This window comes from Brassica napus, chromosome C2 (genome assembly GCF_020379485.1).
Source record: "Brassica napus cultivar Da-Ae chromosome C2, Da-Ae, whole genome shotgun sequence".
Classification (NCBI taxonomy): domain Eukaryota; kingdom Viridiplantae; phylum Streptophyta; class Magnoliopsida; order Brassicales; family Brassicaceae; genus Brassica; species Brassica napus.
The window spans coordinates 25,511,746-25,573,979 of NC_063445.1; the positions used below are offsets into that span (position 1 = coordinate 25,511,746).

At 38.3% G+C, this 62,234-nt stretch overlaps 6 protein-coding genes and 1 long non-coding RNA gene across 9 annotated transcripts; 5 read left to right on the forward strand and 2 right to left on the reverse strand.

Moving 5' to 3' along the window:
- Positions 1-544: 544 nt before the first annotated feature.
- LOC106377130 (B-box zinc finger protein 21) lies at positions 545-2,121 on the forward strand. Its single transcript, XM_013817310.3, has 3 exons — positions 545-850; positions 944-1,345; positions 1,600-2,121. The coding sequence occupies exons 1-3, from the start codon at positions 659-661 to the stop codon at positions 1,915-1,917; spliced, it is 912 nt and encodes a 303-aa protein (XP_013672764.2). The 5' UTR covers positions 545-658; the 3' UTR covers positions 1,918-2,121.
- Positions 2,122-2,892: 771 nt separating this feature from the next.
- Positions 2,893-5,949, reverse strand: LOC125581742 (abscisic acid and environmental stress-inducible protein-like). The gene is made up of 2 exons (XM_048747696.1): positions 5,666-5,949; positions 2,893-5,631 (listed from the first exon to the last, which is right to left on the reverse strand). The coding sequence occupies exons 1-2, from the start codon at positions 5,886-5,888 to the stop codon at positions 5,342-5,344; spliced, it is 513 nt and encodes a 170-aa protein (XP_048603653.1). The 5' UTR covers positions 5,889-5,949; the 3' UTR covers positions 2,893-5,341.
- A 13,749-nt stretch (positions 5,950-19,698) lies between these two features.
- Positions 19,699-25,060, reverse strand: LOC106373947. Its single transcript, XM_048748888.1, has 7 exons — positions 24,273-25,060; positions 23,804-24,150; positions 23,411-23,549; positions 21,640-23,299; positions 21,147-21,597; positions 20,344-21,059; positions 19,699-20,274 (listed from the first exon to the last, which is right to left on the reverse strand). Exons 1-7 carry the CDS (start codon positions 25,058-25,060, stop codon positions 19,699-19,701), a joined length of 4,677 nt encoding a protein of 1,558 aa, XP_048604845.1.
- Positions 25,061-25,372: 312 nt separating this feature from the next.
- On the forward strand, positions 25,373-26,010 carry LOC106377127 (auxin-responsive protein SAUR50-like). The gene has a single exon (XM_013817308.3). It carries the CDS (start codon positions 25,373-25,375, stop codon positions 25,697-25,699), a length of 327 nt encoding a protein of 108 aa, XP_013672762.1. The 3' UTR covers positions 25,700-26,010.
- Positions 26,011-30,164: 4,154 nt separating this feature from the next.
- Positions 30,165-33,203, forward strand: LOC125581743. Its single transcript, XR_007319452.1, has 2 exons — positions 30,165-31,814; positions 32,059-33,203. It is a non-coding gene; the product is annotated as an uncharacterized LOC125581743 (long non-coding RNA).
- Positions 33,204-46,587: 13,384 nt separating this feature from the next.
- LOC125581744 lies at positions 46,588-52,025 on the forward strand. 3 transcript variants are annotated; one of them, XM_048747697.1, is made up of 2 exons: positions 46,588-46,786; positions 46,886-52,025. In XM_048747697.1, exon 2 carries the CDS (start codon positions 50,074-50,076, stop codon positions 51,217-51,219), a length of 1,146 nt encoding a protein of 381 aa, XP_048603654.1. In that variant the 5' UTR covers positions 46,588-46,786; positions 46,886-50,073; the 3' UTR covers positions 51,220-52,025. The 3 variants fall into 2 exon arrangements, with proteins under 3 accessions (XP_048603654.1, XP_048603656.1, XP_048603655.1); XM_048747698.1 differs by having other exon boundaries at positions 46,908-52,025.
- LOC106373944 lies at positions 51,493-53,714 on the forward strand. The gene is made up of 7 exons (XM_048748889.1): positions 51,493-52,045; positions 52,152-52,345; positions 52,418-52,480; positions 52,536-52,679; positions 52,728-52,956; positions 53,009-53,060; positions 53,183-53,714. The coding sequence occupies exons 1-7, from the start codon at positions 51,493-51,495 to the stop codon at positions 53,712-53,714; spliced, it is 1,767 nt and encodes a 588-aa protein (XP_048604846.1).
- Positions 53,715-62,234: the final 8,520 nt, after the last annotated feature.

The following is a 62,234-nucleotide window of genomic DNA, read 5'->3' on the forward strand; positions in this document are numbered from 1 at the left end:
ATTAGACTTCATATTCGTACGATTTTATGATCAATTGTGTCTTGTATTAAAGAAAATTTTAAACCATTGATCAAAAAATTTTCAATGTGAAACTTTTAACATTTTTAGTTTTTTTTTTATTATATAGTTAATGTGATTGTTTAATTTTTTAATAATATAAAATTAAAAAAAAGAGGTAGAATACAAAAATTGTTATCAAATCTTTATTAATCATAATCATTAATTGTCATATATATGTTAATCATATTAGTTAATTCCATAACTTTTATTTAAGAAAATCATGGAGAATATTCTTTTGTACAATATTAATTAATTTGATAGTTATTTTAATAAAAAGTATAATATATATATAGATTAACAAACTTATTTTTTTAAGGATTCTAAGAATTATCGTGAGTGATATGTGGCTACCAAAACTTGCCATAATGTTTTTCAATTTATATATAAAGGATTATGAAATATATATTTAAAAGTAATTATATATTTAAATTTAATACTTAATTTTATATAGTATGGGCTCTTTCTTTTTATATTAGGTCCTTTATTACTTCATATTCTCTCTCCTTTTATCACAGAACTCTAACAAAACTTCACATCTTCTGTTCTCTCCTTCTAAGCTCTCTCTTCATCTCTTTCTCTCTCTTAATCGATTCGACTGATGAAGATCAGGTGCGACGTCTGCGACAAAGAAGAAGCGTCGGTGTTTTGCACCGCCGACGAAGCGTCTCTATGCGGCGGCTGCGACCACCGAGTCCACCACGCTAACAAACTCGCTTCCAAACATCTCCGTTTCTCTCTCCTCAATCCTTTTTCTTCCAACAACTCCTCTCCTATCTGTGACATCTGTCAGGTCTCTATCAGTTTCTTGTCAAGATTTTAAGACATGGGTTTTGTCTACTTCCCTTGTTAAATCCATTTCTTTCTTTTTTTTGTTAAACTGTAGGAGAAAAAAGCTCTGTTGTTTTGTCAACAAGACAGGGCTATTTTATGCAAAGATTGTGATTCATCGATACACTCCGCCAACGAACAAGTCAAGAAACACGATAGGTTTCTTCTCACAGGGGTTAAGCTCTCTGCAACATCCTCTGTGTATAAACCTACTTCAGAATCTTTTTCAAGCAGTCAAGATTGTTCTGTCCCTGGACCCCGTTCTTCCAAGAAACCTCTCTCAGCTCCTCAGAGCAACAGCTCCAAGATCCAACTTACTTCGAAGATAGGAGGTGATGCGGCAGTGAATCAGTTGGGATCCACAAGCACGATTTCAGAGTATTTGATCGATGCGTTACCTGGTTGGCACGTTGAGGACTTTCTTGATTCCTCTCTTCCTCCTTTTGGTTTCTCTAAGGTTCGTTTCTTGTTTTTCTCTCTAATCAAGTTCTGTTAATCAAGATTTGATTTTTATTTGTAACTTTAGTGACTGAATATATCATCCCTTTCATTTCCTCGGTTTACGTGATATCGTATCATATCAGATCTAATTGAGATACATAAAAGTCACAAACTACTTTATAGATGTGGATAGATATTTTCTACTTTAGGTATTGTATAGAGTTCTGAATTTTTTTTCCCTTTTCTGTGTGTTTTCTTTTGTAATTGCAGAGTGGTGATGATGATGGAGTGTCACTTCAATCTAAGAATATGGGGCTTTGGGTCCCTCAGATTCCACAGACTCTTCCTTCTTCATACACAAATCAGTACTTTTCTCAGGACAACAACAATATTCAGTTTGGGATGTACAACAACAAAGAAACATCACCAGAAGTGCAGATGTATGCTCCAATACAAAACATGAAACAACAAGGACAGAACAAGAGATGGTATGATGATGATGGTGGCTTCACTGTCCCACAGATTACCGCTGCTTCTAGTCATCCTACTACTCTTCCTTCTAACAAAAGGTCCAAATCTTTCTGGTAATTGACATGTGGTCTTTGTTTGGTTTTTTTCCTTTTGATCTTCTTGATTTTAGGGGGTTTTGTTCTCGTGTTTTATGCAAATGCTTTTTTCTAATCCTAATAAGTTTTCATGTAAAAATTTCCATGACTTATTTTGTGAATCATGGAGCTAGACATTTGTGTGTTGAAGCAAGACTTCAGTGAAAAAAATAATTATTTTTAATTATATATCATCTACATTATTTTCATTTATCAGGAGAAATAAGTCAAAAGTTAATGTTAGTTCCAAATTCTATGTATGAAATCTAGTGGTGTATTTTTGTTTGTGAGGAAGACTTTTCATTTTCTGCCTTTCCCATACGGGGGAAAGGATTGTTCTTGGATTTGGTTGATATTTATTCAGAAATAAAGATATGAAAAGAGCAATATAATGGAGATAGATTCATCATCACGTGCCCATCACCATCGGCATATATTTGTTTCTTAGTGAATATGCCTCCAAATCTCTTATAACTAAAGACACGTCTCTATGGCAGCAAAAACTATTCATATAAACTACCAACACGTCCTTAGCTTGTTTTCATTACCAAACTAAGTGGAAAAAGGTAGTAAGAAAGCATCATGAGTCGAGTTGAAACCAATCCGCCCAAAATCAGTGACCATATTGTTCGTATTCACAAGCCCTTTTTCAAAAAAAAAAAAAAAGAAGAAATATTGTTCGTATTCACGGTTGGGACGTAGAAGTTGAGTTGCTTTCTACTACTCCTAATAAGGGGGCTTTTGAAGTGTGGTTTGCGAAGGGAATCGTACGTGAGTACGTATATACAGGATGGTTGATGTCGTGTATATAGCTCGTTTTTCGGTTTTATTTGTTCCATTCATGTGTGTTGGTGTGACTTGGTCTTGGTTAGAAAAGACTCGTCATCTTCGTTGTGCTAAACTGACCCAACTAATTCAGGCCCATATTGTTTCATTTATATCAATCATTTGCTTCTGATTACCTGAAAACTGACTCTTTTTTTTTTCTTGTAAATATATATATTTTTCATTAACATCCCAAATGGGCATCATTGCAATTACATCCAACTAGAAATTGAGCAAAAAATCGGTACAACCATAAGAGTAGTAGCTTTGACTCATCGGCCACACAGCCAAGTTGTGGGCACAACTCCGGAGCCTTCCATCATCACTACCGCACCAGGTTAATCCGGGAGAGAGCAGAACCATCCCACTCTCTTTCTAACTGAAGCAATTGCAGTCTCTTAAGCACAAACATTACATATATAGCATACCTCCACGGATGGCTGAGAGCGACAAACCACGAATGGTCATAAGCAATAGCCGGAGATATACACGACCGCACACCAAAGGACGAGTTGAGATGGAGACATCCTAGACCAAACTCATCAGTACCTGCAAAAAAAGGAGAGACGGTCTACCAAGAAGACCAAGTAGTCCTCTATGGCACTGGGATGACCCTCTCTGCATCAAGTCTCCACGACGCAAGCTTCACCAACTGACCCAATTGAATCCACCATACGACGCCTTGCTTCGACTAAGAGAACCTGAGCCGACCTTCCTTGCGCCCTGTGATTGAACTCGCTGGAGAACGAGACCAAATCGAACGGAGCGATACTGACGAAGCTCAACACCACTAGCAAGGTGGCAAGAGCACAACATTGGACCAGGAACATGAGAAGGACATACAAGTGGAGAGTAACCGCCAAGGGTATAGTAGACCATGCCATAGACGACATATCAGAACCACAACCTCCAAGCTCCGACAGCCACACGACCACCAAGAGCTCAGTGCACGCGCCGACATACGAACACTGCCGTCTTCTCTGAACGAAAGAGAGACCTTCCCCGGAGACAAGACGCCGAGCCTCAGGGAGAAGGAGACCTTTGAGCTCCACTCCACAACAAAGACAAACTCTTTGCAAGCACACATATACAAGAACAGGAGGAGAGAGTAAGTCGCAAACCTCACGCGCCTCAAGCTTGGAGAACGACGAACAGATCTAAAGAGAGAAAAGTAGATCCGCCGACATCTCACCCTAAAAACCGACTCTAGCCACCCATGAACCCTCACCGCCTCGCTGAATCTCCAGAAAAGAGGCAACCGACCACGGATCTAAGACTTTCCGGAACAGAATTAGAGGACCGCCGGCTAGACTCCAACCACAAATCCAAACATATCGACGGCAAGAAGGAGACAGATGGATAGAGCAAAGAGAAAAGAGGAAGGGAAGAGGATGAGGCTCCGACGTCGGCGCTTGCGCAACCAGCCGCCGGACCAAACGAACTAGGACTTCTTTTGGTTTTGAAGAGAGAGGCGAGAGGGACTTTCGAAGAGAGAGAGGAAACAATTTTTAACACACGAAAACTGACTCTTTGTCGAAACCTTTTTTCTTGTTGCATTGAGTGTTCTTTAGATGCTTCATTATTAAAAGTTGTTGCATTTATACTCATGTCAGCCAGAAATCATGCTTAAAAGATGAATGGTTAAAGTTGAATGCCCTCGAGAAAGATTTCGTTCGAACTTTTTGATGACTTCTTTTTTACGGTCATATAATTCGATATATTTGGATATTTTCATCAGTAACCATTATGATCCAATATTCATGATATATCGAGATATTTCTTACAAAATACTGAGATGTATCTTTTAGATGTACGTTAAACAATAACCAAGACATGATAATAGTACACTGGACTGGTTGTTGTGGTTGTTGGAGGCGGAATTCACCCCTTCGTACCCCGTCCGAGAATCCGATCTGGTGTATTTTAAGTTCGTAAGAAGACAATAGGCTCATGAAGATCTGAGGCTCATGCAAATCTCAAGAGACAGTCCATGCCGAGCTAATACTTTCAAACTATAGTATAGCGGAGGTTAAAGTATTGAAAACGACTGCAAAGGTACCTGATCCTCGCCGGAGATCACGTCGCCATTACGATCCACTGTTGAAGACCTATAAAAGAAAGCAAGAGATAGAAGACTGAGACTTTGAATACATTACATATTCTTAAACCATCTCCAATGTATTTTTCTATTTTTACTTCTAAAATAGAAGAATTCTATTATAGAGATGAGTTTTACTCCTCTTGAACTCTACAATTGTATGAACTTTGCTTTGAGTTCCTCTTATTAATAAAAGAAACTCCCTCTTTCTCAAAAAGAAACTCACTAAATGCTCTTAATGTCAATAAATGAATCAAAATGTTTATTCATGAACTCTTCGTTCATTACAGAAATTAAAGCCAAAAGAACTACAAATTAAAAGCCGTAAATGACTCAAGATCCTAATATTACGGCTTTTTTTCGTTGTCGGCTCTCAAGAAGCTTGAAAAGATTAGTAAAGAAGAAATTAGGGTATTAACAACAAAAAAAAAACAAAGAAACCAGAAAAGAAAATAGGATCGCAGAAAACAAGCAATATATCTCTCTAACGACGGCAATGCGGTTTGCAGAGAAAGAGACAATCATAAAAACAAAAACCTCCACAATGTTGAGGACATTCCAATCTCTTTCCTCTACATTTCCCTTTTCCCTTGCACTCTGCATATTCTCTTTTCACAAATTCTCCTCTTCCTTCTCTTCCTCCTCCGCCGCCACAAGCCCATTTGTACCATCCTCTACCACCACCACCAACACCACCTCCTCCCCATCCCCATCCACCACCTCCGCCCCCACCGCCACCACCTCCTCCTCCTCCACCACCACCACCTCCTCCTCCTCGTCCTCCTCCCGCCACTTCCTCCTCCTCCACCGCCGCCACCTCCCCATCTATAGCTATTGCTTCCTCCACCATGACTTGATATTTTCTTGTCCTTGAGAACTATTTTGGCGGTTATGTTGCTTTTATCAATGTTGTTGTAGATGTTCTTGACTGTGTCTTGATCAGTGGAATGGACATGCCCACTCTCTAGTTTGTTAGTTTGCAAGATCAGTACGAGGAGAAAGATAATCATCAATGACGAACTCGTCTTCATTTTTCTTGATTTTCCACAAAGTTCTTATTGTTTTCTTTGATTTGATATGACACCTTCTTCGCTTTGGTCCTCTCTTTATAGTCCATTTGTTTTTCAACCTTAAAATGGAAAAAAAAACTTCTCACTGACAGTTAGGTTTGGTCCTACCAAGAATAATGTTTTGGTCCTACAATAATAGTATTTGTTTTGACCTGAAGATGATGAAAAGAAGACGCTCGTAATAATGTTTTTGTCAACTTATTATGTGTTTTTTTACAAACGAATATTGACATAATTAGTTAGCTCAATACAGAAGGTTTCTTATAAAGACTTACGAAATATTCCTATGATCAACTCTTCCTAGTTAACCAACAAAAAACTAATTTTAAAGTTATTATATACACAAAGAAGAAGAACAGAGATCCCTTATATAACACTACTAGTGGTGGTAGCAACCAATCAAAACTCTGTCTTCTCCTTCAATGAACATCTTTCTTTTTCTTCTTTTTTGTCAACATTACAAAAAGAAAACTTAGGCAATGACTAACGCATTATATTCAATCAAACATTTTTTGCAAGTTTGTATTTGTGGAGTATTTGGTACGGTTATTTATACTTACCTTGAAAGTTATCCAATTTTATTTCATCTACTTCGTCATGAAACTGGTCCACCGTTTATCTCCAGACTCCCACTAAGAGTTTCATTGTATATAATCAATTTGATCCTTTACGAATTGTTTAATAGATACAACTAACTCTTAATTTTACAGTTTACTTCGAGATCGGATCAGCTAATAAGTGGAGATCACTATGAATGGCTAGCTCACAAAATACATTTACTTGCATACCACAAGATTATCCTCCTTAAACCAATCCTTTTCAATAATTCAAGATTGATAAGCAATGTTTTGTAATAAAAATGGATTCTGAAAACTTAGAACTCTCCATCTATTTCAAATTTCATATAACACAATCAATGTCTAAAATCTCACAAAACCAACTTTGACTCATTCCAAGTAAAAAATACAAAGTAAAACAAGAGAGCAGAGCTTAAAATCACCAAACATGAACCTAAAGAGTATGAAGAAGAATGAAATTTCGATTGGTTGATTTTAGAACTTCAGTAACGGCGGACTCCACAGCTAGCGAGCCGAGCAGATGGGCATTCGTAAGCCATATGTCCTCGGCCACCACAGTTGTGACATATTATCATAGAACCAGCACCGTCTCTTCCCATTTTACTCAATCCATCTCTTTGGCTCTTTGCATTCCACCACCTCGAACCCTGCTGCTTTCTCTGTCAGAGTAAATGCTGTCCCCTTTGGGACATTGTCTGGCAACATGTCCCTAGTTGCTGCAGATGTTTCAGACTGGATCGTTCTAGCAAGCACGAGCTAAGTGACAGGACGTCCGGAAGTTCTTGCATGCCTTGTCGTTCGTGCAGTCCGCAGCGAGATGCCCCGGTTTGAAGCACTTGTTGCACAGCCTCCAGTCCCCTAAACAAGAAAAAACCGAGTTAGTGCCGTGGGAGGACTTTTGGGGGCCGAAGGTGAATTTTTAAAATAAAAATTTATAATATGTAATAGAAAATATAAATTTTAATTGCGATAAAAATCATTTTTAATTTGTAACTTAAAACTAAAGGCTAAATCATAAGTAGAAAACTGGTTTTTAGAGAAAGCTAAAATAATAATTTGGTATTTTAGAAAAATAGAATAATCATCTAAATGCAAATGATAAAAATAATACAAATAAAAGTGATAATAACAAAGTAATGAATAAAAATAATGGTAGATAAAGTATACAACATTTAGTCATTTAGAAAATGATGATAGATAAAATATGTATGTTAAAACATATTTTTTTCTAGGAACTCTTTCATCAAACTATCATATTAATGTATAAATAAAAATACAACCACTAACTTATGGTAAGGAAAGCAAAACGAAAATCAGAACTGTAAGTTGGACCGTAATGTTAGAATATATGATTAGATATGTAAATATCTTTGTGATACACTTAGATATTCTCTAGACTCCTCTATTGTATCCTATATATTCTTCTCATTACTAATGAATAGGAAACAGGGATTTACCAACTTACATGGTATCAGACGCTTTAACCTAGCCTCCAAGCTAAGCGCTCGATCCAAATCTCCGCTCTCTTTCTCTTCTCTCTCGAATCATCTCTTCCTCTCTTCTTCTCCTTCCTCCCTGTCATGGCTGCTCTCACCGCCAACGATAAGCCCTACGGGATCTCTCAAATCAAGGCCTACATCCCAATCACCCTTGATATGAGTAAGCTCAACTATGACAAATGGCGTGAGCTCTTTGAGACCCATTGTGTCAGCTTTGGTGTAGTTCAACACCTCGATGGCTCTTCTACCCCGACTCCAGAAACAAAAAAGGAGTGGAAGGAGCGCGATGGATTGGTCAAGATGTGGACAAAACTTAGGTTACCTTTAAATTCACTTCTCTTTCTAGGACCAATCAATCTGACATATAGATAATTAATTAAAAAATATTAAATTTATTTAAAAATTAACTAAAAAAAAAGAATAATGTTAATTTTTAACAACACTGACGCCAGTAGCTAAACCGTAAACCCGAAATCCTAAATTTTCAACTCTAAACCGTAAATTTTAAACCCAAACCCTATACCCTAAACCCAAATCCTAGACCCTAAACCCAAACCGTATACTCTAAACCCAAACCGTAAACCTTAAATCCAAACCCTAAACCAAATCCTAGACCCTAAACCCAAACCGTATACCGTAAACCCAAATCTTGTACTTAAAACTCAAACCGTAAACCCTAAACCAAATCCTAGATTCTATAAGGTTTGGGTTTAGGGTCTAGAATTTAGGTTTAGGGTATATGGTTTGGGTTTAGGGTTTATGGTTTGGGTTTAAGGTATATAGTTTGGGTTTATGGTATACAATTTGGGTTTAGGGTCTAGGATTTGGGTTTAGGGTATAGGGTTTGGGTTTATGATTTAAAATTTAGGATTTAGAATTTAAGATTTAGGGTTTACGGTTTAGCTAGCAGCGTTATCGTCGTTAAGATTGATGTTTTTCTTTTTTTTTTAATTATTTTTAAATAAATTTAATATTTTTTAATTAATTATGTACGTGGCACTTTGATTGGTAGATGTGAATTTAAAGGTTCACCCTAGATTTTGTTCGTTAAAATATTCTTAGCATTTTAGTTAATACATATTGAAATTGATTAGGAAAAACGCATTCATTGAAAACATGAAGTCAAATTCAAATCGGGTCAAATCTACCTAAAACTATGGGGATGATTGGTTGGCGCTAAGGCATAAGCTTTTTTCAATCCATGGTAAGCACGGCTCTGAGGAATCTCTAACAATAAATTGTGACGATCACATCATCGCAGTAGTAAGATGATACATTCATCCCCAAAGTATGTATGGAAGCGAACAGTTAAACTAAAACCAACCTAACGCTATCAACTCAGGTAAAGAAACAACAAACACCGAGACTAATCATATCATCTTGGTAACAAGTAGAAGAGAGAGAAGAAGGCATGAGAGTTGAGAAGTTGTTAAGCAAGTCCAAGTCATAAGCACGTAGTATTGTGGCTGCATCGACAGCTCGGCATTACCAACAGTGTGATTACTACTACACAAAGGCTCGAGCCAAAAAAGACCTGAAAGCACCATGGGCTCATGCTCCCTTCTATAAGAGCATCTCCAAAAGCCCCCTTATAACTTCAAATATAAGGTTTACTCTAAAAGCAATCTTCAAATCTTAAATTTTAAGGTTTTGTACAGTGAAACCTCAAATATAAGGTTTTACTGTACAAAACCTTATATTTAAGGTTTCTTACTTTCTAGTCTTTTTACTTTTGTAACTTTCACATAATGTTATTAACTTTCTTATTTAATCATTTTACTCATTTTTAATACAAAACATTTTATTAATAAGACAAATATTATATAAAAATAGTATTACATCAAACAAATACAAAATACAAAAAATGAATACAAGATACAAAATAAAAAGTGCATTTATCATTTCGAAATGCCTTAATTGATCATATATGTGATCATTACGGAAGTTATTATACTGAATTATGTAACTTATTTAAATTTAATGAATTAGTTTGTATGTTTTTACGTGGAATATTTTAATATAATATTTATAGTTTTGTTTATAATATCTTTGTTGTATACTTTATAGTTATTATAAAAGATTTATGTTTTTAGTTAAGTTTGTTAAATATAAGGACCGTTATGTAAAATATAAAAGTTTTAAAGTTTAATATAATGTTTTGCTTTTAGAGAAAAACACTCTCAAACTTTATATTTGAAGTTTCCCCGAACCTTAAAATAAAATAAGGAGGCATTTGGAGATGCTCCTTATCCATGTGAGAAACTCGTTCAGATATCCCTTCTATAGAGTTTTGTTTCTGGGCTGGGCTTATTGCCTGGGCCGAGCTACGACTTTATCTGAAATGGCCAAATAGTGAAGTTTGAGACCGCACATATAAAAACTGAAAAATACCTCCGTTGCCGGTACCCGAACCCGGGTCTCTCAGGTGAAGGCCGTGTATCCTCACCAGCTAGACTACAACAGATTTATGATGTCTCTTGTAAATATTAATAAATCATCTATTTTCAACTTTAAGTTCTACCATAGTATAAAATGGCGCAAGTGTAGGTAAACAAAAACCCTATAGCATAACTATATAAATCTTGAATAAATTCCCAAAACGATAGAACACATCAATATTGTGTGGGGGTTTTGACATACAATTGTAATAAGGTTAAACAGTTTTGAAGGGGTGAAAATGCAATTAATGTGATGTATGTACCTACTTTTGTTCATAATAATAAAATCGAACATTGTATAGGGTGGTTAATAAGGAGCGGTCGGGTAGTTTATTTATTAGTTAGCAAAAACTTGTACTTTTGACCCAAAATTATTTTGCGAAATGAGTATATTGGGAGAAAATATTAGTCTTGCCGTAAGAGGGTAGAAAGATATAGGAAGAAAAATGAGGAAAGAGGGAGTGAAATGGTTAGTTGATGAAATATAGTTGTTTTCTTTTGTTATAGTTTCAAATTTTCCTTGTTTTAAATTGCATTTTTTTAGAATGTATATTTTATTTTTAGTCAAATATCTTTCTCATTACGTTTATTTCGAACATATAAAATTATCTTTGGTAGTCTAAGTCACATTTTATATTATTAAAAATAAACAACAAAAATGGCACATTGGCCAAAGTTGATGTATGGTTAGTTGTGTCTTGAAAATTCGCTTTAAAATATACACGATGGTCCTATGTGTATTCAGTTTATGCCAACTACGTCGCTGTTGTGGGACCTAACAGAATTAGAATAGTTTCTAGTTTCTACAAAAAAATTGAAAAAATAAATAAAAAAGTTTCAGTTGTCAGTGACCAATCTCGTTGATGGAATGGAACATACGAAGTTTGGTTTCATTCTAATAAGAAGAGATTCGCAATTCGTTAGGAACCTTCACCATCGTCACATTTCAATGCATTTACTTATAAACGTATTTATTTACCTAAAAGCAAATAACAACTTTATGTCGGTCAAAAATACGGTGAAATAGATTTGACGATGAAGACGAATTTACACATCATAAAAATTCTAGAAAAGAAAATAAGGCTGGCATTTGTTGGATGAATCCCAGATATTAAATATCGAGGAGCCGTAACGAGTTCTAGTACTGTCCTTGTACGAGCAAGACACCATTAAGTCCTTATCGATCTCCTTATTTACAACCTGTCCTTATTTTTAACCATCATCCTCAACCACATGCTGCTGTGTTTGCTAACTGTTCATCTATCAGGCTCGTTGTTATTGCACAAACAACAAACCCGTCACGGCTTACCTTTGTTGTCTCTCGCTCTCGTCTACTAATTCATTTTTCCCAAGAATATACGCGTGATTTTGTTTTCTTTCTAGATTTTTTTCGACATTGTATATGTAGTAAATGAATTATACACGCAGACAAATTATGCTACCTCAACATTTAGTTTAGTTTCGTTTACTTAAGAACTAAGATGGTGGAAGACATATAAATTAGTATAATACTAAGTTTTAAATCTATTGTGTTTTTAAAACAAAACGGAAAACTGTGAAATCGAAACTTTAATTCTTACTCTTGAAAATTAATAATTAAGAAAAATTGTATTTAGATTGCTAAATTGTAGAAGGAGAAAGCGTAGTATGTAATTAGGAAGGCATGTGAGACACTTGAAACAGTTGGAGAGTCCAAGTTTGATTACTACAAGTTTGTGGTCCGGAACATCGACCCCTTCCCTCTGCTTCTTCAGTTCTTTGTTTTTTCATAATATACAGATCCATTGTATATGGTTTTCCAAGTGGACAAAAGTTTGGTTATACGCAGTGGCGAATCTAGGTAGGTTTTGGGTGGGGCAGCTGCCCCTCATGATTTTGTAAAAGTAAGTGTAATTGTTCAAAGATTTTTTATGTTGCCCCTTTTGATATGTTATCTACTTATATACTCTGCTGCCCCGGATGAGAATGGACCACCACTGGTATACGTCGTTTTAGCACTTGGAGGATTATCATTTTTCTAATCGTAATTTCTCTCTTTCTATAAGTATTTTTGTATATTATTTACCCACTAGTAGCTCATTGGGTACTACAACAAGACTCCTTTTATGCTGACGAAGATTCAGCTTTCGTGACTTTTCTTTTATTCTTCTAGATTCACCGGTTCACTAACTACGATCGTGGTACGCTTCTGTACTTTTCTTCCTAATTGCAGAAATATACAGAAAAGGTGTGAAATTTTCAAATTTTAATTTCTTAGAGTATTATGATAATTAAATGATAATTCTGACCTATCATCTTTGACCCACAAAACTAACCAAAAAAGGAAATTTAACTGGTAATTATCAAATAATCATAGCCAATACGGAATAATTTCCGTTTTCAATTATAATAAGTTTATTTTAGTCGGTCTTAATACCAAAGATGGTTTGCTGAATGAAAATAAAACATACTAGCCCCAAAAAAACAATATTGGTGTAAGACGTATATAGTAATGAGTAATGACAATATTATTATTATTTTTTTTGGTAAAAATGTAAAGATTATTATTACCAATTTTTCAGTTTTTGACAGAAGTATAATGGCAACAAGAAGCAGAGAAAATAAAATAAAAACTTAAACACCGACTCGATCATGACAATACAGTGACAGACACAACAAGCAGAAGCCACTCTTTGGAGGTCTCAACTAATCCGTACCAATGCTTGCTGCAAAAGGAAGAACCATGATTAAAACGAGAGTCGAAACCCGGTAATTTTGGTCTCTCCGATGATCCGCTCTTTATGATTGGCTCGACCAAGAACAGTTCGAGATAGACATCATAAGCATCCACCAACACGAAACAGACAGCTACTGAAGAGGCCCGGTACGCCCGCATTAACAAGACCAAACATTTATTCGGACGCAAAACTTCCAAGGAGCCATGCGCCAAGAAACTGCACAAAACAGGACGAGAAGCAGCTGCAGCTCCACACTTTGCACTCCGGGCCACCACACGAGCCGGAAGAACACATCCACAAGAACACATCCACAAGAGCTTAGGGCGCCCAAGAGCTTTGCTCAAGTGCTGGGATGACGAGTTCAAGCACATGGAAAACACGAGACGCATCCTAACCGAATGACCCAGCGGTTAAGAGAATCTCGACATGGACAGTGTTGATATGCCTTGAATCTGGATATTACATCTAGGCGATGGATGTTACATCATGTACATCATACCGACTCGGTTGCATCAAGAGCGTTGCATCAAGTTATTATGGATGTTACATCTGATCGTGGGCTTAAGCCCATGAGCCCGTTTAGTCTAGGGTTTTAGATGCGAGATGTTACTATATATATCTTGTATTCGAAGTAACCCTAAACTTGCACTCTGTAAACTCAATATCGCCTCCAATAATAAGATCTCTCTTTGCCCGTGGACGTAGCCCTAGGGGTGAACCACGTTAAATATCCGTGTCGTAGTTACATCGCTTTTATTCATCTGTTTCCGCATCTGTTCCTTCTCACAATTGTTACAACAAACTGGTATCAGAGCTTCGGGTTGTGATCTAGTGAGAAGATGTCTGGAATAAGAGCGAAGATCGACAAGTTTGATGGGAGAAATAGCTTCAGTCTTTGGCAGATTAAGATGCAGGCGTTGTTGAAGCAACAAGGCATTTGGGGACCATTGTCAGAGAAGAAATCTGAAGCAGCTGATTTGGAGACTCTAGAAGAGAAGGCGTTCTCAACAATTTTGTTGTGTCTAGCAGACGAGATCATCATCGAAGTGTCGGATGAGAAAACTGCTGCTAGTTTGTGGCAGAAGTTGGAGAGCTTGTACATGACAAAATCTCTAACGAACAAGCTACTTCTGAAGCAACGCCTCTTTGCCTTGCGTATGCAAGAAGGTATTGAGCTTCGCGACCATCTTGACAAGTTAAATTCGATATTACTGGAGCTGCGTAACATCAATGTTAAGGTGGAGGATGAAGACGCTGCTCTAATCCTGTTGGTATCTTTGCCGAACTCTTTCGAGAACTTCGTGCAATCATTCATTGTTGGCAAAGATACAGTGAGACTGGAAGAAGTTAGGTCGGCGCTTCACAGTCGGGAATTACGCCATAAGGCATCCAGCTCAGGGACAGACAATCAAGCTTCGGGATTGTTTGTCGGTGGTGTGAAGGGACATGGGAACAAAAGGAAGTCGAAAGACAGAAAATCGTTTCCAAGAGGTCCTAAGCCAACTGATATTTGCAACTATTGCAAAGAGAAGGGACATTGGAAGTCAGACTGTCCCAAGAAGAAGAAGGAGCAACAGTCTGGATCTGCTGCAGTAGCTGAGGATGAAGCCAAGTCTGATAGTGACATCGCTCTTTTTGTGCACGGACACACACACTCTTCTGATGTGTGGGTTATGGATACAGGAGCATCCTACCATATGACACCGAGGAGAGAGTGGTTTTCGAAGTACACAGAGGTACTTGACGGCAAGATTAAGATGGCAAATGATTTTGTCTGCAAGATTGCTGGGATCGGCTCAATCAAGCTCATGACACATGATGGTAGATTCTGCACATTGAACGAGGTTAGGCATGTTCCATCAATGACGAAGAATTTGATATCCATGAGTCTTCTGGACAGTAGAGGGTTCAAATATTCGGGTGGTGATGGAGTTCTGAATGTCTGCAAGGGTTCTAATGTGGTTCTGAAGGGTTTCATGAAAGGTACTCTATATTTGCTGAAGGGTACTACTGTTACAGGTTCAGCAAATGTTGCATCACCAGAGATCTCAGAGGAAGATATGACTAAGTTGTGGCATATGAGGCTTGGACATATGGTGAACGTGGGATGCAACTTCTGTCGAAGCAAGGTCTTCTATGTGGTCACAAGACCAAGAGTCTAGAGTTCTGTGAGCACTGCGTATTTGGGAAGCTGCATCGAAAGAGCTTTCGCAAGGCAATTCATAGAACAAAAGGCACACTCGATTACATCCATTCAGACTGTTGGGGTCCATCCAGAGTATAGTCACTGAAAGGTCACAGATATTTTGTGTCTATGATTGATGATTATTCGAGGAAGACTTGGATAATTTTTATGAAGCACAAAAGTGAAGCGTTCAGTAGCTTCAAGGAGTGGAAAATATTGGTGGAGAATTAAACAGAGAAGAAGGTGAAGCGACTTCGTACTGATAACGGTCTGGAATTCTGCTCAGCAGAGTTCAATCAGTTTTGTAAGGATGCGGGGATTGCAAGGCATCTTACAGTCAGAGAAACACCACAACAAAGTGGTGTAGCAGAACGAATGAACCAGACATTGCTAGAGAGAGCAAGGTGCATGCTCTCGAATGCTGGTCTGGAGAAGCGGTTTTGGGCTGAAGCAGTCAACACGGCTTGTTACTTGATAAATCTCGGTCCCCACACAGGCATCGAGTGCAGGATACCTTCTGAAGTGTGGTCAGGTAGATCTGCTGATTATTCACTTCTAAGAGTGTTCGGTTGCACTGTTTACTATCATGTAAGTGAGGGTAAACTAGAGCCGAGAGCAAGGAAGGGAGTTTTTATGGGCTACGGCGATGGAGTCAAGGGATACATGGTCTGGTCTCCATCAGAAAACCGAGTGATTCTAAGCAGGAATGTTGTTTTCGATGAAGCATCTATGGTTAGAAGCTCATGGTCCAGTTCTGAAGCAGAGAAAGGTAGCACTGATAAACAGGTGGAGCTGCGAGATGATCATGACGTGATCAATGTGCATGAACACACAGAAAATCAAGAGGAGCGTGTAGAAGAAGTTCAGTTGGAGTCTACGGAGACTCAACCGCCTGATGCTACGAAGCGTAGCATCGCGAAGGATCGACCAAGAAGGGTTGATGTCAGGCCACCAGAGAGATATCGTTTTGATGATATGGTGGGTTATGCACTTCAGGTTGCAGAGGAAGTGGATACGTATGAACCATCCACTTACATGGAAGCTGTTTCTTGTCCCGAGTATGAGAAATGGCATGCAGCAATGGGAGACGAAATGGAGTCTCATGAGAAGAATCATACATGGGATTTGGTCACATTACCACCAGGGAGAAGAGTTGTTACATGCAAGTGGATCTACAAGATTAAGGATGGAGCATCGCCGACAGAAGGAGTTAAGTATAAATCTCGGGTTGTTGCAAGAGGTTTTAGTCAGAGAGAGGGAGTAGACTACAATGAGATATTTTCACCAGTGGTCAGACATACTTCCATCAGAGTGTTGCTAGCGCTGGTAGCACATCAGGACTTGGAGCTTGAGCAACTCGATGTGAAGACTGCGTTTCTTCATGGAGAGCTTGAGGAGGAGATATACATGACTCAGCCGGATGGTTTCCGAGTTCCTGGAAAAGAAGACTATGTGTGTAAGCTTCGGAAGTCCCTTTATGGACTTAAGCAGTCTCCCAGACAATGGTACAAGAGATTCGACAGCTATATGATCAAGTTGGGCTACATCAAAAGTCCTTATGATTGTTGTGTCTACATGAGAAAATTGAAAGATGACACATTCATCTATTTGATGCTCTATGTGGATGACATGCTGATAGCTGCAGAGAAGATGTGTGACATCAAGAAGCTGAAGGAGCTTCTGAGTTCTGAATTTGAGATGAAGGATTTGGGTGCAGCAAAGAAGATTCTAGGGATGGAGATCTTTAGAGATAGGGAGAAGAAGAAGTTGTTCTTGTCACAGAAGATCTACATTAATAAGGTATTGACAAGGTTTGAAATGTCTTCATGTAAACCTATTAGTACTCCGTGTGCATCAAATCTTCATCTTACCATGTATGAGGTTCAGTCTGAAGAAGAGACAGAGTATATGTCTCGAGTTCCTTATGCTAGCGCTGTAGGAAGCTTGATGTATGCAATGGTCTGCACAAGACCAGATCTGGCACATGCAGTCAGTGTGGTTAGCAGGTTTATGGGACAACCTGGGAAGGAGCATTGGGCAGCTGTGAAGCGGATTTTCCGGTATCTGAAGGGTACATCTGATGTTGGTCTCATCTATGGATGCGACAATCCGCGATTGGTAACCGGCTTTTCTGATTCTGATTATGCTGGAGATGTGGACAGCAGAAGATCTATGACCGGTTATGTGTTCACCTTGGGCGGCTCTGTGGTTAGTTGGAAGGCGACTTTACAGTCTACAGTGACATTGTCAACTACTGAGGCAGAGTATATGGCGCTAACAGAAGCTGCGAAGGAAGGAATATGGCTTAGAGGATTGGTTAATGATCTCGGTTTGCATCAAGATCAGGCTACTGTGTATTGTGACAGTTTGAGCGCTATATGCTTAGCCAAGGATCAGGTTCATCATGAGAGAACGAAGCATATTGATGTGAGGTATCACTTCTTGAGAGATGAGAAGCGAATTGAAGTGAAGAAAGTAGGAACTGCAGATAATCCTGCTGACATGTTCACAAAGCCGGTTCCTCACAGCAAGTTTAAGCATTGCTTAGACTTGCTAAACATCTCAAACTGTTAGTATGGCCCTAAGGGGCATATGGCCCGAAGGGGCATCTGGTCCGCAAGGACATCTGGTCCGCAAGGACATCTGGCCCGTTGGGGCATCTGGCCCGTTGGGGAATCTGGCCCGTCGGGGCATCTGGTCTGTAAGGACATCTGGTCCGTAAGGACGTCTAGTCTATTGGGACATCTGGCTGATAACGAACGTCTGGCTCTAGTTGAGCATCTGACCGTTAAATGGCGTCTGGTTCGTCTAAGCAGCACATCTGGTCCGAAGGGACATCTGAGGCAAAGAGAGCGATGGTACATCTAGCGCAGAGAAGCGCATCTGGTACATTTGGCACTTGAAAGTGCATCTGGTACATCTGTTATTGAGAGGATTCAAGTCAAGGTGGAGAATTGTTGATATGCCTTGAATCTGGATGTTACATCTAGGCGATGGATGTTACATCATGTACATCATACCGACTCGGTTGCATCAAGAGCGTTGCATCAAGTTATTATGGATGTTACATCTGATCGTGGGCTTAAGCCCATGAGTCCGTTTAGTTTAGGGTTTTAGATGCGAGATGTTACTATATATATCTTGTATTCGAAGTAACCCTAAACTTGCACTCTGTAAACTCAATTTCGCCTCCAATAATATGATCTCGCTTTGCCCGTGGACGTAGCCCTAGGGGTGAACCACGTTAAATATCTGTGTCGTAGTTACATTGCTTTTATTCATCTGTTTCCGCATCTGTTTCTTCTCACAATTGTTACAACAGACAGTCTCCAAGAACCAGAGAAGCTGACCGACTCGAACGGAATCAGAAGTATTTTCAAAACATCAGCGGTTAAGAGTAATGACAATATTTGATGATATTTTGAGAGATTTTCAAAACACAAGCTGTATTTTCCCAGACGTAGCACAAATCTCTAATTCGTAATTGATACTATTGAAACAACACCTCTTAACCAATTACTTACTTTATAATTTCCATAAAAGTTATATGATACTGTTTGACAACGTGCATGAAGTAACACGTTGTGTGATACTCCTTTGAGGCTTTGAGTATTGAATAAACAACTTGAATAAAATCATAGAAGCCCCTACGCTCGATGTAATGAAATTGGGACAACTAAATGGGAAAATGTGTCAAGATAACACGTAAAGGGGAGACAATAACAAATTCGAATAAAACCCTTATCAACCTTGAAGGATGAAAATGAAACAAACCCTAATAAATTAAAAAAATCATCGAGCATTATCAGTAGTTGGATATTCAAATAGTTTCTAACCACGAAACGTGAAAGGAAGATCAATATCAGACCGTCCGTTTAATAGATTCCACACATACTAGCACGTCTTATTTTGGAATTACCTTTCACATTTTTTGAGCTAGTGAAAATGTATATAAATAATCTAAATTACGACACCATTTTTGCGTTTTATAAGAAAATATCATTAATTGTCGCCTGCAATCTCTACATATTATGAGTTCTGCAAACAAATTAAATGTGTATCACCTTAATGCACAACAAATGGTTATCCGTAGCAAGCACGCAATTGCATAGTCAGACAACAAACACATCACAATCTCCCTCATATATATACATCACACATGTGGGTGTACATAAATTCGTGTATATATGCTTTAAATTCCGTATTTTTTTTTTGATAAGTACGTGAATATCATTAAAAATGAAACAGAGTTGTACATGTACAAAGGTTTAAGGCTGATAACCCATTTGCTGCAAAAAAAAAAAAGATTAAAAAACAGCTAAGGGCTTAATTGATAGCACTAGTCTATCATAGGCTAAGCGAACTTGAGCCAACATTGCATCAGAGTATGAAACTTCTTGTGCTTTTTCCTTGCAAGGATGACATTTCGCACAAGCCTGTCTATGTCGCGAAGGAGATTTTGTGGGGTGGACGAAACAGAGCAATGAAGTCTCCTATTTCGTTCAGCCCAAATTTTGTAGATTGTTGCCTGCACGACGAGGAGACAAAGAGTATATGGGCATGTACTGTCAGCAGTTTCAAGCCATGAATGCATGGACGTCCATGTGTGGAATAGAAAGGGCCTGTATCCCATTCTCCTCATTAGTAGTTTCCAGAGCTGTTCACTAAAGCTACAGCGTAGGAAAAGGTGATCGCGTGACTCTTGGTAGTGATTGCAGATGCAGCAAGACTTGTCAATTTGCAAGCCCCAAGAGGCTAGTTGCATTCTAGTAGGCAAGCAATCAAGATAAGCTATCCACATCATAAAAGCATGGCTAGGGATGTGTCCCTTGAACCAGACAATGCGGGTCCAACTCTGCCTCTGACCATGGTGGCGGAGCTCTTCCCAAGTGAGGGAAGCAGAATAGCTTTGCAAAGTGGTATCGCCAACCTGCCAAAGAAATTTGTTTGTAACAGAAGAAGAACTTGGAAGGGAGATTGAGCAGAGCATAATATGGACCTGTTCAGCAAGCGGGGAACGAGCAGGACGGAGGTTCCAACCCGTGGAGGAACAACACAAAGAGACTAAAGCGTTGATGGGAACACCTAGCTGGCGAGGGCCTGAATGACCGAATAGTTTGAACAAGCGCCCCATAGGTGACCAATCATAAAACCAGAAGCTTGCTTTATCCCCATTTCCAACTTCACACTTCAAGAAATTCTCTGCAATAGGTCGCAGCTTTAGGATAGATTTCCAGATCCAAGAAGTTTGTTTACTCTCATCAATGCTCCAAAAATTCTTATCACCAATCCTGTTAGTCTTAGTCCACATTGCCCATAGTGATTCATTCTCAGTGTGTAGTAGCCAAATAAGCTTCAGGCATAAGGATGTGTTCCAGATAGTCAAGTCACAGAGGCCTAGACCACCTTCTTGCTTGGGAAGGCAAACTGAGGACCACGAGACCTTCGCAACAGCCCTGGTCGTTACGTTCCCATTCCATAGGAACCTGGCGCATAATGACTCTATTGCTTTGATGCATCCTTTGGGTAGTAATACAGTGGAAAACCAGAAGTTCACTTTGCCGTAAATGACAGAAGAGAGGAGCTGCTTCCTCCCAGCAAATGAAAGAGCTCTAGAGGTCCAAGAAGAGAACCTGCTCTTGAGTTGATCGATTAGAGGCCTGTAGTCACAGATGCGAAGTTTCCTATGCATAAGAGGGAGCCCCAGATAGCGGACTGGAAGTGATCAAAGAGAGAAGCCAAGGTTCACCAGATCAGTGGTTTCTGCCAGACTCAACCCAGCCACAAACAATTCGGTCTTACTTATGTTCATCACTAGCCCCGACCAGGAAGCAAACAGATCTAATGTGTCGGATATGTGTATCAACGAAGACTTTTGAGCGTCGAAGAAAACCATAATATCATCAGCGAAGGATAGGTGAGTTACTTGAGGCGATGATGGCACTGGGTGGTAGCCAATTAGATCTGATTCGAACTTCACATTTAATAACTTAGCAAGAACTTCCATTGACAGGACAAAGAGATAGGGAGATAAAGGATCGCCTTGTCGAAGGCCCTTTGTTCCTCGAAAATAGCCTCCTAACTCTCCATTGATTGCCACCGAGAAGCGGATTGTAGTGATGCATTGAGAGATCATACCAATGAAGACTTCCGGGAAGTTTAGAGCTCGAAGAATAGAGAAGATGAAGTTCCAGCTCAGGGAATCAAAAGCCTTCTTAAGATCAATCTTAAGCATGGAGCGCTTAGAGATATTCTTCCAATTATATCAGTTAACCAGTTCAGAAGCCATCAATACATTCACCACTAGAAGTCTTCCCGGAATGAAAGCAGATTGCGTGTTGGAGATCACATTAGGGAGCACTTGCTTCAGGCGATTAGCTAAGAGTTTTGCTATGACCTTGTATGTTGTGTTGCAGCAAGAGATGGGCCTGAAGTCAATAATCTTAACCGCACTTTGCTTCTTTGGGATAAGGGTCAATATGGTTGCATTCCATTGTTGAAGCAATCTTCCAGACTGAAAAAATTCCTCTACAGCCTCATTAACTTCAGAGCCGACGGTACTCCAATGAGCAGTGAAGAATTCGGCCGGATAACCATCTGGACCCGGTGATTTGTTCTTAGGAAGCAGGAAGAACGCCTTCTGGATGTCTAGCCGGGAAAAAAGAGCTGCGAGAGTGTCAGAGACAGAGGAGGAACACCTGTAAGGAATAAGCTGAGCAATCTCATCAGGAGAAACGTCCAGCGTGGTAACGCTTCCACCAAGAAAATCTTCATAAAAGTGTAGGGTGTGCTGCATAATACCCTCCTTAGTATCAATCACGCAATCATTCTCATCCAGCAAAAATAACACCTGATTCTGAGCAAGGCGAGATCGGATAGAGCGGTGAAAGAAGGCAGAACCACAATCGCCATTATCCAGCCAGTTAACGCGAGATCGTTGATAGAGGAAAGACTCCTCAGCCTTAGCAAGAGCAGACCATTTTAGGTGAGCATCCTTCTCATTTATTGCTGCTTGAGATGTCGGATAAGAGAGGAGAACTCGCTGGAAAGATATTAATTCCTCAAAAGCTTCAGCGACTCTTTTCTCAAGTTCAGAGTAATTTTCCCGACTAAAAGTTCGTATAATACTCTTTAGAAACTTGAGCTTCTTGGAGACATTTAGCATACTAGTTCCATCGAACTGCAGAGACTCCCAACACTCCTTGATGAGAACCTCAAAGTCAGGATGATTGTTAAGCAAGGTAAAGAATTTGAACGGCCTTTTCTCTTTAGGTTTTCCGGAGTCAATAAATACGCAGCAAGGGCTATGGTCTGAGATTCCAGGGTCTCCAAAAACAGCCAGAGAGTTTGGAAAAACTTGTAGCCAATTGTCATTAACTAGAACTCTATCGAGCTTCTTAGAAACAACAGTGGCTCCTTGCTTATTGGACCAAGTAAAAGGATTCCCACAGAATGGGAGATCTGAGAGCGAAGCTGAATCAATGCAGTTAAATAATTCTCGCATACCTCTTGAAGAGGAGAATGGGTCAGCGGTAGAGTGTTCTGAAGCAGAGAGAACTTGGTTAAAGTCACCAAGAACAACCCAAGGAGAGCCGCGAACAGGGGCAGTATAAGACAGAAAGCACAATTCGGCCCATAACAGAAAGCACAATTCGGCCCATAACTCTCTGCGAATCTTCCGACAAGTAGAACCATATACTAGTGTTACGACTAGGGAAGTAGAGATAAACGGCAGCCTGGCACTGTAAGTGATAGACTGAAGTGATTTGTGCAAAACTGAAACACAGACCATAGGGTGCCAAAGAAGCCAAATCTTTCCTAAATCCGAGAATTCATAATTACAATCGTAATGCCAACCGGGGAAAGCCCTACTGATGATAGCTGGAGCCTTCACACTGCTGACATGAGTCTCAATGAGACCGCTAAAAATGGGTTTGTTATTCCAAAACCATTTCCTAAATCCGCAACGTTTTATTTTGTCATTGAAACCTCTAATGTTCCAACAAAAAATATCCATAAATGGGGAAAAAAGTTAGAGGTTTAAAGGGCCCCTAGCCCTAGCTGACGATTTCAATAGCTTCTTCTGCCGCTTAGAGATGACCTGAATGTAGCGATCAGCGTCGTCATCAGGGTTATCCTCATCAGGAGAGAAGCTTTCGGGCTCTGACTCATATTCAGAAGCAGGTACAGGCGTAGTCTTCTTTGCTGAGTCAAAAAGGTTTGTTCTCAGGTCGACACAAAATCTCTCTACGTTTAAGACTTGTGCAGATGAGGCCTTGCGTGCTTGAACAGACAGATGAGCATGGGAATCACTATGTGGGGGCTCATTAACAGGTGCAGTACGAACCCATTGAGAGGTGGTCTTTTTTTGTTTTGCTTTTGTTTGGGCGCATTGACATGGCTTTTATTCTTCTGGCCACTGCCCTTAGAAGTGGAGCCGGAAACAATAGGATACTGACTTGCAATAGGGGCCTTCCCCTCACGCTGATGGTTGTTGCGGGGACAAGCCTCAGTTCCATGCTTCACAGAATGGCATATATTGCAAGTTCGAGGAGCAGTAGGGCACCTTGAGATAGTATGCCCAACTGTCCGACAATGGCTACAAAGGGAGGGGAGCCACGGGCAAGAAACCGTAATTCTGGTGATTTCACCTGAGTCAAATTGTGCGTTTACAGCTTCCGGTAGAGGCTTGCGGGGGTTAATAACCGTGTATACTCTCGCTACCTCAATGTTTGTTAGGTTCTCTGTTGCAGGGTGCATGTAGAGGGGGTGTCCAACTAGACCAGCAATCTCTTTCAAGGCATCCCTGTTAAAGAATTGGAGAGGCACACCGGTGAAGTCAAGCCAGACTGGAACTGTTGACAGGGAGGGTTTCTCTGGCTTCGTACCAGGAGACCATTTGGCCACAAACATCGTTTGTCCGTCAACTTGCCAGAGACATTGACTGAGGATATGACGGCGGGCATTCGGACAAGGGACGCGGAATAGAAAGCGTTGCCTTCTATTTTCGAGACAGCAATGTCCTGGCGCTGTTTGCTCCACATTCCATTTATAATGGCGTGAACAGCTCCTCTTGCAGGGGATTCCTCATAAAACTGGCCAATGATGAAGCTATCCCAAGACTTTCGATTCTTCTCAATAACCGAGTTGGGAATTCGCACACAAGCTTCCCCTGAGTCAAGAATGAAAGGCTTTCCTTCAGGATCCAGCTTCCCTGTGTTGGCCTTAACCTTGTCTCTCCAGAGAAAGGCTTGAGCTTTGACAATGTTTATTGGGGAGGAGGACGCCGGAGCCTGGGCTTTATCAACCGGAGGCGAGAGCGGGGTCTCGTGAGGAGGACTGACAGGTACATCCGAAGGAGTAGCTGTAGGTATGGCAGTGGGAATTTCACCGCTTTCTAAGACAGTAGTAGCAATAATGGTACTAGTAACACAGTTTGCTGCTTGACTCGCAACTATGTCACAATGCGCAGCAGGAACAATGTTGGTAGCAGAGGAGGTTTCCTTAGGTGGGGAAATACCTTCAGTTGCTAGGTCTGGACAGAAAACGGCTGAATCTGAAGAAATCATGGCCGGATCTGAAGAGGCACCGGCTGGATCTGAAGATTCAGGCGGAGAAATTTGGAAAGAATCAGAAGCGGAGTAACCAGAAAAATCGGCTGAGCCAGTGGAGCTGTCGCCTGAGGTTTGTTTTTTGGGTTTTCTTTTTTTCGCCATGGACGGCGAGGGTGGGGACCATCGCCGAGACCGGCGACGGTGGAGGGCAAAGGAGTGGCTACGCAGTTTCGCCTCGGTAGAGAGAACCCTCGCTATTCTTCTAATTCAACTAAATTCCGTATATTCATTTTCATCTTTATAGAAAAAATCCCACTCGCCATATATAGTCCCTCAGTAAATACCCCCAACCACATTCCATAAGCCCTCCCTCACTCTATTCACACTCACCCTTCATTGTAAAAGCAACAAACAGGCAAGATTTTCAAACTCAAATCACGTACAAACATTTCTTTTAGGAAGAACTTGAAAATTATGGCGATGAAAAAAACAAGCAAGCTAACACAAACGGCAATGATCAAGCAAATCTTGAAGAGATGCTCGAGTTTGGGGAAGAGACAGAGTAATGTGTACAGCGAAGATGAAAACGGACAACCTCTTGATGTACCTAAAGGACATTTCGTCGTCTACGTTGGAGAGAATCGAGTCAGGTACGTTGTACCCATTTCGTTTTTGACCCGACCCGAATTTCAGCTTCTTCTCCAACAAGCAGAGGAAGAGTTTGGTTTCGAGCACGACATGGGTCTCACTATTCCTTGTGAAGAAGTCGTTTTCCGATCTCTCACGTCTATGCTCCGATGAACATATCTTTTTCTTAAATAATATATTTCAAATCGTTAGTTAGGATGACAGAGGAAGCTGCTAAGTAAATGCTTCTCTGTTTTAGCAAAATAAGTTTTATATGTTTTGGCTAATATGGGTTTAGAGTTGTAACTTGTAAGAGTGAGACCTAACCCTTATTTAGAGAACCCCAATGAGAATGAGTTACTAATTTTGGTTCTTTTCTCAGATTTGTAGAAACCCAAAAACAAAACAAATTTCCGGTGAAGATCACTCTCATGGTGGTGTGGTTGATGTATGTGTACCCTGTGAGAAAGGTTTTTAATATTTAATGAAAGACTTAAAATTATCAGGCTTTAGGTTTTATTGGTGTGGTTATTTTTGCATACGTTAATGAATTTTCGTGTAATGTAGTAATTTATATCAAGTTAAGTCGCTGATTCATTCAAAATTCTCCACTGAGACTAAAAGAAGCCCCAAAAGGTTTTATTATATGGCTACGCTAGCAAAAGCTGCAAGTACAGGTCGTTCCGTTTTAGGGTATTGTCCCTCTCTTTCATATTACAAACTTTCCCATCTTTTTAATTTGTAAAAACTCCCGAAGTTTTCTCCTTTTCTCTATATAAGTTTTTTTCTTTTAAAAAAAAGAGAGAGAGAGAGACCATCATCGTGTCTCTCTTTCTTACGGGTTTTAGCCGTTAAAACTGTTAAAGAAAACTAGGTAATTAAAGTGTCGGGATGCGATGCTATGAAGTTGCTGAATCGTTACAGAATATAAGTTATATAACCATATATAGCGTTCTGCTGTGTTGAGATTCTCCAAAAAAACGTTATGTTTGTAATTAATTTATGAGATTAGAAGGTAAGATAGGTATTAACATCTTAATATGGTATTAAATAAACTAGGGATCGTTACCCGCGCCAAGGCGCAGAGTTTTTGCATTTTAATCTATTTTTGTCTCTTGCTTACTAATCTACCATTCAGTTTTTCAATGCATTTTATCTTCATTATCTCCTCTTGTCTTGTTTACATTTGTTTTCACGTTCTGTCGTTTGATTTGTCTTAGTTTTGACTTGTGTAATAATTTAACCCTGCTCATTCTTCTTTCATTCTTTATTGATTGATATTTTTATCTCGCTTAGCTCTGTGTTGCCACTAATTTGCTCGAATCATTTTTCATCATCTGATTCGTATTCTTTTCATATTCATTAACTATTGTCTCCAATCTCTTTAAATCGTAAAAATTATACATGTTCTTTTGTTTATTAAATCACATATTAAATATTGTTGAAACTGTTTATTTATTCTAATAAATTCTTACGATTATAAATAAGATGATATGGATAAAAAGACTGATTATAATTTAGTTGAAATTAAAGTCTAAAATAGAAGTTATTAAACTTGCAATCCTTCTTTTTTTTTCATCCAAGATAGCTTTAGTCAAATCAATTATATTGATTTAGAAAACTCATAAGCTATTTCAATCTCAAACAACCAAAAAACAGGTGCATTTGTTATTGACGCTGCGGCGGGTTTCCTTTACTATAAACATAATTGTTTGTCACAACTGTTAATAAACCCAAATGTGTTTACAAAAGCTACCCATATAAGAGTTTCATACTCATTTCTCTTTCTCTAGTCATCTCCTATGTTAGTAGCTATCATAATACAATCATCAAACAAAGGACATATCTCTTGGTTCCATATAGAATATGCAAAAGGACTGTTTTTGCAGACTCCATGATCACTGAGTATTATAAATATCAAACTCTATCTATGGTCTATTTATATGTTGAGGAAATGCCTCGAAATGTAGCTTCCAAATAATGATTTCCAGATCAACACATTGCATGTTAACCTCTACAATGGGATCAGCGGATCTGCAGATACCGCTACATGTCGAGTCGAACGCAGCTACACATATGTTCCCTGCTTGTGCCTTTCATTCATAATCTGCAATTCTCCCAAGAACCAGAATCAATGTTAAATGAGATAAAAGTTTTAGAGTCACAACAGACTTTGTATAGTCAAGCCCAATAAACCAAACACCCAACGTAACATCCCCACTTGCCTATTTGTGCAGAAAATGACTTGATCATTATATAGTAGCACCGAGAAGTTAGATGGAGAATGAGGTATGAATGCAAAGTAGACAAAACAGTTAAAATCTTACTGATTATGAGAATTATAAGAAATCAAATCTCTTGAAATGGCGTATAACTGTCCAATAGCGTGACAGAAGTACTTGTTCCTTTTCCTCACCAAACTTCCAATTCTACATATATATATAAATCTATTAGAGTTATTGCCAGCGCTCTGTTGCGATATTTGTTAGCTAAAATAATCCATCCAACATAAAAGCTAACCATCAGCTAAGATGCTTTTGCTGTCCTGACACATTGCAAACTTAGTGATTTCACTGTCAAAAGCAACAAACTAAGCAGTCATATACATCCGAGACATTTATTTACAAACGGTTCCTAGCACAGAAAAAGCATATTATTATGTTACGGATGATAAGTTGGATGCATAAATACAGTTTAGATTTTTTTTCAACTGAACATTTGTGCCTACTGAATTACCTTACTACACCCACTGCATTGTGATTTTGGCATGTTAAAGCTGAGAATCAACATTGGAGCTTGCGTTAGCATTTGGAACATGAAATATAGCACCATCAATTTCTAGTGTTAATTCCATTGACAATACCTGTGCAAAAGAATGCTGCTAGTAAGGTAATCGTGATTAGTAATTCTTTACATCTTAGTGTCGTACAACTTCAAAACGATAGACACTTACAATCGACGGCTCTCAAAGATAGACCGCAAACCATCTAATGATATGCTTACCTCGTCGTATAAGTAATCCATGTCACTTCCCTCCCACGGGTAACGTTGCTGGTGCAGATCAATTCCCTCCACCTCTTCCTCATCATTAGGATGCTCTGCAATATACCCTCTGTAAGGTTCAAATTTATGTCGCTAGAATTATCTGAGAAAGAAATATAAAGTACCCTCCAAATCTTCAGGAGCATCGACATTTTCTTTATTCAATGATCTTCATTCAACCTAACAACCATCAAAATAAAAAGAATGTGAGACACATAATCTCAAAATCCAAGTTTAATGAATGAAAAAAAACTTAGGAAGACAGAAAATGTCAAACACTCACTGGCTTCTTCTTCTTTTACTTCTTGGCTCCCGTGAATGAACTGTCAAAGCCATCATTATTTGCAGGAAAAAGATTAAACAAAGCAACTGATGAAAAGAAACAAATATGTTTCACAGCACATAAACTCTTCTTGAACAATCAGGAAACGGATAGTATGTCTTCCGTGTGACTCAGCTGAGTCCTCGATGGCATCCTGAACGACAAATGTCTTCTTCTTCTTCTTGGTTAGATGAAAGGGTGCAAGCTAAGGATAACCAAAGAAAATCAAAACCACATAACCATGATTTATCAGGCAAAATAAAAGAACTGATGATGAATTTATTAAAGCTGGGGAGATGTAGACACTAAAGAAAAAAAACTGATTCATGAAACTCAAAGAGCCAATTTGTGTTTCTTAGATGAGTCATGAACCGATGATTAAAAATTGAAAGCCCTAAACTTCCATTGAAGAGAACGCTTACAGACCAAAGAGGTTTATTGGGGTTTTTTTAACGAATCCCATTTCAAAACGTGAGTTATAAAGTATTTATTAAATCATTAGATAAAATAAATAAGTGTGGGTCCCACAGAGAAAACCGAAGAAGCAAAGGTTTCCGACCTTCATAAATATATATTTGTTTCAGCCATCAATGTACAAAGAATCCTTTAGCTCAGTGGTATAAATGTTGTTGTTTAGATCTCAATAACCCGGGTTCGAGTCACAGACTTGACACTTTTTTCACACTTTTTAAAAATGGGACCCACATATCGCTGACGTGTCGCATCAGGAGTGATGCAACTGCCCTATTATAATGTAGATTTGGAATCGTCATTTTCTAAAACGCATACTTGTTTGAAAGTAGCTGTCGTCATTTTAGAAGTGATCACTTAGTGATCTGTATTGTATTAGGGATAATCATTCCATATCAGAAATTCAAAGAGATCTTAAGTAGGCCTGGGCGTTCGGGTTTTCGGGTCGGGTTCGGGCCGGTTCCTTTCGGGTCCGGATCTTTCGGGTCCCAAATATTTAGACCCAATAGGTACTTAGAAATTTTCGGGTCGGGTTCGGGTCGGTTTTTTTCGGGTCCGGATCGGTTCGGGTCTATAATTAAAATACCCATAAAATACCCGTAATCTTTCGGGTCCATATCGGGTCCGGGTCGAATTCGGGTATTTAGGATCTGAAAAGGATATGGCATACCCAACGCGATCAAATTTAGTCGATATTTGTCATATATATCTAAAATTTTACAAAATAACTTAAATGAAACTATTAAAAATTAAAATAAAACAGTTTTAAACTCTAAATTTTACATTTTAAAGCTTCATATTACTTAAAAAATGTTACAAAATAATAACAAATATTGTTAACAAAAGATATTTCAACTAAATCATAAAATAATATATATAAAATAGAACAAAAAAATCATAGTTTAAGATATACGTTTTTTTAAGTCGGGTACAAATCGGTTCTTATCGGATCGGGTCTATTCGGGTCGGATCTTTTCGGGTCCGGGTCTATTCGGGTCGGTTCCTTTCGGTTCCTGTTCTTTCGGGTAAAAGAAATTTAGACCCAAAAGGTACTTGTAAATTTTCGGTTCGGTTCTGGATCGGGTATTTTTTAGTTGTTACGGTTCGGGTTTTTGGGTGCAGGTTAAAATGCCCAGACCTAATCTTAAGTACTCCCGCAGTTCCTAAAATATCCATGTTTTATAATTTTCACACTTTTTAATAAAACATATTAAAACTTAGCTATAAATGCATAATTTTTTGTAATTTTATATTTCCTATATTTTTAAACCAATAAGATTTTAAGAAATGCAATTAATGTTCTTTAACTTCACAATTTCTCATTATTAGTTTGATAAATAAAACAAAAGTTTTCTTTAGAATATGGATATTTTAGGAACGGAGGGAGTAATATATAAAGGGTTAAGGTTAATCCACTAATCACCAATTTGTTTTAAGCTGAAAGACCATAATAAACTCGAATCTAACATGGTATAAGAGCTCATATCCTAAAATATACTAAACCCGTAGTTAATATTTACCCTATCAACCGCGTATGGTTACGGAAAATCCACTAATCACCAATTAGTTTTAAGTTGGAATTCTATAACAAATCCGAATCTATCATGGTATCAGAACCATGTTAGAATCTGATTTATTATTGATTAAAAGTCATAGCTTGATACATTTCAGGAATGATTAACTCTCACTACTATATTTGTGGACTTAAAGGAACTAAAAGCAATATAGCCCAGAACTCTAAAAACCTAGCCTTAGATGTTGATGTTCAACTGCCAAATTAATTTCGATATTACTGCAATATGGTATTTAGATTTATTTCTTTACAAAACCGCATACACTTTACTTCAAATGTATAATAAGATCATAAAAGCATAGGATTTGAAGAGTTATATGTTCAGCTTGATACATACAATCGTCCCTTATGAAATGATAAATAAATAATAATGTGTTTTTCAAAATTGGTCTTGTAAGAAAATAAGAAAAGTTGGACATGTCAAAATCAACTGATAATCACATGCAAGTGGGACCCGTACAGCTTAAGAATTCTCGTATCGTTGAAGTCCCTACATAAGATTCCGATGGGTTTATGATCTATAGAACACCGCGTGGTAAGTGGTGGAGCCGCCTCAATTATTTGGACGGCTAAGATATTACGGTAAACTTGTCTGATCATGGCTTTCGAGAACACGATAATGCACTCCTTACCGTACGGTACTAACGACCGGGTCGAGTTTCTTTCGATCCATGATCTAAAGTGTGATGAAAACTTCTAATGGTCGTGTATCTACAGTGTCGAATCAACAACTGTAGATCCATATAAACATAGTCTATGGACAAAAGGTGGCACAACAAAAAAATTCAAAAAAAAATTCAACGAATTGAGAAAACAAAAATTTTCAATGGACGGATAAACGGAACTTCATTTCAAAGTTGGCAGATGAACATAAATTCCAGGTTAGTAAGATTGAAAACTCCCGAATTCTTCATGTTCGAATCAAATTTGTTTTATGTTGAATTTCATTTTCCATAAACCTCTTCCTCTTCTAATCTACATATAGTTTTTTAGATATTGGCAGATACTACATGAAAATGGAAACATAAACAAAACAAGTCAATAAGATTTTCAAAATAGACTAAATCAGTTCTCAGTTTTGCTGTAATATATATATGTTCATTTATCGTGGTGGTGATAATTCAGGGAGAGAGTAAGAGCGAGTCTTTTTATAACGCACTTGCAAGGTCTTAAAGAAACTTTGGAAGCAACACTAGAAGAAAAAAATGCGATGATAACTACAAGGTAACAAATAAGGCTTACAAAATTCGGGTGATAGGATAGACGAGAAAGACTCATGTTTACTCTTTAGATCAAGACCTAACCTGATCAGGTTGGTCTTCTTTATATTTATTTTTTTTATTTATAATCTTACAAAATTGTGGTTACATTATTTTATGTTTACCTTCTGATCAACAGATCAACATTGATACACTTTTGTTTTATTTTTCTTATAGTGTTACCAAAATCTAGATTTTCCTTAAAACAAAAAAAAAAACGTTGGAGCAAGTATGGTATTGAAGATGAAGAAATGTAAAAGCAAAACTGAAAGAAAACAAAAAAAGTTATAGAAGTAGACGGAAAAACTACAAAGATAATAGAGAGGTCAATTATCCACAAAACTAAGGTTGGTATTTTAATCTTGCTGGTGCAAGCCATTCTTTCAGTTTGTTCTCCGTAGTGATTTTTATTTTGGAAAATCAAATATTTTAGCTCTATATATATATTGGACAGTTTAAGATGTAACAACAAATTTTAATTTTCTGTTTATGATTCACAATAACATTTGTTAATTGTAAATTTTTATTTTATTTTAGTTTTAAAGAACACTAAATTTTACCAAAAAAAATAAACAATAAAGAACACTATAATTTTATTTTTTAAAAAGAATTTAGTTGCAAGCACAAATTGATCCGTGCTTAGCACGGGGTGATAATACTAGTTAGATTATAACATAGTAATGATTATCAATATCAAACGTGTCTTTAATTTATAAAAATCCTGAGTCGATGGGGCCTGGACGTTTGAGGCTCGTTTAATTTTATTCGGTTGATTTGAATTATTGATTTTTCAGTACTATATTCTTAAGTCTTATTTTGGTTTTATTAATTTTTGGATCGAAATTGTTTTTTTCCAGATTCGATTTAGATCAGATTATAACCGATATATCTGAATTCGTCTAAAAATATTTTTTTTTTAAACTTAAATAATTAACAAAATAATCAAAATATATAAATTATTCAAAAATTTAATTAAAAAATAGTTAAAGTACCTAAACTAACTAAAAATATTCAAAATAAAATAAATAAACTACAAAAATCTTTAAAATACTCTAAAATATCTAAATTACATTAATATATAAATTAACATAATTAACCAATTTCAGATAATTTCAAATCCTAATTCGGATTTCGGTTCGAGTTGTACCTCATTCCCGAAGTACCAAGCTCTTAAGTCTAGTTCGGATATTTTCGTGTTACAGTTCGTATGGAGTTTGGGTTTTATCGGTTAAGGTTAAGGTCGGGGCTTCGGTTTGTGGTAAAACACCCACCTAGGGCTGCTAATGAAACAATCGATTGGATCCATAAATTCTTTTAAACTATGATCCTTAAAATGTAAAAAAAAAGTTATTAAGTTTGATCTAGTTTTACGTTATTTCCAAAAAAAAAATATTACGAGTAAAATTGAACTTAATTATTAGTATATGAATATATGCTTGTGATTAGTAGAATAAATAGGAAAAAAATTGATTGAAAAAAAGTAAATAGAATTGTAGAATAGTTTTTTTTTTCTAATTCACTCTTCCAGTTCTTCTGAAGAATAATAAATGAATATTTTCCTCCAAAATTTGGTCGTACTTCCAAATTCTATAGTGGAAGAGTTAGTTTTTACGGTTTTCAACTAAGAGTATCTCCAAAAGAAACTCTATAACTTCAAATATAGAGTTTTTTGTTCTCTAAAAAGAAACTTCAAAACTTCAAATTTAGAGTTTTAAGAAGTGAAACTTCATGTCCGGACGAGGTAGTCCAAGTGGCAAGACGGGCCTGTGGTGGCAACCACCATCCGGGTTCGATTCTCCCCCATGCGGAAACTACCTTACCTCTTCTGGACACCAAAGCGGTACTGGGTTCAATCTAGCCCAGGTAAAACCCTCCCGGGTGAAGTGGATCGCTGCCTGACCGGGCCCAGGGGAATGACCCGCTAAGCGGGGAACCCCTGGATTATCAAAAAAAAAAAAAAAGAAGTGAAACTTCATTCATCTTTTTATTTGTTTCTTGGTCCTTATAATTAATTATACATCACATTTATGATTCTTAAGTATTTTCTCATCCATAATTTTAATCTTTAAAACTTTTGTATACTTTAAATATTTCAAATTTATTTCTATAAATTAAAATTTTACATATAAAAGTTTTTTTAAAAATCAAAATAAGATTTATAATATTTTAAAAGTAGAATTAGACAACAAGAATATTACAAAAGAAACTTAATAATTCTTTTTAAGAAGATATATACATGAAGACATAATTATTACACAAATTTAAATATTACATCAACACTAATAGTCTAGTAAATTTTCTTCAGAACTTCTAAAATATTTTCCAAACAAATTTTTTATAACCGAAAATGGAGCATTTTAAAATAATTTTATGTAATAATGTGGTATTTTTCTTGTAGTTTAATATTTAACTATGTATTTCTATTTATAACTTTATATTTTAGTGTAATATTTTATTAATTAATATACTATAATATTTTATATATGTGCTAGTTATCTACAAAAGTTTTATGGATATATATTAATTATGACAAATATAAGGAGCATAGTGTAAATTATAAATAATTTTGAAGTTAAATTTGAAGTTTTGCTTTTGGAGAAGAACACCTTGAAACTTCAAATAAAACTCTATAATAGAGAGTCTTTTTGGAGATGCTTTAACGCTGATTTTTAATAATTTCTTAATTCCAAAAAAAATATTGGGGTATATCTTTTTTTTTAATATTCCCGAAATGGCATAAAGTGTTCGGCATACAACGAGAATCGAATAAAATCCGTACGACCTAACTACCCGACAACACTTCGAGCTAACTCACAGACGGATTACTTAGCTACCTTGAACCCGACTCTAGGAAGGATACACAGACGTATAGTTTATCGAAATTCCGGGTTCGCCTTCCGTGTCGCTGGCTGGCTCGGTTAATCGGGGCGGGAGTATGAAGATTCAACTTTCTCATCAACACAGCAACCTAAGCTATCTCTGAAGCACTAGCTTACCATCAAAGACGGGTTTGAGTTGAAAGATTTACCATATCTTAGAGACCGGTAATCTGCACAAACTGAAAAGGAAAAACCTTACCAACATAGATCAAGGAGCTATGTCGGTATTGGGATGTGAATTTCCAAGCTAATGGAGTCATCGAGAAACCACACAATCGTAGAACAACACGACCACACAAGGATTCATCGCCAATAGCCCAACTCCGAGAACCGAAGCACAGTTCAGATCAGTGACTGAGAGAAACAAACTCCTCCGGTGACAATCAAAGAGGAGGAAAACGAGAAGTGCAAGAGTCAAAACGCCAAAGAGAAATTCGTCACTTCCGGAAAGGCGAGAAAGACACGAACACACTGGTAGAGCTTGAAAAAAGGCGGATGGATGAGAGAGCTTCAAACGCCTTGTCATAGACGACAAGACAAAACCAAGGCTCAACGTACCATCACGCGCCGGAGCCAGAGACCACACGCCACCACACAACAACACTTAATCATGCATGTGCAACCGAGTAAAAGGACAGTAAGGACCTCCAGTGAACCCTTAGACGAAGCCAGCATGAGACCGGCAAATCGAGACGCCTCGGAGAAACCGCATCACCTACCATCCGCCACTCTGGAAGAAATAGAGCCACAAACCCCACCGCTTGCCCCCAACGAAAACCAGATTGATAGACCGTGGATTTTATCCACTTTCAGCCATGGTCTATAAGTGTTTTAATATATATTTACTACTATATAGAGTGTGTTTAGAGTATTTACAGGTTCAAGTACGTTCTGGAGAAATATGGTGATTTTGGAGATTTTTGAGGTGCAGAACTGCACAGGCGTCAGATGTCTAGTTATGGATGGAGACCTTCCCACCGTTAGATTGAGCCCATCGTTTGACATAGGATAGAGCTTTGAGTTAGATTTCCAATACCGCCGGTCTGAGGTCAATCAGCATCCTGTAGCAGAGGTTATGCCCGTTTTACTGAAGAGTGGTCAGTCTGCCTCACGAGAGGAAGCTGTCGAGGAGATGAAGGACTGTCGATCGACGTTACAGCATTGGTGTCGGTCGAAAGTTATGCCAGAATATGGACTGAGCATATTTTATGACCAAGCCCGGAAATAACCACAAATTATCAGAATGCCCTTAGACGACCTAAAACCCTATTTATGTTATTTCTAAGCCATTGTTGACGACTACACGCTATCTAAGCTTTCTTTTATTTCTTGCTGTTAGTGAGGAGAGAAAGGAGAACTCCTTCAGAGTCCTCCTGGAACTTCTTTGGATTATTTATTGCTTTCATATATTCTATTATATCTATTCATCTATGATTTTCTGTGACAACTTCATGCTTGAATAGATCCACCTGTTAAGTTTAGGGTTCAGATAGGATGAGGGATTAGCCCCAAATATAAATTGCTAAGTTGTTAGGATGTCCATCAATTGAATTGCACTTATTGCTTGTGTTCTAGAGTCGCGAACTAGAACCATGATGTTAAGATGAATAGGCACACGCGAGAGCATGGTTTATCTCTTGAATAATTCATATTGTGCTAGGATTCCTAGAGAAAGACGAGAGTTGATCTAGGAACCTAGTGAACATAGTTCGAACCTGCTCGATAAAGCTCCCTGGAAGGATTGTCGATCGACAACTCGGTAGTTGTATCGATCGACGGTCTGAAAGGTGTATCGATCGACATTCCAATCGAATCGTCGATCGATACTTTCTACAGATCAACATGCGAGAGTTGAGATCTTAGATCTAGTGATAGATAATCTAGACATGCGAGAGCTGGTAGATTATTGTTATTGTTTGAGTTCTTGTGCATCCAACAAACATCTTATGCATCTATATCATTATAATCCTGATTTCCTGATTAGAAACCCAAGATCTAGCTACCATCCTTCCATCAAACAACTCTTTGCCAAGCTGAACAATTGTCTTGTTCAACTTGTTTACTGTTTACTGCTTTGCTATCTTTATTTACTGCTTTAAACCTATTAGCCTAGCTTAATCAAACTGATTAGATTTATTTGGTTCCCTAGCTCCCTGTGAATTCGATCCCTAAGTACTATAACTCGACCTCTTATTTGAGAGAGTAAAAATCACTCATTTGGGTAATTTGAGTGATATCAAATTTGGCGCCGTTGCCGGAGAGCTTTAATCGCCATTAGATATTTTTTTAGTTAGATTTAGTCTAGGTTTTACTATTGTTCAAAAAACTGATAATTTTTTTTTCTTTTGTTTCAGGTACATACATCTTGGTATCAGGAACAACAATGAAGAGAGGATTTCTGGGTTCTTCAAAGAAGGAGCCTGCTGATTCACGTACGATCCGTAAGTCTACGAGGGAAGAATCGATCGACACCCTCCAAGCAGCATCGATCGACATCGTGAACCAAGCATCAAACGACATTATCCAACTTGTGTCGGACAACACTCTTCACAATGTACTATTCACTCCAGTACTGTTTATCACGGTACTGTTCATCTAGACACTATTCATCCCGCGTCGATCGACACAGTTCATCTCCAGTCGATCGACACAGTTCATCTCTCATCGATCGACACTGTTTATCCCGGGTCGATCGATACTGTTCATCTCTCGTCGATCGTCACTGTTCATCCCGTGTCGATCGACACTGTTCATCCTGTGTCGATCGACACTGTTCACCCCGACACTGTTCATCCGAACCTTGTTCATCGTGACACTGTTCATCCGGGCTCTGTTCATCCAAACACTTTTCATCCCGACACTGTTCATCCGGTGAAAAATGACACCACTTGCGGGGAGACAGAGAAGATCGAAGTGCTAATACTTGAAGTTGACGAGAATGGGATGATAAGAGACGAAGAAGGTCGCACTCGCAACAGCGCATGACAGTTGATTAAAGCCCATGGTGCTGTGATCCCTGATGTGATTGTTGTTGCTGAGATGAATGACTTTGACCTGAGCCGAGAGTGGTATGATTGGGTAGGTCAAGACCCCTTCCAGGGTCTTCCTCACCAAGATCCTATCAACCACATCGAAGAGCTTGAGGATCTCTTGTAACCACATCGAAGAGCTTGAGGATCTCGTGTCAAGGAGTGAGCAGAATGAAGTGTCTGAATACCACATGCTCTGCAAGATCTTCCCCTATTCTATCTCTGGAGATGCGTTTAGATGGTTCAATCAACTGCAACCAGGATCTCTAACCAGCTGGGATAACATTGAAAGAGACTTCCTTTACAAATTTCTTGATGATGCGGAAGCAACTCGAGAAAAGGATAAAAATGATAAATGGGACAGGTTTTTGGCATCGTTAGATGAGTAGTATATGATTCCAATACAGCTGCTCGATGACATTATGGCAAAAAGGGATGAACAACATGAATTTGGAGAGCCAAGCAGAGTAGCCGAAGCTGAGACTAGTGATCCGACCTCAACATCGATCGATACAACGCCTGCGACATCGATCAACACCAACACATCAATGTTGATCGACAGCAGTACCTCAGAATCGATCGACATCGGCACTTCAGAAACGATCGACACCAGCACCGCAACACCGATTGACCGTATGACCTCAACGTCTACCAACGTTACAACCTCAACATCGGTCGACAGTACGACCTCAACGTCTACCAACAGTACAACCTCAACGTCGATCGACGATGTAGAAAAAGAGATCACCATGGAAGATTTCTTGGACCTAGAGAGTTCTTGGAGATGGAGGATGGAGAAAAGCTTGAAGACTTGGATTCGAGTAGAGAGGTCACTATGGAAGACTTCTTAGAGCTGGAGGAATGGCTTGAGGATATGGATCAGAATTCAGAGAAGAAGCTTGATGACGATCAACATACTTCGAGAGGAGATCTGGAAACTTCACCAAAGGCTAGCATCGATAGACACCAACCTGATGAGATCGATCGACAACCAGCAGATAGCATCGATCTACACCCACACTCCATCATCGATCGACACACACCCGAGATCGTCGATCGACACCCATCGTTGGAAGAACTACCAGGATACATAGTAGAGCTGGAACCAGTTGAGGAAAGAGTGCACGAGTCTGAGGCCTCACACAATGCTGACTTCAAACATCTGAGACCACTTATATGTGCAGAAGAAGCTGATGGGTTTCACAAAAGAGTGAAGATGATACATGACCCTGTGAATATTGTGATTTCATGCGATGTGGTCGAAGTTGAATTTCCTATCCCACCAGATAGATGTATGCAGTTAAGTCCTTACATTGGGGTACTTGATGATCCTCTACATGCAGAAGCTTCTCAGAGAGGCTTGCGATTTAGAGATGAAGTCGATAAGGGCCCAGCAGAAGCAGCATCGATCGACACCAGCCAGATACCATCGAGCGACATCAACAAGCCGACATCGATCGACGCTACCACTTCTCCATCGATTGAAACTGGACGCTATCAGAGCAGAAAGAGTTCGATGTGTGTGGAAATCTTCGGGATTGAGAAACCACCACGCGATCAGACAAATATGGGGGAAAGAAGATTAGGAATTGAAAGAAGAGAAAAAGGATCAAGGACGGTCCTCAGGTATCATTGATCCCTCGCTTCTCAGATGGTGTCAGGAAACCCAGAGTGCGCAGTAGATCCCTCTCACAACCATTTGCAAAGCTTCGAGCACTCTTTATTGCTGAGATGATAGACAAAGGAGAAAAATCTATGGAGGAGGCTTTCACACAAGAATGATAAAGCTTCAGAGAGTAGAAATTGAGACTTGTTTTGGAGCGAGTTCTCATCCTCATCCAGACTAAATCAGATCTCCAAAGTCATTCAGTTTAGTTTAGATACTGATTAAAGTTTTTATTTATTGCAGGTCAAAAAAAATGACAGATGAACAGTAACAACGACACTATAGCAACCGCACTGTAGCATAGACACTCTAGCATCGATCGACACTGTAGCAAACAAATCGATCGACACTGTAGCAGAAAATCAGGAGTTACTGTAGCCGCGTTACTGTAGCAGAACACTGTTCATCAAAAAAATAATAATTTTATTTTGATAAATTGTTTTATTATTTACTGACTTTTAGTGTTTCATTTATGCTAGGTAAAAAGAAAAATAAAAGATCCAAGGTCCATGAGTTCTGAACCAGCATCGATCGACGGTTGGCCAGCGTATCGATCGACGGCTGGCCAGCGTATCTATCGACAGAGCATCATAAGTATCGATCGCCACTTAACTGTGTTGATCGATACTGACATCAGTGACATGTATACTCGCGAAACCTTGTTAAATATTGTCCTTATGATTTATTTCTCCATTGATCTTAGACTGAATAACACTGGAGAAAGTGTTGTTTAAGTGTTGGGGAGGTTCTACTAATATTCTGTTTTAGTTAGCTATTTAGAAAAAAAAAAGATCCGAGTAAACGATTCCTGAGCACATCGACCGATGAGACCAGGTCGATATCGATCGACATCACTTCAGATCCAATGATCGATTGTCTCTTCATTGTGTCGAATGATTGCTCTAGCCATCGACCGATGAGACCATGTCGCTATCAGTCGACAACACTTCATCAACAACGATCGATTGTCACTTCATTGTGTCGATCGACACTGAGCAGGTCATCGTTCTTACTTGTTAAATTATGTTTTTATGATTATTTCTACCATAACTCTGACTAGATATACACTCGGGACAGTGTAATTTAAGTCTGGGGAGGATGTTTACTGATATTAGTGTGTTCACAAGTTTTATCAAAATGTTTTCAAAAGAGTTTTATTGAGTCAAGAAGGGGATAATGAACTTATTAGATTTTCGCTTATTATCTAACCACTCTTTAGCACCATTCTAGACTTACTGATTGCAGATTGTTCTAAGGATACTAAAGTGGATCAACCTGTAACCTATTCACACTTGCTGAGATTGTTTGAAGGAACCAAAGCTGACCTCCAACACTAAACCTGACACAACTGCTTGTCTTGGAGCTTGGTATACATGGGATCGGATTCTTCAAACAAGTCTGGAAGGTAAAGCCTTGTGTAGATTTATCACACTTTCTCTCTCTATTTCGACCCTAGATTTATAGGTAGATATATTTATTTTCAAAAGAAAAAAGAAAAAGAAAAAAGAAAAAAGAAATATATATATATAGTAGGTGTTAGTTAGGTGGAATCCGAACATGACTTGGTGGCTACAACCATTAAGGCTTGCTTCATAAGGATTCCAACAAAAAGAATTCGAACGGGACTTGGTGGCGGCAATCATCAAGGTTCGATTCACATGAATTCTTGGATATAGGTAAAAAAGAAGTGAACAGAACTTGGTGGGAACCACCATTAAGTTTTTATTCATGGAAGTTTGTCCAATCTTGGTCAATAATCTTGCAATAGAAGCAGACTTTGACTAAAGAGAGAAATTAGTAGAGAGAAAAGATAGGAACTAACTTTTACCTGCAGATCCAGATACTTCTTTGAAATTCTTGCATCCTGTGATCGATACTCCCAAGGTAAAGCCTGCACTTTTATTTATGTTAAGAAATGAGGTTGGTAGAGGGGAATGTCAGACAGGATTTGCTAAGTTGTTGGCTAGGTGAATTTGGTTGCTAAGCTAGGATATGGTATAATGTGCTTTTGTGATTAGGACTTCTTAGATGTGGATTGCAATGTTGTAGAGGTGATGATTCTAAGTTTTAAATAATGTGAGTCCCTGCTGTTTTCAAACCTCTGTCAGAGAGAGTACCTGTGTGTTTTGCTTGAGGACAAGCAAAATGGTAAGTATGGGGGAGTTGATAGACCATGGATTTTACCCACTTTCAGCCATGTTCTAAAAGTGTTTTAATATATATTTACTACTATATAGAGTATTTACAGGTTCAGGTACGTTCCCGAGAAATATGGTGATTTTGGAGCCTTCTGAGGTGTAGAACTGCACAGGCGCGTCAGATGTATAGCTATGGATGAAGTCCTTCCCACCGTTAGATTGAGCCCATATTTTGAAATAAGATAGATCTTTAAGTTAGCTTTCCAATTCCGCCGGTCTGAGGTCAATCAGCATCCTTTAACAGAAGTTATGCCCGTTTTACTGAAGAGTGGTCAGTCTGCCTCGCGAGAGGAAGCTGTCGAGGAGATGAAGGACTGTCGATCGACATTACAGAATTGGTGTCGGTCGAAAGTGATGCCAGAATATGGGCTGAGCATATTTTATGACCGACTGAAGCCCAGAAGTACCCACAAATTACCAGAATACCCTTGGACGACCTAAAACTCTATTTATGTTATTTTTAAGCCATTGTTGACGACTACACGCTATCTAAGCTTTCTTTTATTTCTTGTTCTTAGTGAGGAGAGAAAGGAGGAACTCCTTCAGAGTCCTCCTCGAACTCCTTTGGATTCTTTATTGCTTTTATCTATTCTATTATATCTATTCATCTATGATTTTCTGTGACAACTTCATGCTTGAATAGATCCACCTGTTAGGTTTAGGGTTCAGATAGGATGAGGGATTAGCCCCAAATATAGATTGCTAAGTTGTTAGGATGTCCATCAATTGAATTGCACTTATTGCTTGTGTTCTAGAGTCGCGAACTAGAACCATGATGTTAGGATGAATAGGCACACGCGAGAGCATGGTTTATCTCTTGAATAATTCATATTGTGCTAGGATTCCTAGAGAAAGACGAGAGTTGATCTAGGAACCTAGTGAACATAGTTCGAACCTGCTCGGTAAAGCTCCCTGGAAGGATTGTCAATCGACAACTCGGTAGTTGTATCGATCGACGGTCTGAAAGGTGTATCGATCGCATTCCAATCGAATCGTCGATCAACACTTTCTACAGATCAACATTCGAGAGTTGAGATCTTAGATCTAGTGATAGATAATCTAGACATGCGAGAGCTGATAGATTATTGTTATTGTTTGAGTTCTTGTGCATCCAACAAACATCTTATGCATTTATATCATTATAATCCTGATTTCCTGAATAGAAACCCAAGATCTAGCAACCATCCTTCCATCAAACAACTCTTTGCCAAGCTGAACAATTGTCTTGTTCAACTTGTTTACTGTTTACTGCTTTGCTATCTTTATTTACTGCTTTAAACCTATTAGCCTAGCTTAATCAAACTGATTAGATTTATTTGGTTCCCTAGCTCCCTGTGAATTCGATCCCTAAGTACTACAACTCGACCTCTTATTTGAGAGAGTATAAATCACTCCTTAAGGTGATTTGAGTGATATTACAGATCTATAAGGAAGAAAAAAATCTGGCCAACCAAACTCTAAAAGCCAACTCCACATTATGCCGCCACCAAGCTCACCTCGCCGTGACTCCAGGGAGGAGACGTCGCTACCAGATATTGGATCCTCTCGAGCGGACCAGAAGACCTCCGAATAATCCCTTGTCAGAGTCAAATGCATATAGGAGAGCCGGAGGTGAAGAGAGAGAAGGTTAGAACGGAAAAAGAGTAAGGGCACCTCCGATTCCGGCACAAATTTATTTTTAACATCCCTTTATTATTAAAAGAGGAGCAAAATAAAAGAAAAACCTTCAAAGTGTATTATATTTACGGACTGCCACTGGCTGACGTGTCACAACGACAAAGCTACTCAGCCTCCATTTAGAAAAATCCACCCCACCTAATGTATTTACAAATAATGCAATTGGACTGACTTTAGAACATACCTACATCGAGCCTTATAAATCTGTATATCCATGGTACTATGATAATTTGCATGAGCTGGCACACATACGATTGCAGACCCACATGTCATATATTGCTTTAAAAGATATATATATAGAAAAACTATAAAGCGAACAGTATTCAACACAGTACTTTTTCAAACATATATTGGAAAAACCAACACACGAAATGCAACTTTGTTATATACCATTTGTTTTTGTAACAGAACAAGTGAAACTTTGTTATATCTGATTCGAAGATGAATTTTCGAACATGTCATATCATACAATAAATAAAAGGAGAATAAGAACTCCATTTAGCCTATCCACGTCAGCTAGAAAAATGAACCAATTAACTTTAAATTTTTTGCCACATCAGCTCAACCGAATTCTTTTCTTCCTTGTGAATCGATAGAAGTCTTTTGACTTCACTGGAACCGCTTTCATCTTTCTCTATGTCTCTGTTTGTCTCCCTTTTCAGTTATGCTGTTATGCTCACAGATCTATTTAAATGAGTTATCAAAATTAATCAAGCATCAAAGCATCTGAACCCAAAACTACGACAAAGGTTCACCAGGATACCGCTACAAGTGGACAGCAATGACAGACGATAGAGAAGAAGGGACAACAATCGTTGAGATATGTAAGAGACCCTCTTATAAACTTAAGAAGTATAAATATCTTTATCATTTTTTTGTCTCTTATTTCTTCCCTTTCTATGTTTTTCATTTGGATTTGGCAGTAAAAAAATCAATTTTTTTTAGAGACTACTCCTAGAAGGGAGACAAAAATGAGAGGAATAAATCATCTTAAGATGCTCGAACCAGTGATCATGCATGAATAAGTAAAAGGAGAATAAGAACTCCATTTAGCCTATCCACGTCAGCTAGAAAAATGAACCAATTAACTTTAAATTTTTTGCCACATCAGCTCAACCGAATTCTTTTCTTCCTTGTGAATCGATAGAAGTCTTTTGACTTCACTGGAACCGCTTTCATCTTTCTCTATGTCTCTGTTTGTCTCCCTTTTCAGTTATGCTGTTATGCTCACAGATCTATTTAAATGAGTTATCAAAATTAATCAAGCATCAAAGCATCTGAACCCAAAACTACGACAAAGGTTCACCAGGATACCGCTACAAGTGGACAGCAATGACAGACGATAGAGAAGAAGGGACAACAATCGTTGAGATATGTAAGAGACCCTCTTATAAACTTAAGAAGTATAAATATCTTTATCATTTTTTTGTCTCTTATTTCTTCCCTTTCTATGTTTTTCATTTGGATTTGGCAGTAAAAAAATCAATTTTTTTTAGAGACTACTCCTAGAAGGGAGACAAAAATGAGAGGAATAAATCATCTTAAGATGCTCGAACCAGTGATCATGCATGAATCGACCATCCTTGCTTCCGCCTTCCGGTAAGGTCACTCACATCCAGATTTGTAGAGACAAATGGTAAAACCTATGATCGGGTCAGGCGGACTCAGGCCCATTCCCATCCATCCCACTGATTTCTTCGTAAAGGGCTTCATCGTTGTTCTTGGATTAAAGCTAAATGTGGGAAGTTCGCTCTCTTGGCCGTAGAGGTGTGGAAGAAGCGAAGCGGCGTGGCAGAGAAACAGACGACCTCGACGACACTGGATTTCAAATCTCGATTTCTCTGGCTAAGATCCCGTTCGTGGACGACGGAGGAGATGCGATGTCGACGGTTTCTAGGATTTATGCGGAACGAGGCTTGACGGAGCTCCGGTTTGTGTCGGGCAGGGTTTGGAGGGTACAAAGTGGTTTCAAGCGGACCAGCTGTAAACGTTTGTCATGGCGTCTTAGGAGCTCCGGTGATGTCTTCGGATGACTTCTTCGGGTCGCGCCCCCGACGTCCTAAAGAGTGACCGCTGGAGTGGTGTTGATTGAAAGGAGATGTTAACTCAACCGCCCTTGATGGCGAGAGGTAAAGATTCAAGTCAAAGTGGTCGGGTTGCTAGAGGACGGCTCTCTGGCGTTTAGATCTAGGGTTTTCTGCCTAACCGGTTTAATCTGGTTTAGCTCTAGATTATTTTTATTTTTTTTCACCCAATTCTGAAATTGTAAACTAAGGAATTTTTACCCGGTATAGGGTACGATAATATATATAATTTTTTAAAAAAAATCAAACATAAAATCCCTATCTTTTTTTCTTTCTCTGCTTCCTCTCAAGTCTATTGTCACTGGTTTAAGAAAACAATATCGAGAGTTCTTCAGCCAAACAAAGAATAAAAGGTGGGTAACAAGTTGGAGATGGATCAGACGCAGATGCACAAAGAGAACCCACTAAGAATAGTTATAGCTACATGAACTATACGAGTGATCAGCAACCATGGCTATAGGAACTTCACTCGAAGAAAATATTGGAACTTGACTTGAAGTATTGAATCATGTCACTAAACCTCCACAAGAATCATTATCTTTTTCTGAAAAAATGACAGATTGCTCATGAAGAGTTGTCAGTAGCCAACTATCAGTAAATCCAAATTGCTTTTTTGCTGTAGCCAAGTATTATATAATCCTACATAATTTATCGGTAATAGTAAATTGTGATAACAATAAGGTAGCATATTTCAAACCAACCGAGCGCTGGAGACTAGATAAATTAGACCACTATGTATATTGAATTAGTTTAGATCACAAATAGTCTACAATTGGAAACAACTTTAGTGTTTCCACTGTACTACAGAAAACATAACGTTATTCGTGACCTTTCGAAATTTCATAATTACAGGAACCGCTTTCATCTTTCTCTATGTCTCTGTTTGTCTCCCTTTTCAGTTATGCTGTTATGCTCACAGATCTATTTAAATGAGTTATCAAAATTAATCAAGCATCAAAGCATCTGAACCCAAAACTACGACAAAGGTTCACCAGGATACCGCTACAAGTGGACAGCAATGACAGACGATAGAGAAGAAGGGACAACAATCGTTGAGATATGTAAGAGACCCTCTTATAAACTTAAGAAGTATAAATATCTTTATCATTTTTTTGTCTCTTATTTCTTCCCTTTCTATGTTTTTCATTTGGATTTGGCAGTAAAAAAATCAATTTTTTTTAGAGACTACTCCTAGAAGGGAGACAAAAATGAGAGGAATAAATCATCTTAAGATGCTCGAACCAGTGATCATGCATGAATCGACCATCCTTGCTTCCGCCTTCCGGTAAGGTCACTCACATCCAGATTTGTAGAGACAAATGGTAAAACCTATGATCGGGTCAGGCGGACTCAGGCCCATTCCCATCCATCCCACTGATTTCTTCGTAAAGGGCTTCATCGTTGTTCTTGGATTAAAGCTAAATGTGGGAAGTTCGCTCTCTTGGCCGTAGAGGTGTGGAAGAAGCGAAGCGGCGTGGCAGAGAAACAGACGACCTCGACGACACTGGATTTCAAATCTCGATTTCTCTGGCTAAGATCCCGTTCGTGGACGACGGAGGAGATGCGATGTCGACGGTTTCTAGGATTTATGCGGAACGAGGCTTGACGGAGCTCCGGTTTGTGTCGGGCAGGGTTTGGAGGGTACAAAGTGGTTTCAAGCGGACCAGCTGTAAACGTTTGTCATGGCGTCTTAGGAGCTCCGGTGATGTCTTCGGATGACTTCTTCGGGTCGCGCCCCCGACGTCCTAAAGAGTGACCGCTGGAGTGGTGTTGATTGAAAGGAGATGTTAACTCAACCGCCCTTGATGGCGAGAGGTAAAGATTCAAGTCAAAGTGGTCGGGTTGCTAGAGGACGGCTCTCTGGCGTTTAGATCTAGGGTTTTCTGCCTAACCGGTTTAATCTGGTTTAGCTCTAGATTATTTTTATTTTTTTTCACCCAATTCTGAAATTGTAAACTAAGGAATTTTTACCCGGTATAGGGTACGATAATATATATAATTTTTTAAAAAAAATCAAACATAAAATCCCTATCTTTTTTTCTTTCTCTGCTTCCTCTCAAGTCTATTGTCACTGGTTTAAGAAAACAATATCGAGAGTTCTTCAGCCAAACAAAGAATAAAAGGTGGGTAACAAGTTGGAGATGGATCAGACGCAGATGCACAAAGAGAACCCACTAAGAATAGTTATAGCTACATGAACTATACGAGTGATCAGCAACCATGGCTATAGGAACTTCACTCGAAGAAAATATTGGAACTTGACTTGAAGTATTGAATCATGTCACTAAACCTCCACAAGAATCATTATCTTTTTCTGAAAAAATGACAGATTGCTCATGAAGAGTTGTCAGTAGCCAACTATCAGTAAATCCAAATTGCTTTTTTGCTGTAGCCAAGTATTATATAATCCTACATAATTTATCGGTAATAGTAAATTGTGATAACAATAAGGTAGCATATTTCAAACCAACCGAGCGCTGGAGACTAGATAAATTAGACCACTATGTATATTGAATTAGTTTAGATCACAAATAGTCTACAATTGGAAACAACTTTAGTGTTTCCACTGTACTACAGAAAACATAACGTTATTCGTGACCTTTCGAAATTTCATAATTACAGGCCAATGAAAAAATATACATAACATCCAACTTTACTAGACATGCAAAATGAATAAGTAAAATAAAATCAAAAGTCCAAATATGCAGGAGGCCTATAAGCTAGGATCAACATAAGCACCTCAGTAACATTAGTCAACTTTTGAGTTTAAGAGGCTGAAAGCCTGAGACACGTCCTCTTTCTGAGCTTGGTATGCTCTATGTATGGACCAAAAACACAAATAATGAAAGACGACGGCGGCGACAATTCCCCAAACCCATCCGACCAAGATCGTACTGCGCATGAGGCGCCGGATCTGGGTGTTCGACAGAATAGCGCAGGAGGCACAGGTGGAGACAGTTCCCCGAAAGAAAAGGAGAACCCCTCTCTGTTCTGAAAGCGCTTGAAGTGGAAGGAACAAGTCCGAAAGTTTCGTACTCTGACGTTATAGTCGATGGATCCTCGAGATCGGAGGAGTATCCTGAGTTTGTGGTGAAAGACGCTGTTGCAGAAGTGGAAGTTCCAATGTCGTTAATGGAAGAGGCTGAGCCATTGTGGACTAGTTTCATTGTAGGGTATTTCATGAATGATGCTCCCCACATTGGATCGATTCACGCGACAGTTAACAGGATTTGGGCTTCTCCTCTAAAGAAGACCAAGATTGATGTTCAGTTCATAGGAAAAACAACGGTACTATTCAGGATTGAGGATGCAGGGATCCGTAACAGGATCTTGAAGCGAAAGTTCTAGCACCTCTCCGATGTTCCGCTAATGTTGGGTGAATAGACTCCTGAAACGGCTCGTTCCCCTCCAGATCTCTCTGCAATGCCATTGTGGGTTGACTTGATGAATGTACCTGGTTATCTCTACTCCAAGAAAGGCTTGAGCTTTTTGTCTAGAGCTTCTGGGAAGTTCATTAAACTTCACCCTAATACGGAACATTGTGTCCGCTTGGATGTTGCTCGTGTGCTGGTGGAGGTTGACCTAACTAAACCACTGCCTACCAAGATCAATGGCTCTGATGTTGTTGTTTCCATTACCTACCCCTGGCTACCTCCTCGCTGTCTCTCTTGCTCTAAATGGGGACATGTTGAGAAGGATTGCTCAGCTCCAAAGGCCAACGTAGAGGCGGCAAAGCAGGCAAATGTGGTGATTGAGCAGGCTATAGTGGTGGTGAATGACTCCGTTGTACTGGAGGGTTTTTCGACAAAGGACACTATGGAGAAATCCTCTTCTGAGATTTTTAGAAAACTAATGGAAGACCTGGAGTCTATGACTAGAAAGGCTAGTCTCTCTGGTGAAGGTAGCTCCAAGGCGGAGGTAGATCAGACGGTTTCAAACTATAGTTTGGCTCCAGAAAGTAACTCTTGGTCTCTAGTTTCGGGTCAGAGTAGCCCTCCAGCATCTCCTCGTAAAGTACAGAACACTAGTAATGATTGCAATGATTGCATCTCTCCTAATGGTTTTCAAGCTCTTCAGGATATCTGTGAAGAAAGAGAGGTAAAAGAAGATGAGGAGACTGAAGAAGTGGAGGTAGCTGATTCTGCTAGTCTGAACGTGGGAAGCTTACCAGTGGTTGTGGTCACAAATGAGAAAACATCAGTGACAGTTCAGCGACAGGGAGGCTCTCAGCGAAATAAAGGCAGAGGTGCTAAGCGAGGATAGCTAACTCGAGAGATTTGGTTCAGGCTGTGACTCAACAACAAAAGGCTAATAGTCAAGCAAGGAAAGCTTCCTCTAGGAAGCACTGATGTCGTCAATCGCTTGGAACATACGTGGGTTCAATAAGCCACGTAAACAAAAGGCAGTTAATTATTGGGTCAATGCTGCAAAATTGTCTTTTGGGTGCTTGCTGGAAACTAGAGTGCAAGAGGAAAATTTTAAAAAGATATTTGATACTACTTTCCCGGGCTGGAGTTGTGTAAACAACTACTCCAATCATAGGCTCAGAAGAATTTGGGTTTGTTGGTCCGATGAAGTGGAAGTTATACCAGTCTCTACGAGTATGCAAATGATTACAGTTTGGGTGAGATACAAAACATCTGGTGACACTTTTCTATGTTCCTTCATCTACGCATCAAACTGTAGGATGGAGAGAAGGGAGCTTTGGAATGAGATGGAGGTTATTGCTGGATCAGTGGCAGGAGATACTAACCCTTGGATCATCCAGGGTGATTTTAATGTCGCTTTATCCTCTACGGAGCATTCTCGCCTCATGGAAACTGCTGCGGATATGAGCTCAATCAGAGAGTTCCAAAATGTAGTGCGCAATTGCGATATGATGGATTTAGCTCAAGTTGGCTCTTCTTTTACTTGGACAAACTGTCAAGATGAGAATCCTATTAGTAAGAAGTTGGACCGTGTTATGATCAACAGCTGTTGGATCAGTGCCCTTCCGAACTCCTTTGTTACTTTTGAATCAGGTGGCGTGTCTGATCACTTACGTATGCACATACAGCTCCGCGAGGTGCCACAAGGGAACGCGAAGCCTTTTAAATTTTTCAACCACACAGCCTCGCATCCCCGCTTTCTTGAAGTTGTTGATAGGGTTTGGAATGAGACTGCGCCCCTGTTCCATTCTCGCACTGCTCTTCGGAGATTCCAAAATAAATTGAAAGCTCTAAAATCGGAGATGCGTGGTTTAAACCGTAATATGTGTGGTGATTTACCCAGTCGTGTGAAACATGCTTATGAGGACTTGTGTGCGAAACAAACTGAAGCTATGAGAACCCCCAAACCTCCACTTTTGAAGCCGCGTCTAATGCTTGGGAGCACTGGCATCACATATCGGGTATTGAGGAGCAATTTTATTATCAGAAGTCCAGGGTGCAGTGGTTGGGTCTTGGAGACAGGAACTCACGGTTTTTCCATAAAGTCACCCAAAGTCGTAATGTGAGGAACACTATCAGGCGTATAGTCACCGAAGATGGCAGAATTCTCACCTCTCCGTCTGACATCAAACTAGAGGCTGCTGCTCACTTTGAGAACTTCCTCAACGGCTCTCCTCCGCTCACTTCAGATGTTTCTCCTAACTATATTAGTGATCTTGTTGACTATCGTTGCTCAAATGAAGATAGAGTCATCCTTACTAACCGGTGGAAGCCTCAGAAATTAAAGAGGTGTTGTTTTCCTACCTGCAAACAAAGCTCCGAGACCTGATCGGTACCCAATGGAGTTCTATAAAGCAGCTTGGCCAGTGATTGGAAAGGATCTCATCATAGTTATCCAGTCTTTTTTCCTCTTCGGCTTCATGCCTCATAGTGTCAACGCCACCCTGCTGTCGCTGATTCCGAAAACTACTGATGCTGAGAAGATGACCGACTTCAGACCTATTGCTTTCTACAACGTCATCTATAAGGTTATCTCCAAGATCCTTGCTAGAAGACTCAAAGCCACTCTCCCGGAAGCTATAGAACTGAACCAATGCGCTTTTGTGGAGGGCAGATTACTCCTGGAAAACGTCCTCTTAGCTACGGAGCTTGTTAAAGACTACCATAAGCCATCGGTCTCCTCCAGATCTGCTATTAAACTAGACATCTCCAAAGCTTTTGATACAGTAAGATGGTCTTTCATCGAGAGTACTCTTCGTGCGATGAACTATCCAGATATCTTTGTAACCTGGATAATGAAATGTATAGAAACTGCAACCTTTTCAGTTTCTGTCAATGGAGAGCTAGAGGGTTTTACAAGGGTGCTCCCTCTCTCCTTATCTCTACGTCATCGTCAGTAACGTTCTGTCCAAACTCATCAACAAAGCAGTCTCGGCAGGCTGTATTGGGTTTCATCCTCAGTGCCAAGAAGTTAATCTGTCACATTTGAGTTTTGCAGATGATATAGTTGTCTTCAATGATGGAACACCAGATTCGCTTCTTGGTACTCTCCAAGTGTTCGAGGAGTTTTCTGTAATGTCGGGTTTGAGAATTAATGTAGTCAAATCCACAGTCTTTGCAGCAAGAAGAGGGAAGCTCGTTCATGAGGATGCAGCAGCAGGGTCAGGTTTATCCACCTCTGCTGCCTATCAAGTATCTTGGACTCCCTCTCACTATTAAAGTCATGACTAGAAGCGATTATGAGCCTCTGATAACGAAGATCAGGAACCGGCTTTTATCATGGACGAGCAAGGCCCTCTCATATGCGGGAAGGTTGACTCTTATCAAGTCAGTCATAGCAAGCATCACAAATTTCTGGTGTGCTGTTTTCTGTCTTCCGCAGAGCTGTATCGACGAGATTGAGAGCATGTGCTCTGCATTCCTCTGGAGTGGTTCGCCAAATATAACGTCAAAGGCAAAAATTGCTTGGGAAGATGTGTGTTGTCTTTATGCTGAGGGAGGTCTAGGTATTCGCCGCATTCAGGAGGTCAGTACGGTGTTCACTCTAAAGCTTATATGGCGCTTATTTGTCCAGTCTGATTCGCTTTGGGTCATTTGGGTGAAGAGGTATCTCTTGCTAGGTGAGACCTTATGGGATGCAAAAGACACGGGTTTGGGTTCATGGGTGTGGCGCAAGTTGCTGAAGTTTCGATCTCTGGCAAAAAACTTCCTTTTGATGGATGTTAAGGATGGCGCCACTGCAAGGTTCTGGACTGATCTGTGGTTTCCTAAAGGAAGACTTATTGAGATTTTTGGGGAACTTGGTACACAAAAGCTGGGCATCAGTAGGGATATGAGGATTTGTGATGTCTTTAGAGAGGGTTAATGGAGATTCCGCAGATGTCGTGACAGACATATCCAAAGCTTGGTAACAGAGATACAAATGTTTCAGTTAACGCTAACGGATGGAAGGGATGAAGTTTTATGGAAGCGTGGTGCTAATGATTATGGCACTAAGTTTAATTCTTCTGAAACTTGGGATCAAATCAGGGTGCACAAGGAGACTGTACTTTGGAGCAAAATTGTTTGGTTCCCTCAAGGTGTTCCTTGCTTTGCTTTCATCACTTGGTTTGCGGTCAAGGATAGGCTCCCCACTGGTCATTATTCTCGACGGTGGGGTCAACCGCAACATTGCCTCTACTGTGGTGAACCAGACGAGACTAGAGACCACCTTTTCTTTGCGTGTCCTTATACTTTCACTCTTTGGCTGAAGATGGTAGGGAATTTGTTTGGGACTGATCCGGATCCGGACTGGGACATCACTCTGTCTACAATGCTGTCTAGATCATACGACCGCCTGACTTTCATATTCCTCCGACTGGTCCTGCAAGTCACCATTTACTTCATCTGGCGTGAACGCAACGATAGGAAGCACGGTACTAGCCATAAGACAGTTGAGCAGCTTGCAAAGTTGATTGATAAAACAGTTAGGAATCGCATCTCATCTACAAAGTACACTCTCAACCCGCGACTGCAAGGTTTAATGATCAGGTGGTTTGCAGCTCATGACACTGCAAATTAGAGTTTTCAAATTCTTTTTCAGAGGTAGTTGTATGAACTACTCATAGCTGTACATATTTTCATATATTCTTTTAGCGATGATCAATAAATTTAAAGTTTCATAAAAAAAAAACACAAATAAAAACAAGTAACTTATTAAGTAAAATTTTAAATTTAAAAATCACTTGAAATAAATTATAGTTAAAAGTAAATTACATTATAAACCAAATTAAAATATTAAAAAAATACATGTTAGGTTATTAAAATAAATTAGTACAATTACCCCGCACAAATTAGATGTGATATAACAAACACATGCTAGATTATTAAAATAAATTAGTACACATGTGTTGTACTTATGCAAATTATATAAGTAAATTAAATATAAACACACACAAAAATTATTTTATCATGTTCATTAAAATTAGCATGTGTAAATCTCTCAGTTATATCCCATGTTCAGGTTTAGTGGGAGAAATAAAAGATACAAGTGATAGAAAGCAAAAAGAAGACCCACTCCATGCTATTGTTGTCGAAACTAAGCTTGGAGTTCAGTTATCTAATGCACGAGTTCATGCTAACTTATATCAATTAATCAAGTTTTTGTTCAGATAAAGAGATAAAGCTATTGGTGATTTTTTTGGCGTTCCTTCTATAAACAATTTTCATAAGAGTTAATGGACTACATATTCTTTCTCAATGAATTTTGATTTTCAGCAGTATCTATACATGTTATGAGAGTATTTATATCGAGAACCATAAGTCTATATTAGTTAACCCTAGGACCTTTAATAAAACTTATTATGGCCATATTCTTGGCTGAGGTCTATTTTTGTGACAAAAACTTAAAAAAGACTATCAGAAATTTATCTATCTCTTATCCGATATGACAATAATATAAAAAGCAATTTATCTTCATCTAATTTATTACTATAGAATGATTTGGTTTGTGCATATAAAATTGCTCTATATGAAGTGGTGTAATCAAGCATCATGCCAAACATGTTCTTCATTGCATCAGTGATATGCTGCGGATTCAACCCATCAATGATTCCAACACGATCAATGAAAAGCTTACCAACATACTTCGGAGTACAGTGTCTCCGCTGAGCGAGTCGGTCTCTCACTGAGCATGTATGTTTTTCCACATACTTTGTTACCCAAAACGTATTTGTCCCATGTTTCACACTCGCTCTGATCTTCCATTGACAACCACTAACCGGACATGTTGTCACAAGGAGAGTTTTTGTTGACTTGTATATTCTGAAGGAGAACCTAAACCTCACTGCTGTCAACCGCAGCTCTGAAAGCAGTGCATCCTTGCGAACAAAACTCTGGTTGACATAGATATTGTTACCATTCGATCTTCCTCCTTCAATATTTTTGAAATCTTCAAAACACATATCATCATCTTCCTCATCCTCATCTTCAACCTTTCCATAAACACTGTAATCCTCACCATTCTCGTCCGCTTCAGCAACAATAGAGATATCAGCATCCTCCTCCCCATCGTCCTCCTCTCCATCGTCCTCCTCCCCATCATGATTTTCATCTTCAACCAAATCATCATCATCATCTTCAAAACATTCATCAGCTTCATCAGCTTCATCATCTTCTTCCCTGAACTCTGAAACCGTTTCCACCTTGCTACGGCTTGATACACAAGCCGTACTCCATGCGTTTTGGTTATCTCGAGCAAGTTTCGAACTTATCTATCACTTGTAACATGAATATGAGGGGTGTCTGGAGCCAACATCATTTCTGCTGGTAATGAGTAGGTTATCTCCATAGATTATGTGCTCATGTCCAGGTTATAATCTTCTTGAGTCATTGCAAGAAGTTCAGCATGCGTCGAACCTTCCCCCCAGAAAATGATTCTCGCTCCTTTGACATTATCAACCACAAAATCCCAACGGCAATCTTTCAACAACCATTCTCCATACACTGCATGTAACTGACGCATCATCTACAAAAATTCAAAATAAAACACATTAGTAAACATAGAGAAAATGAAAGTTTACTAAACATTGACGCAGACGACATACCAGTAAGTCGTCTGGAAGACTTACCAGTAAGTCGTCCAAACATGTCATTTTTGCAATTGAATTTTAAATAGGACGACTTACAAGTAAGTCGTCCAGCTTTGTTTGTTAAAAAAAAACTCTCGTCTAGGATAAAACGGGTTAGTTTTGCATTTGGCCGAATTGTGTTAGATATTTGACTTTTCCTGGAAGACTTACCAGTAAGTCGTCTCTGGGTAAACAAAAATTTCAATATTTTATTAAAGCTAGACGACTTATTTGTAAGTCTTCTCAGGTTAGTTTGTAATTCGAAAAAGAAACTTAATTATTTAACTTTACCCAGACGACTTACTTGAAAGTCGTCCAGGTAGACGACTTACGAGAAAGTCGTCCGAGATAAGCAAGGTATGACCAGAATCTAGGAAATAAACCTGGACGACTTTGCTTATCCTGGACGACTTTCAAGTAAGTCGGACGACTTTCGAGTAAGTCATCTTACTTGACAACTTCCGCGTAAGTCGCCTGAGAAAAGTTAAATATTTAAGTTTTATTTTCCAATTGCAAAAGTAACCTGAGACGACTTACAGATAAGTCGTCTAGCTTTAATAAAATATTGAAATTTTTGTTTTCCCGGAGATGACTTACTGATAAATCGTCCAGGAAAAATCAAATATCTGACACAATTCGGTCAAATGCAAAACTAACCCGTTTATCCTAGACGACTTACCAGTAAGCCGTCTAGGGTATTCTCTAGATTTTTTTTTTAACAAACGAAGATAAAGACTTACAAGTAAGTCGTCCGTTTGACCAGAAGATTTACCCGTAAGTCTTCTACAGTCAGACTACTTACGGGTAAGTCTTCTACGCGAACAGATCTGGAAAAAATTTCAATTTCATACCTTAAACTAGTGAGATGAGTTCCTTAGCACACACAGTCTTTTCCAACCACCCAGAACCTCAAACGAAAGTAACCCACCAAGAATAGTATGCTTGAATGGCTCTATCAACCATAAAAAAATTTGAATCAAAAGCTTGAGTTTTTTGGATGAATATGGAGGCAAAGTGAAAGAGATGTTGTTTTTAGTTCATAAAAAGTGAGAAAGAGAGAGTGTAAATCGATTTGAGGTGCATTAAGAGGTTCAAATTGGTTGTTCATAGTGATTGGTGTATTGATTGTAACGGCAATCTTGTAAATACTTGAAGATGATGAGGTTGAGAGAGTAAAAATGTCATTTTCGAAAAAAAAGAAAGAAAAACTAATGACATTTTCGTGAATAATATGAAAAAACGTGGGTTAGTTTTATGTTTGACTTTGAGTTTTGAGTCAATTTTGTAAAATGCCCAAAATATAAAGTACATTCTGTTATTTGTTAGGATAATCTCACTCCGTACAAGGCGCGGATCTTATCCTGGTAAAAGGTAAATGGTTAGATGAATATTTAGTTCCACCAATTTTTGTTTTTTAAACATATAATCATTTGGACCCTGTGGTAACTAATAGCAAGAAGAAAATTTTATGTCGAGCATCTGCACCGACAAATGAGGTACAGCCATCGCTAAGTCTTACGGAAGAAGAAAGATATCAATCATTAATATCAGTTGGAGGATTATGATCAGGTTAGTGATTCGAGCTCAACTACACTTGGAGACGTCATCGTGGTTGTTGTTTAATTAAGTGCTTTTAAAACTATTTTCCCGTAATTTTCATTTGATCAATTCAGATTTAATATATAAGATATGTGTCGTGCACGGAACGAACATTCCGTATACAAATATTTTTAAGTACACTATTATTTCTTTTGCTTTTTTTGCATATTATAAAATAATAAATATATATTAAATAATTAAAAAGCAAGTAAATATTACATATATAATTAAATTGACTCGAACACATAAATCAGAATAATCACCTTCTTATTTAAAATATTTTTATATAAATATATCAAAACAATTACATTTACATATTTTCTATGATGTATAATTAAATTTAAATGATATTAACATACATATATAGTATATTTTTAATATGATTATTTATTAAATAAGAATTCATACTCATATGATTTTATGATAATTTGTATTTTCATAACAAAAATTTTAACTTCTGAAAACAAAAAATTCAGTATGGACTTTTAATAATTTTAGTAATTTATAATTGTATATAAAAATTCAGTTCAAATTGCAAAATTAAAATATTAAGTTCTCAATACTTGGTCAATGCAAATTTAAGAGCTAATTATTTATTTTATATGATATATAATTTAACTTAAACAGTAATATATACGTATATAGATATATATTTAATTATTTATTTAATATGAATATCTATTAAATGAAAATTTGTATTCATGTAATTTTATGATCATTTGTATCTTGTTATAACAAAAATTTAAACCATTGATCACAAATTTTCAAATGTGAGACTTTTAACAATTTTAGTAATTTAAATTCATTTTTTTTAAATTCGAAATATAACATATACAAAAAAATCCAATTTTTATTGTATGGTGAATATGATTTTGATTTTATTTTAATAATATAAATTAAATAAAATTGATGAATGATATAAAAATTGTTACCAAATCTTTATTATTCAAAATTATTAATTGTAATATATATTTTTATTATATTGGAGAATTCCACAGTTTTTATTTAAGAAAAAAAGAAAAATATCATTTTGTACATTAATAATTAATTTATGCTTAATTTAATTAAAATATATAGTATATGTTTAGATTGACCAAGTTAGGGTGCGATTGGTAGTGGTTGTAGGTGCTGTCAAGAATCACATTTATCTCTACAATACTAAATTCACAGCAATCAAGTTTTAATAAAAAAATTATAATCACAGTTCTTGAAATAACCTAACGATGTACAAGTGTTGTATAGAGCCAAACATCCACAACAATTTTTTAGGACTTTCCATAAAATTCTAGAACAATAAAATTTAAAACCCCAACAAAAATTCTACAGCAAAATTTTTAAAGGTACAACCATTACCAATCGGACCCTTAGTTGTCTATTAATTCTGAGAATCATTCTACTGATGACACGTGTTATAATATTTCTCTTTTAATATATAGTAGCACCCTCGTTAAGAATAATATATACATACACATAAATGTACTTTGAGGTAGATACCCTCAACACGGGAGTGCTCTAAGGGACTAGGTGCTCTGCTCCCTGCATTCAAATAAAAAAAAATTATAACTATATATTAAAGATGATTGATTTTTCGATGTGTGGTTGGCTCTTTTTATTTATTTATTTATGATTTGATATTGTGATATATGGTTGGTGTAAGCAAAATTAAATATGCATTTTATTGATAGATATTCATACATTTTGGTTTAAATTCGGGTTTGGTTTGATTTATTTGGGTCTAAAATATTTTAACAAAATTCAACTAAAACTAGTTTGCTTTGGTTTGTATTCGGTTTGGTTGGTTTTAGTTTAGTTTGATTTGTGTTAGATTCGGTTTTAGTTTGGTTTACAAAAAAACAATGATTTTGAGACTACATTTTGCTACTACAACAGTAGTTACCAAAATACGCGACCAACATACGCGATAACGCATATTGTGTCATTAGTAGCTGCAAATTTGGGACCATAATGTCCAGTTACAATTTTGTTGCTTATCTGAGAACAAATCGAGACTCTTTTGTGACTAAAGAAAAAAGTATCAAAATATATATAAATCAACAACTAATTTATGACTATTTATCTAGTCATTTGAAATATCTTTTTTTTTAGTTTTCCACTGATTTATGACTATAAAATGAAGGAGCCAGCAATTACTGGCGTATATATAAGCGGAATAATACAAGTGAAAAATGTTATAGTTATATTATCAAGATATAAAGGATGTCTTTTTCTAGTTTTTTTTTTTTTTTTTGACATCGAACGGCCATTCTATTACTCAAGCTTGAGGTGGTCTGGGTAACCAGACCGGAATAGAACAACCAATGAAAAGTAACACCCTATGGAACGATCTAGCATTTTTAGCTAAAAAGTCTGAAAATTGATTTCTCGCTCGTGGAACATGAGTGATGCTAAACTCCGGGAAGCATATCCGTAGCGTCTCTATCCTCTCCAATTCCGTCGCAAAGCTAGGCCACGCATGAGGATCATCTAACATTGCGATCAGCTCCTTACAATCCGTCCCAAAGCGCTGGCATGTTGAGTGCTGTAGCATATTCTCCATTGCCCACCGTAGCGCTTCTACTTCCGAATGCAAGGCTGATTCACGTCGAGGAAGATTCTTCATCCCCATGAGCTGAGTATTTCCCGTATTGTCCGTCCAAACCCATCCAAGTCCACTGAAGTTGGCAGATGTTGTCCAAGATCCATCCAGCAAGCAAATATTACCCAAGCTTATGACTTGAGGGTTCTCTATATTAGTCTCTTGTACCATAGGTTGTGCCACATCGTTCGCAGCAAACCAGGCCTGACATTCACTCTCTGCATAGCGGACTAACTCCAAAGGATCTCTATCTATCCCCTTGAATAGTTTATCATTCCTTTTTTTTTTCTAGTTTTCCGACTATTCTGACACTTCTCTTATCTTTCTATCTATCCCCTTGAATAGTTGGTACTGCCTTGAAACAACTTGAACAAGGAGGATTCCACCAGCTGATCATAACAGGAACAATGGAGGCCATTCACCTCGTCGAAATATGTATGGAGAACAATGAAAACATGTCAGGAAGTTTCTGGATTGGGTTATATTTGGATCTAGGCGAAATAAGGCTTTTTCGGTCCAAAAAGAGAGTTGCAGCCAGAATCTTGATCCACTTGCTTTCTAGCTGGGGTAACTGGACGTGGAGGATCTAAAGCTCATTAGGAGACACTCCAAATCAAGTTCAAGTCGTGGCCCATCATTAACCAAAGAAGAACCAGCTTGTTGGCTTAATTTATTTGCAATGTAATGGGTTTAGTTTATTGGGCTTTCATTTAATTTAAACCAAAGACAATTAGGATTATTAAACCAAGTTTGGGTAGGACTAGGATTTTAAAATAAACCAATTTTGTGGGTTTAGACTAGGGATTAGATTAAACCACCTCGATTTACATTTAGGGTTAGTTGGCGATGTCTTTTAAAACTTGTATGCAGCTTTCATTCTTTTTCAATTTTGAATCTAAGAATTTTCCAGCAGCTTTGCTTGCTTTGTCTCTTGCTTTCTCTGTTCAGCTTGAGGAACATTGATCTCACTTTAAGGAAGGAATTCCTTGTGAAACCATCTTAGACAATACAGGGTAATCCTGTATCTTTGACTAGCAAAACAGCTTCTGAGCAATCCATAGCTCTTTAGCAAAGTCCATCATCAGCATCTATCATCTACCCACACGCCTTGATACAGATCGAGTCTTTGATTCTCTGTTTGCAAGGATTATCGGAGTATTACCCCCACCTACAAGAGATCCAGGGAGATACAGCCATTCCAGGGCTGCACCAAGTGGTATCAGAGCCACTTGAAGGTTAGGGTTTACGATTTAACTACTCAGATCATTCATTCCAATAGTTTTAGAAGTGGTATTAGAGCATAACATAGAATAGTCGGTCTTTTTCTAGTTTTCCGACTATTCTGACACTACAACATACTTATACGAGTCACAAAATAGTGGGTAAACTATGCCACTAATTTGCGACTGCAGTTGTATTTATATCATAACCTCTTTGCATCACATAATTTCACAAAATGTTTAAATTTTAGTTATAGGAAAATATCTAATAAATCCAAAACTAATCTTATTTTGTATAAATTAGACTCACTCATAGTATTTGAATATGAACACAAGATCAGAAAACAAGTGTAATACATTTGTATTACTTTTCTTTTTTTTGATAAAGAAAAGGTTAAATCCGGATCTACTAAAGACACAGCCCTAACCTCCGGGTGGGAGATGCAGCCCACGACAGGTCCTCTCCTGGGTTTTCATACGGATGTATCCGAAGCCGTGATGAGCAAAACAATGTGACTTAGTTTCCACAGCAAGAGGATCGAACCCGGAATGTGTTTGCATCCAAGTCCCGTTCACTACCACTGGACCACAAGGCCCGCTCATTTGTATTACTTTGATCTATAATCATTTATTTGGTTTGTAAATGATGACAACTATAACAATTTTATGTGATATCTTATATTTGTACAAGATATTTGATATCTTTTATTTCTAAAATACAACATTGTAAAATAATCATAAATTTTATTTGGGGGTTTAGGGTAAAGGTTTGTCACCGTTTTGCCACTACAAACTTCATAGAGTTACGAATTAGTTGTAATGTTTGTCACATTTTTGCAACCACGTTATTTTGTAACTTACTTGCTACTCCATTAAGTAATTTAGTTACAACTAGTCGGAAATTAGGCCATTATGATGATATTATTTATATTATTAAAACTTATCTTGCTATATATTATCGGTAAATAATCAAATAAATGGATTTGAGTTAAAACTATCCAATTAAGTATTTTATTAGTAAGTGTATAAGATATGTTTTATTGAATATAAAATCATAT

What these genes read in the sequence shown, in the direction of transcription:
- LOC125581742 (XM_048747696.1), bottom strand. Translation starts at nt 5,888, where the DNA reads ATGAAGACGAGTTCGTCATTGATGATTATCTTTCTCCTCGTACTGATC. An exon ending in TAGATGGGGAGGTGGCGGCG is followed by an intron (nt 5,632 to 5,665) that starts GTGGAGGAGGAG and finishes GAGGAGGACGAG; the next exon opens with GAGGAGGAGGTGGTGGTGGT.
- LOC125581744 (XM_048747697.1), top strand. Translation starts at nt 50,074, where the DNA reads ATGTCGTCAATCGCTTGGAACATACGTGGGTTCAATAAGCCACGTAAA.
- LOC106373947 (XM_048748888.1), bottom strand. Translation starts at nt 25,060, where the DNA reads ATGGCGAAAAAAAGAAAACCCAAAAAACAAACCTCAGGCGACAGCTCC. An exon ending in GGGGAAGGCCCCTATTGCAA is followed by an intron (nt 23,550 to 23,803) that starts GTCAGTATCCTA and finishes TTTTTGACTCAG; the next exon opens with CAAAGAAGACTACGCCTGTA. An exon ending in GGGGCTAGTGATGAACATAA is followed by an intron (nt 21,060 to 21,146) that starts GTAAGACCGAAT and finishes GATCACTTCCAG; the next exon opens with TCCGCTATCTGGGGCTCCCT.
- LOC106373944 (XM_048748889.1), top strand. Translation starts at nt 51,493, where the DNA reads ATGGAGTTCTATAAAGCAGCTTGGCCAGTGATTGGAAAGGATCTCATC. An exon ending in GGAAGGTTGACTCTTATCAA is followed by an intron (nt 52,481 to 52,535) that starts GTCAGTCATAGC and finishes TGTCTTCCGCAG; the next exon opens with AGCTGTATCGACGAGATTGA. An exon ending in GTATTCGCCGCATTCAGGAG is followed by an intron (nt 52,680 to 52,727) that starts GTCAGTACGGTG and finishes TTATTTGTCCAG; the next exon opens with TCTGATTCGCTTTGGGTCAT.
- LOC106377130 (XM_013817310.3), top strand. Translation starts at nt 659, where the DNA reads ATGAAGATCAGGTGCGACGTCTGCGACAAAGAAGAAGCGTCGGTGTTT. An exon ending in CTATCTGTGACATCTGTCAG is followed by an intron (nt 851 to 943) that starts GTCTCTATCAGT and finishes GTTAAACTGTAG; the next exon opens with GAGAAAAAAGCTCTGTTGTT. An exon ending in CTCCTTTTGGTTTCTCTAAG is followed by an intron (nt 1,346 to 1,599) that starts GTTCGTTTCTTG and finishes TTGTAATTGCAG; the next exon opens with AGTGGTGATGATGATGGAGT.
- LOC106377127 (XM_013817308.3), top strand. Translation starts at nt 25,373, where the DNA reads ATGGCGATGAAAAAAACAAGCAAGCTAACACAAACGGCAATGATCAAG.